The following is a 72,089-nucleotide window of genomic DNA, read 5'->3' as shown; positions in this document are numbered from 1 at the left end:
TAGGTGAGATACTTTGTGGCATTTGCGCAGTAATGGCTTTCTTCTGGTAACTCGACCATACATCCCATTTTTCTTCAAGTGCCCCTTATTGTGCATCTTGATACAGCCAAACTGCTAGTTTTCACAGAGTCCAATATTTTAGCTGATGTTATTTGTGAGTTTTTCTTTGTACACCAACCATTTTCCTGGCAGTTGTGGACAATATTTTTCTTGGTCTACCTGACTGTGACTTGTGCAATGGAACCATGTCTTTATCAATTGTTATGGTTAATATTTTATATCTGTATGAAAATAACACCCTCAATGATGCTGAAGGTCAGTCAGACAGGCTTTTTACACAGACAGACTCTTGTGTATATTTTGTCTCTGGGATCTTTCTTGACCTTAATTGAGTCAAACTGCAATTGGCAAACGTGTTGAGACCGCTTGTGTCTCCCCAAAAGCCCTCTCTAATGATGGGTTTCCACTACACTGTGAATATGTCTAAAGCTAGAAGAATTGGTTAACTCAATATATTTAGAAATGTTGCTGATCTATATTTTGCATCTGAAAAATTACCCTCACACAGGAATTATGGTTGTCTGGTTGTCTATATGTTGATCTGGTACCCAACTCTTGTCTTTCCAAAGCTAAATTATATATACTGCATTCGAAATTATCCTGAAAATTGTATTTAAGTGACATAAAGATTTAATTTTTGTTTTTCAAATACACTACTGGATGGTATTGTGTCTTGGGGCTCAATGGATCACTGAAATCAATCTAAAACACCTGTGATAATTAGTTTGCCTGGTGAGCCCAGTTAAAGGAAAACTACTTAAGAAAGACTTTCAAATTATTAATCAGGCCACAGGTTGCAAGCAACATGGGAAAAAGTATCTCTCTGATGCCAAAAAACATCAAATAGTGCAATGCCTTGACCAAGGTATGAAAAACATTAACCACAAAAAAGCCCTTATATTAAAAGAAAATGCTGTCAAGGGAGACACTTCAAACATAATGGAGTATAATCATGATCTAAGCATACCTATTGCTCAGTAACAAAGAACATGTGAATACTTCTAGATTGTAAAAATGGTAAATGATGCTATATTTTCAAGTGAACATGAACATATGGAGTTGAAATAACAAGACAATTGATATAGTCATAGCAGCCTTTGAATTCTATAGTCAAACCAAGCAATATGGTATAATAGGTGAATGTTTGTCTATAGTACTGCAGTGACCAGACAATACATATAGTAATAGTAATCATTTAGTAATGACAGCCTACAGATCCTGCAACCAAACCTAATGGACGTGATCAAAACATACTGCATTAATGAATTGTGGAATATAAACCAGCTCACCCATGATGCATAAACCAATCTTCGGGAGCATGGACCCACTGTGTCCAGGCGTATAGAATCCAAAAAAGAAAAGAATGTCCAGCTTCACCAAATCCGTAAAAAAGAGTTTTCTTTATTCACAAACTTTTAAGCATAGAGCTTAGTCTCCAGAAACGCGTTGAGATTCTTACCCATATGGCTCGTGCTGAAGTCTGTATCCTCTATGCTTAAAAGTTTGTGAATAAAGAAAACTCTTTTTTACGGATTCGGTGAAGCTGGACATTATTTTCTTTTTTGGATTAATGAATTGTGGTACATGTAAAGTGTCTGGCATTTACCTGCAAGGTACCTGCTTATGGAGAAAATGTGGATTGGAGCAGCATCCTGCTGCAGAGGGATGTACAGTATTCACTTGTCCTTTGTTACTAAGTAATACGTTTGCTTAATTCATGTCTATACTCCACGGTATGAAAACATTAGATATTTCACTTAAACTCAAGCATGATCATCGTAGAAAGATGTTTGTGGCTGATATATGGCACAAATGGCTTTGTGCAGATAAAGGCATAACAAGGAAGGTGTCTACCAGACAAATTCATCAGATGAAGAGAGCAGCTGCTAATAAATCATTTCAAATCAACAAAGAGGTATTTTAAGATGCTGGTGCATTTGGAGTCCCATGAACCTCATGGTGTAGGATCCTCCAGAAGTTTGCAGTTTTGGATAAACCTACAGTTTATGCACTGTAAAACAGTGCTCACAAGCAGAAATAGTTGCAGTGGGCCCAGATAGGCATGAAAACTCATTTTAAAAAGCGTCTTCTTTACTGATGAGTGTGGTGCAAGCCTGGATGGTCCAGATGGCTGGAGTAGTGGATGCTTAATGACTGATCATCACGTCTCAACAAGGCTAAGACATCAGCAAGGCAGTGATGCAGTCATGTTGTGAGTCATAATCGTGGGAAAATGCTGTTAGGCCTTTAACCCCTTCATGACATGCGCCATACTAGTACTGCGCATGTCGTGTCTTCCCCTTTGATGTGGGCTTCGGCGGTGAGCCCGCATCAAAGTCGTGACATGTCAGCTGTTTTGTACAGCTGACATGTGTGCGCAATAGCAGAGGGTGAAATCGCTATTCCACTGTCAAACGCTGAGAGCGGCATTTAACCGGCGCTTTGGGCTGCGATGCCGGAAGTGATCGCATCACCGACCCCGTCACATGATCGGGGGTCGGCGATGCATCAGGATGGTAACCATAGAGGTCCTTGAGACATCTATGGTTACTGATGCCAGCCTGCTGTGAGCTCCACCCTGTGGTCGGTGCTCATAGCAAGGCAGCAATTCAGCTACATAGCAGCGATCTGATGATCACTGCTATCTAGCAGAGCCGTTCAAGCTATGCCAGCTTCTAGCCTCCCATGGAGGCTATTGAAGCATGGCAAAAGTAAAAAAAAAAGTTTTTAAAAATATGAAAAAAATAAAAAATATATAAAAGGCACTGGGCCTCTCTGACCTTTCCCGGCGCCTGCACTCTGCAGTGCTTTGCTCTGCCCTCAACAGGGCAGACAAAGTACGCCTGCGCTGGAGCCACAGCATGAAGACAAGAAGAGGATGTCATCATAAGAAGATGGGAGGCCTCAGACCGGACCGTGACGCCCATCAGACCAGAACAGAACCGTGACCGCCCCTGGGTGAGTATAATCTAACCTCTTTTTCTCATCTTTCAGGATACATCGGGGGCTTCTCTACAGTATTCCAGAATGCTGTAGATAAGCCCCTGATGGCGGTGGGCTTAGCTCACCTTCAAGCACGGTGGCTCAGTGGTTAGCACTGCAGCCTTGCAGCGCTGGAGTCCTGGGTTCTAATCCCACCTTGGACAACATCTGCAAGGAGTTTGTTTGTTCTGTTCTCCCTGTGTTTGTGTGGGTTTCCTCCCACGTTCCAAAGACACAGATAGGGAATTTAGATTGTGAGCCTCATCGGGGACAGTGATGATAATATGTGCAAAACTGTAAAGCGCTGCAGAATATGTTAGCGCTATATAAAAAATAAAGATTATTATTATTATTATTTTGGGGTGACAGGTTCCCTTTTAGTATGTCTTATGCCTAAGTCTGCAGGCTCTGTTTGTGTTGCCTCAATAGTGGTAAAGGCTGTGATTTGAGTGTACAAGAAGATGTGCTGTCAAGGTGTGTGCTAATTTGAGAGTTGTAAGTTATCTTAACTTCTCAAATAGCAAAAACAAAGATAAGTTACAGCAGATAGATAGGAAAAATGTATATTATGAGCACTACTGAAAGAAGTAACACTTGTGAGTACCTTATGGCAACTACCAGACAAGTTTACTGCACTGAAAGGCAATCTGTCTGCATGATTTTGCTACCTTATCTGAAATCACCATGATCTAGGCAGAAACCCTGAATCCAACAATGTATCACTTAGATTACTAGGTGCATCCATTCAGACACAATCAGAGTTCTTAAATTTAGCAATGCAGCAGAGCAGAGAAAGCTGACACCACCCACACCAGGCTCTTTACATACAATGTCCATAGACAGTGAGCTGCTTATCAGAGGAGGAGGCAGAGTCAGACTAGCATGGACGCACTGCTGTAGTTCATGTAGTCCAGACAATGTAGTCCAGAATGACTTCAGTGTAAACAAAAGCACACAGCCTAACGTGACACATAGATGAAATCTGTGCTTTAACTGCAACTTCATGCTCTCCTCAAATTGCATAGCCAAAGCTTGCTGACAGATTCCCTCTTATGCTTGCTGAAGGATTTTATTCAACTTGTGACCAAGTAAAAAGTGACTGAATCACCTGTGAATTGCAAGCACATATGACAATAAAAAATGTTGGTGCAGCAATAGTGTTTTAGTGTGTTACCTAAAAAATTTTTGCTTGGTGCAATGTACTCTCACAGCCTGGTGCACCGTGCCTTAACAGCCTGGTGCAGAGTACTAACAGTTTAATAATCTTTCTCTTCTTTACCCTGCACTTTCATAGGATGGAAAAAATGAGGCGAGCATCACCACGTGGTTGTGGTGATGATGCTAGTGTAGCTGCTGCAGGGAGAGGATGTGGTCTTTCTTTGACTGCTATGTGCCCAAATGAAGTACATTCCTCTGGTGCACGCAGGCGACAGGACATTCTGCGTAATTTCATAGACCCGAGTACCGCTGCATGAATGGTAATTCCCAAAACATGTTGAGGTGGTTTTAGATTGGATGACTCAAAGTGCCTCTAGTTCCTTTGCATTATCTTCCACCTGCTCTCCTGCTGAAAGCACAGAGTTGGCACGAGTGGACCATGGTTGTCTGGCTTCCACCTCACCCCTTGCAAATCTGCCAACAAATCGATTGCTCTGATGCCGAACCGCTTCTTCAGTTGGAGGATAAGGACATGGGAGGGTTAGTGCACACGGTCAGCTGACCATCGCAACACATCTCTAATAATGGCAAAATAAAGGATCCAACTGCTGCGTCTTTCTGTAGTATGCGGACCGGTAAGGAGGGCATTGGTGAGCAGAGGGTGGAAGATGATGCAGTGCATTATGACTCCTAGACCCCAGGTCATTTGTGTGATGTGCGCAGTGATGAGGAAGTGGAGGTGACCACGCTGGCCCAGCTGCACAGTAAAAGAGGGAGCATGGTGCAAAAGCACAATGGCCGCCCCCCAACAAGTACATCATCTGCTACTACCCATCAGGACGAGAAACTGAATACACCAAAGCAAGCTCAAAGGAGCTCCCTGGCATGGCATTTCTTCAGGTAATGTGCTTACTAGATACAAGCAAACTTTTCAAGGTTTGGTTCGGCAAACGTCCTGATGTTCACTGAACACGTTCGGCAAAGAATTCATAGAATTTACCAGAACCCAATTAAATTTGTGGGAGGTAAAAATAAGCATATACACAACACCTTAAGAGGTGACAAAAAGCTTCCCAAACAGCTAAAATTAGGGGCAGACACCATGAAACGTGGCATCATATGACCCACAGTAGAAATTTGTAATGGCACAGCAGCAGTCAGTTATGGGCCATGCATGAGGTATCAGGGTCTTGGCCAACATTTACAGCTTTGAATTGAAATGTCAAATAAAACGTGGTGGTAAGGGAGCAGTGTAAGCCTTTTTTTTGCTAGGAGCCCTGATACCTCATGCAACAGCTCACTTTTTTTTCCCAGCCACACTCAGGTGGCACAAACATTAGTTTCATAGAGTACTATTGGTAGAAAAATGTAAGGAAAGTAACACAGTTAGTTGACTGATCAATTGACCCAAAGTAGAACATTTTACAGAAGAAACCATGGACAATACATGAGGTATCATGGTCTGGGACAGCATTTAGTGCTCTGAATTGAAGTCGCAATTAAAACATGGTGGGTTAGGGAGTGGTGTAAGAGTTTTTTGCTGGGAGCCCTGATACCTCATGCAGCAGTTCCATTTTTCTTCCCAGCCACACTCAGGTGGCACAAACATCAGTTTCATAGAGTACTATTTGTAGAAAAATGTAAGGATAGTAACACAGGTAGTTGAGTGAAAGTAAGTGCAGGCTTGGCTGTCTGGGAGCCCTACTGCTACAGGCAACACACATGAAGGAGACCCAACGCGGATTCTCCACATTACAAAAAATTATTGTCACACACCATTAAAATGGCATCAATTTCCACAGAGTAGAAACAGTATAATAGGCCTCTGACACAACTTCCACTACAAGCAACCCACCAGATGGAGACCCTACTTGTAGTCTCCACATTTCAAAAAATTGTTTGTAACATCAGCAGCAGTAGCAACAACAGGCACAAAAGCAACAACAAAAGTGTCACAGACTGCAATAACGCGAGTTCAATGCAAGACACTGAAAACAACACCATTGTCTAGACTGCGCAGTCTGTGACTGGGGTGCAAAACTCATTAGAAATCCATGACTTGTTCATTTTAATCAAAGTTAGGCAGTCTAAAGTTAGGCCACTTACACTGCAGTTCCTGCTACTGTTTTTGTGGTGACACCTTGATATTCCCAAGATTGGAAGTCTAGAACTGTGATGCAAACTGCTGTCTTGGGGAAAACCACTCTTAAGATTGTCTAAAAGCATGTTTCGTTACTTCAGCATGCGAGTGTTCATTTCTAGGGTAGGAAGCATCTGTCAAAATTTACGCTTATGTCGTCGATCTAACAGAGTGGCATCCCAGTAGTCAGCACTATTTCTAACCCTAAGAACATGGTCATCATGTTGAAGTGCAGCAAGAAGGTGCTCATGTGTAGGGTGCTTCCATAAGGCCCAAGTCCATGGTGTCTTGGTGGTGGGGTAACACTCAGCATGCTTCCTCCACCCCTTCCAGACAACCACAGACAACAGAGAGGGCATCATTATCCTCTTCATTTCCTGACAGTTGTGCATCCATCACCTCTTCCTACTCCATTTGTTCCTTGGCTCCTGCACCTTTACTAATACTTTGTCTGCTATCATGAGCCCCCCTCAATCACTGTCATCCACCCTCTCATGGCACATGTATGTGTGATGACAGTCCAGATCTTAGAGATATTGTTATTCCTTCTGCTTCCTCCTTTTATTCCATCTATTTCTTTGGGACCACCACCTCCTCACGCAGACTATTCAAAGGGTGCTCCAGCATGTAGATAAACGGAATAGTGATGCTGATGATGGCATGGTCAGCGCTAACCATCTCGTTAGCCATTTTGAAACTGCAGAAAAGTGAAGAGATCCTTCCTCTGTGCCCATTCTGCAAGCATGATTAGCACTACATCCGCACTGCATTGCCTCAGGCTATGCAAAAGGACATACTGCACCAGGGGTCATAGCTGCTGTCACAGTCACTATAACATGTGTAGAGTGGAATTCCACCTTCCATCTCCAATCAAACAGTTAACTGATACACTGAAAAATCTCTGTATCTATGCTAATCAATGACCTGTTGAGTGTGATCATCGAATGTGAGCAAACAGTGCTTTCTGCAGCAGTGCATCCATGCCGAGATAGTGGGGGGAAATTGCTGTACCACTAGGTTGAGGATGTGAGCCAGGAAGGCACGTGTGTGGGATTGCCCTGGCGTAAGGCCGCCACCAGGTTTGTGCCATTTTCACACAAGACCTTTCCTGGCTCCTGGTTCAGTGGAGACAGCCATTACTCTCACTTGGCCTGGATAGCTGTCCACAACTCTTGAGCTGTGTGACTGCAATCAACAAGGCATATTAATTTACACATTGCCAAATAGCAGTGAGATCTGGCTGCGCAGCATGGAGAAGGAGGGACTTTCTCTGCACTGTTGGAAAGCATGTCTCATTAAGGGAGAGCTTGAGGTCACAGCTGAAGGCATTAGAGGAGGTGGAGCAAGAAATACTTCCAGAAATACTTCAGGAACAGTCCCTCGACTGCCTGCCCTACAGCCAACCAGAGTAACCCAGTGCCCAGCCAGCATGATGTAATGCCCATGCCCATGTTTGCTTGTTCAGGTTTCAGTCGTGAAATGCACCCTGGCAGACATAGATTTTTTTCAGGGAATGGGTGATGCTGTCTGCAACATGCTGGTGTGGCGCAGGCACAGTTTTCTTAGAGAAGTAATGGCGTCTTGGCAACTGGTATTGGAAGACTGTGACAGCCATCAACTTTTGGAAACCATGTGAATCCATCAGGCATAAAGGCAGTATTTCCATGGCTAACAGATTGGAGATGGTGGAGTTCAAGCTCTTAGCTTTGGCATGTGTAGGAGGAAACATTCTTTTATGTGACCACAACTTCAGGACCAAGTGCTGGGAGAGAGTGAGTGCGACAAACTGCGGGACTGTGAGTGATGAGGAGGCGGAAATGTTATGGTGGATTAAGAAAGCTGTTGCATGCTCTGTGAAACAAAAACAGCAGGCATGTCCACTTCTGTAACAACTGATGGGCTCTCACTCACCCCGACTGTAGGGGGTAAACAAGTGGATTTTCTGAAGCCATGGACCTGTGTGCAAAAAGTTGACATAGTGACAGAGGAGAAAGAAGCAGCAGATGTGGTTGATGGGATGGCTAGTGGTTGATGGGGCCCGCTAGTCTGCATTTTAGAGCAGTGATATACCCAGACTGAGGCATGTTAATTGTGCATGTGCTGGTTTATGCATGTAGTATTAAAATTATTGCAATTTTTACCTCTACTGAGTCTTTTTTTGCAAATTTGGCAGATAATGAGGGCAGGGTCATCCTTTGCAGTCACAAAAAATGCGCAGGCTAGGCAACCCTAGTCGACCCTGCGAACTGCAGACTCACAACTAGAGAAGAACGAACCCAAAGAGCAAAGTTTGCCATCCATTCTGAACACCTACTGTTCGGGTACGGACACTGAACAAGGACTTCACCAGGAAATCTGTGTTACAGTTTGGGTTTGGCCCTCTGAAAGACCAGGTGTTTCTTGTGCTGTTGTGAATGGCAGCGTGGCAAACACTGATTCTGATTGTCTGTAAAATAATTACTGCCAGTCATACAGCCACGGTTCCCATGCTGTAAAAATGCCAGCATTAGCCCACAGCTGTGATCAGAGGTAAATAGTTTACCTCAGGTTACTGGCGTTGGCTAATAGGACTACTGTTCACATCATCCTATGTCTGTTGTCTCTAATACCCACAAAAGCAGGTGGCGGCTGATGGGAGTATTTATGAGCCGGCACCTAAGATCTAAGTATTTAATTTAAAAAAGAAAAGTGTTGTGGGTTCCCTTGTATTTTTAATAACCAGACAAGCAAAACTCACAGCTACGGGCTGCAAACTTTACCTGTCAGCTTTCACATGGCTGCTTATCAAGAATAGAGGAATCCCCACTAGAGTTGGGCAGACACCTGGATGTTCGGGTCTGGTGACTTCAGCCGAACAGTTACAAAAAGGTCAGGTTCGGGTACAAGAACAGTACCTGGACCCCATTCACTTGAATGAGGGGCCTGAACATCCAGTGTTTGCCATGTTTTCATGTGCATGACAGCGCGGCAAACACCACTTCTGATCGGCTGTGACATCATCCCCGCCAGTCAGAGAGCCACAGCTCCCACACTGTCAAAAGACTGCGTGAGCCTGCAGCTGTCATCGGAGGTAAAAAGATTACCTCTGGTTACTGGTGTCAGCTGATGGGACTGCTGCACCCATCAGCTGACACCTGATGCCTCTAATAACAGTGAGAGCAGGAGCGGCTGATTGGAGTATTCATTAGCAGGCTCCTACGCTGCAAATAAATAATTTAGAAAAAAAAACGAGTTGGGTTCCCCCCGTATGTTTGATAACAAGCCAGGCAAAACTCACAGCAAAACACAATTTTACTTTTTTACTTAAAAATAACAAACACAGTTATACTCACCTAAAGCCTATTTCCACTGAATCTCTTGTTTCCTATGCCATAATCCATATCTGGAGGAGAAACACTTTTGCATCTGGACTGTTCCAAGATGCGACCATCCAGGCTGAGAACTACCAGTGACTGAAATGCTCTCACAGTGCTGGCGGGGATCTCATCGAGGTCACCGCAGTTCAGCCTGGCTGGGAACGCAGCCTCAGTTACCAGAGGGAACCTCGATGACATCACCGCTAGTCACTGAGGCTGCGCTCACATCAGTACTACTGTGCGGCTGTCAAAGAAAGGGAGTCGAGTAGCCTATCCATTAACAGATGTTGTCAGTTGTCTTTGAATAGAACGAGATGTTGTTTGTTCATTTGAGCTTTCATTAATATTAAAACTTAATACATGTACACATCAGACACCCAGCTTATTTCCCTTCCTCCACGACCTTGCTTTTTTCCCACTCATGTTGTATGTTCCCCTCTTTTAACTTGCAGTTTAACAAACTTAGGCCCACAACTGTCAGTCACCTGTCACTAAATAAACAATCACTATTTATTTTCTTAGAAAGTGTGCTTGAGCAACATTCTAATACCTAACTATTTAGATTAGCAAATGAGGTCTTTACATACCCGGCAGAATTTTTGCAATATCTTTTTGTATCCCTTTCCTGTTTTATACAGTTCAACTACTTTTTCCTGTAGATTAGTTGACAATTATTTTGCTTCTCTCATGACTCATAATCCAGAAATGTCAATGGCTGGATGAAAGATGCAAGAGTCTGTCTGGATCCCAGAAACTCATTCAGCTTTTATGCACAAACACTGTGTTAGGTGTTGAGTTCCCGCCGCTGCCCAGGGGGAATCTCAAACCATGTCCGCTGTGGTCTCCCATTCTCCTCGAGTCGCAGTGCACCCTGCTCAGCGGAGATGTCAGTCCCAGTGTCTGGCTCAAGCTGATACTGTGTGCTTGGTTACTGCTTCCTTTCCAGGTCCTGCCTTTGTAGCCAGCACTGATCAGCAGCAAGCAGGTGTTTCAGGGTTCTGCTTTTCCCATACTGAGCATGCCCAGGGGTCGACCTCCCATTGGAGGTTGGGGGTCACATGCTCAGGTCCTGTTGCGACTCCTATTGGACCATCAGGATAGACTCGGAGAGCTACTGCTATAAAAGGTTCGCATGGCCGCTCTGCCATGTGCTAGTATAAACCTGTTATCGTGTGTGTGTGGATGTTTGCCTGTTCTGTTGAATGCTCCCTAATCATTCACATTCCTAGTGTTGTTGAATGCTTGCGAATGTTGGAGCTACCTAGCACCTGACAGTGCTATCCTAGACACAAGAACATGATCCTACTGTGTCAAACCAGCAGCGACTGCCAGTGTGGCGCCGTGTGCAATCAGTACGCTTTCCTACCCCTAGTTAGGGTGGTTAGTGGCGTCCACCAGAGCTGCGCTGTACGCACTCTGTGTGGTAATCTTTAATCAGACCTGACTACTGGTCAGTGTAGAGTGGGAACTCCCACTTGATCTCAGCATCTGACTCAAGGCGTCCTCAGGCGTGGGCTCAAAAGCCTCCGAGGGTCAGAGTGAGATCAATCACCAGCATAGTGGGGGTGAGTTTCAAGGATACCACTAGCGTCCATCTGCTGCACCCTGTGACTGCTAACAGGGCAGAGTGTTATGACCCCAATGGCGAGGGTCTCAGAGATATCAGCAAGTCTGCAAAGTACAAAAATCCAGCTCATAGGGCAGTGGTAACTGGATTGACCATATATCTACTCCTAACGCCAACCCTAGAAGTAGCCGGGGAACATGCCTACGTTGGTCGCTAGATGTCTCGCGCCAGCCGGAGAGCTAACTACCCCTAGCAGAGGAAAACAAAGACCTCTCTTGCCTCCAGAGAAAGGACCCCAAAAGTAGGATACAAGCCCCCCACAAATAATAACGGTGAGGTAAGAGGAAATGACAAACACAGAGATGAACTAGGTTTAGCACAGAGAGGCCCACTTACTAATAGCAGAATATAGTAAGATAACTTATATGGTCAACAAAAACCCTATCAAAAATCCACGCTGGAGATTCAAGAACCCCCGAACCGTCTAACGGCCCGGGGGGAGAACACCAGCCGCCCTAGAGCTTCCAGCAAGGTCAGGATACAGATAATATACAAGCTGGACAAAAAATGCAAACAATAACGAATTGCAAAAAGCAAAAAAGCAGACTTAGCTTAATCAAGCAGGAACCAGGATCAGTAGACAAGAGCACTACAGATTAGCTCTGATATCAACGTTGCCAGGCATTGAACTGAAGGTCCAGGGAGCTTATATAGCAACACCCCTGACCTAACGACCCAGGTGAGCATAAAAGGAATGACTGACAAACCCAGAGTCAAATCACTAGTAGCCACTAGAGGGAGCCAAAAAGTAAATTCACAACAGTACCCCCCCCTTAGTGAGGGGTCACCGAACCCTCACCAAGACCACCAGGGCGATCAGGATGAGCGGCGTGAAAGGCACGAACTAAATCGGCCGCATGCACATCAGAGGCGACCACCCAGGAATTATCCTCCTGACCATAGCCCTTCCACTTGACCAGGTACTGAAGCCTCCGCCTGGAGAGACGAGAATCTAAGATCTTCTCCACCACGTACTCCAACTCGCCCTCAACCAACACCGGAGCAGGAGGCTCAGCAGAAGGAACCACAGGCACAACGTACCGCCGCAACAAGGACCTATGAAATACGTTGTGAATGGCAAATGACACCGGAAGATCCAGGCGAAAGGATACAGGATTAAGGATCTCCAATATCTTGTAAGGACCAATGAATCGAGGCTTAAATTTGGGAGAGGAGACCTTCATAGGAACAAATCGAGAAGACAGCCATACCAAATCCCCAACACGAAGTCGGGGACCCACACCGCGGCGGCGGTTGGCAAAACGCTGAGCCTTCTCCTGTGACAACTTCAAGTTGTCCACCACATGATTCCAGATCCGCTGCAACCTATCCACCACAGAATCCACCCCAGGACAGTCAGAAGGCTCCACATGTCCCGAGGAAAAACGAGGGTGGAAACCAGAGTTGCAGAAAAATGGCGAAACCAAGGTGGCAGAACTAGCCCGATTATTAAGGGCAAATTCAGCCAACGGCAAGAAGGTCACCCAATCATCCTGATCAGAAGAGACAAAACACCTCAAATACGCCTCCAGAGTCTGATTAGTTCGTTCCGTTTGTCCGTTAGTCTGTGGATGAAAAGCGGACGAAAACGACAAATCTATGCCCATCCTACCACAAAAGGATCGCCAGAACCTGGAAACAAACTGGGATCCTCTGTCCGACACAATATTCTCAGGAATGCCGTGCAAACGAACCACGTTCTGGAAGAACACAGGAACCAGATCAGAAGAGGAAGGCAGTTTGGGCAAAGGAACCAGATGGACCATCTTGGAGAAACGATCACATATCACCCAGATGACAGACATGCCCTGAGACACCGGAAGATCCGAAATGAAATCCATAGAGATGTGTGTCCAAGGTCTCTTCGGGACAGGCAAGGGCAAGAGCAACCCGCTGGCACGAGAACAGCAAGGCTTAGCTCGAGCACAAGTACCACAGGACTGCACAAATGACCGCACATCTCTTGACAAGGAAGGCCACCAAAAGGACCTGGCCACCAGATCTCTGGTGCCAAAAATTCCCGGGTGCCCTGCCAACACTGAGGAATGAACCTCAGAAATGACTCTGCTGGTCCATTTAGCAGGCACAAACAATCTGTCAGGTGGACAAGAGTCAGGCCTACCAGCCTGAAATCTCTGCAACACACGTCGCAGATCTGGAGAAATAGCTGACAGGATAACTCCTTCCTTAAGAATACCCACAGGTTCAGCGACTCCAGGAGCATCAGGCACAAAGCTCCTAGACAGAGCATCGGCCTTCACATTCTTAGAACCTGGTAAATACGAAACCACAAAGTCAAAACGGGAGAAAAACAATGACCAGCGGGCCTGTCTAGGATTCAGGCGTTTAGCAGACTCGAGGTACATCAGATTTTTGTGATCAGTCAAGACCACCACACGATGCTTAGCACCCTCGAGCCAATGACGCCACTCCTCAAATGCCCACTTCATGGCCAACAACTCCCAATTGCCCACATCATAATTTCGCTCTGCCGGCGAAAACTTCCTAGAGAAAAAGGCACAAGGTCTCATAGTAGAGCAACCAGGGCCTCTCTGCGACAAAACGGCCCCTGCCCCAATCTCCGAAGCATCCACTTCAACCTGAAAGGGAAGTGAGACATCAGGCTGGCACAAAACAGGCACTGAAGTAAACCGGCGCTTCAACTCCTGGAAAGCCTCCACGGCAGCAGGAGCCCAGTTAGCCACATCAGAGCCTTTCTTGGTCATATCCGTCAACGGTTTAACAACGCTAGAAAAATTAGTGATAAAACGACGGTAGAAGTTAGCAAAACCCAAGAACTTCTGAAGACTCTTAACTGACGAGGGTTGAGTCCAATCATGAATAGCTCGAACCTTGACTGGGTCCATCTCCACAGCAGAAGGGGAAAAAATGAACCCTAAAAAGGGAACCCTCTGTACACCAAAGAGACACTTTGAGCCTTTAACAAACAAAGAATTTTCACGCAAAATCTTGAAAACCATCCTGACCTGTTCCACATGCGAGTCCCAATCATCAGAAAAAAACAGAATATCATCCAGATAAACGATCAAAAATTTATCCAGATACTTCCGGAAAATATCATGCATAAAGGACTGAAAAACTGAAGGTGCATTAGAGAGCCCAAATGGCATCACCAAGTACTCAAAATGACCTTCGGGCGTATTGAATGCGGTTTTCCATTCATCTCCTTGCTTAATGCGCACAAGGTTGTACGCACCACGAAGGTCTATCTTGGTGAACCACTTGGCACCTTTAATCCGGGCAAACAAGTCTGACAACAACGGCAAAGGATACTGAAATTTGACAGTGATCTTATTCAAAAGCCGATAGTCAATACAAGGCCTCAAAGATCCGTCCTTTTTAGCCACAAAAAAGAATCCCGCACCAAGAGGGGAAGAAGAAGGACGGATATGCCCCTTCTCCAGAGACTCCTTGATATATGAACGCATCGCGGTATGTTCAGGTACCGACAGATTAAACAGTCTTCCCTTAGGAAACTTACTGCCTGGAATCAAATCTATTGCACAGTCACATTCCCTATGAGGAGGCAATGCACTTGACCTAGACTCGCTGAAGACATCCTGATAATCAGACAAATACGCCGGAACTTCCGAAGGCGTAGAAGTAGCAATAGACATGGGCAGGGAATCTCCATGAATTCCATGACAGCCCCAACTTGACACTGACATTGCCTTCCAGTCCAAGACTGGATTATGGGTCTGTAACCATGGCAACCCCAAAACAACCAAATCATGCATCTTATGCAGAACAAGAAAACGTATCACCTCCCGATGTTCAGGAGTCATGCACATGGTAACCTGTGTCCAAAACTGCGGCTTATTTTCTGCCAATGGCGTAGTGTCAATACCCCTAAGAGGGATAGGATTTTCTAATGGCTCAAGAACAAAACCGCAACGCTTGGCAAATGACAGATCCATAAGACTCAGGGCAGCACCTGAATCTACAAACGCCACGACAGGATACGATGACAGTGAGCAAATCAAGGTTACAGATAGAATGAACTTAGGTTGCAAATTACCAATGGCGACAGGACTAACAACCTTAGTAAGACGCTTAGAGCATGCTGAGATAACATGTGCAGAATCACCACAGTAGTAACACAAGCCATTCTGGCGTCTATGAATTTTCCGCTCATTTCTAGTCAGGATTCTATCACATTGCATTAAATCAGGTGCCTGTTCAGATAACACCATGAGGGAATTTGCGGTTTTGCGCTCCCGCAACCGCCGGTCAATTTGAATCGCCAGGGCCATGGAATCATTCAGACCTGTGGGAATGGGAAAACCCACCATCACATTCTTAATGGCTTCAGAAAGGCCATTTGTAAAATTTGCAGCCAATGCACACTCGTTCCACTGGGTCAGCACGGACCATTTCCGAAATTTTTGGCAATACACCTCAGCCTCGTCCTGGCCCTGAGACATAGCCAGCAAGGCTTTTTCTGCCTGAATCTCAAGATTGGGTTCCTCATAAAGCAAACCGAGCGCCAGAAAAAACGCATCAATATCAGCCAATGCCGGATCTCCTGGCGCCAGCGAGAAAGCCCAATCCTGAGGGTCGCCCCATAAAAAAGAAATAACAATTTTCACTTGCTGAGCGGAGTCTCCAGAGGAACAGGGTCTCAGGGACAAAAACAATTTACAATTATTCCTGAAATTTCTAAACTTAAATCGGTCTCCGGAAAACAGTTCAGGAATCGGTATCTTAGGTTCTGACATAGGATTTCTGGTAACATAATCTTGTATGCCCTGCACACGAGCAGCAAGCTGGTCCACACTTGTAATCAAGGTCTGGACATTCATGTCTGCAGCAATCACAAGCCACTCAAAGGTAAAGGGGAAAAGAAAAAAAAAAATGAGAGAGAGAAAAAAAAACTCAGAACTTTCTTTCTTATAATCCCACTTCTGCAATGCATTTAACATTTAGTACGGTCCTGGCAAACTGTTATGACCCCAATGGCGAGGGTCTCAGAGATATCAGCAAGTCTGCAAAGTACAAAAATCCAGCTCATAGGGCAGTGGTAACTTAGTTGACCATATATCTACTCCTAACGCCAACCCTAGAAGTAGCCGGGGAACATGCCTACGTTGGTCGCTAGATGTCTCGCGCCAGCCGGAGAGCTAACTACCCCTAGAAGAGGAAAACAAAGACCTCTCTTGCCTCCAGAGAAAGGACCCCAAAAGTAGGATACAAGCCCCCCACAAATAATAACGGTGAGGTAAGAGGAAATGACAAACACAGAGATGAACTAGGTTTAGCACAGAGAGGCCCACTTACTAATAGCAGAATATAGTAAGATAACTTATATGGTCAACAAAAACCCTATCAAAAATCCACGCTGGAGATTCAAGAACCCCCGAACCGTCTAACAGCCCGGGGGGAGAACACCAGCCGCCCTAGAGCTTCCAGCAAGGTCAGGATACAGATAATATACAAGCTGGACAAAAAATGCAAACAATAACGAATTGCAAAAAGCAAAAAAGCAGACTTAGCTTAATCAAGCAGGAACCAGGATCAGTAGACAAGAGCACTACAGATTAGCTCTGATATCAACGTTGCCAGGCATTGAACTGAAGGTCCAGGGAGCTTATATAGCAACACCCCTGACCTAACGACCCAGGTGAGCATAAAAGGAATGACTGACAAACCCAGAGTCAAATCACTAGTAGCCACTAGAGGGAGCCAAAAAGTAAATTCACAACAGCAGAGCATTTCCTTTGTTTCCCTGAGACTCTGTGAAGCAATAGAGTTCGCATCAGTTCATACCGGGTGATGGAACCCGTGTTTATTTTGGCATAGTACCGCTATATAATGCCGCCACTACCTAGCAGCAGGTTCCATCTCTGCACGGTGGACCCCGGGCTGCGAACGCACCTTTTACTATCTTTATATTTATTTGGTGCATTCCGCCAGTCCTAACACACTGATTACAAGCACACAGGTTACAGGTGAGGATGTTACCTTTAGTAGCCATTCAAACCCATTTGTGTCAACCTCTGTGCATTTTATCAGGTCAAAATCACCAGGGTATGTGAACTTTTGATCATGGTCACTTGGATGTTTTTTGTTGTCATTATGATTTAGAAAGAGAAAACACAGTAGTTTGACAATAAATGGCTTCACCCAACCACTAACCATGAGTGGAAAAAAGTTTTGGTGTTATCATTCATATTCTCTGAAAATATTCCAAGAAAGCAAGAATTATGCCAGGGTATGTATATATATATATATATATATATATATATATATATATATATATATATATATATATATATATATATATATATATATATATATATACACTCACTGGCCACTTTATTAGGTACACCTGTCCAACTTCTTGTTAACACTTAATTTCTAATCAGCCAATCACATGGCGGCAACTCAGTGCATTTAGGCATGTAGACATGGTCAAGACAATCTCCTGCAGTTCAAACCGAGCATCAGTATGGGGAAGAAAGGTGATTTGAGTGCCTTTGAACGTGGCATGGTTGTTGGTGCCAGAAGGGCTGGTCTGAGTATTTCAGAAACTGCTGATCTACTGGGATTTTCACGCACAACCATCTCTAGGGTTTACTGAGAATGGTCCGAAAAAGAAAAAAAATCCAGTGAGCGGCATTTCTGTGGGCGGAAATGCCTTGTTGATGCCAGAGGTCAGAGGAGAATGGGCAGACTGGTTCGAGCTGATAGAAAGGCAACAGTGACTCAAATCGCCACCCGTTACAACCAAGGTAGGCCTAAGAGCATCTCTGAACGCACAGTGCGTCGAACTTTGAGGCAGATGGGCTACAGCAGCAGAAGACCATACCGGGTACCACTCCTTTCAGCTAAGAACAGGAAACTGAGGCTACAATTTGTACAAGCTCATCGAAATTGGACAGTAGAAGATTGGAAAAACGTTGCTTGGTCTGATGAGTCTCGATTTCTGCTGCGACATTCGGATGGTAGGGTCAGAATTTGGCGTAAACAACATGAAAGCATGGATCCATCCTGCCTTGTATGGAGCATCTTTGGGATGTGCAGCCGACAAATCTGCGGCAACTGTGTGATGCCATCATGTCAATATGGACCAAAATCTCTGAGGAATGCTTCCAGCACCTTGTTGAATCTATGCCACGAAGAATTGAGGCAGTTCTGAAGGCAAAAGGGGGTCCAACCCGTTACTAGCATGGTGTACCTAATAAAGTGGCCGGTGAGTGTATATATATATATACATACACTCTTGAACAAGTGCTTGAAAGATTCAAAAAAATATTATAAATAAACCATTTTAAATAAGAGCTTAAAGGCTTCTTTTGCTTCAATGTGTCAAGTAAATAGATGGCTTTTAGAAAGTAAATTAGCCATTATCATGTACAACGTGTTCACAAAATAAATCATGACATTTAAAAGCAACTGCTCTATATTTAATCTTGGTGTCTCAAGAAACCATGATGTCACCAATTAAAATCCCAACTCAAACAATAAAGCTCAAAATGTGAATTCATTTCTTTCTGATGTCCTGCCGGGAACTTTTGTAAATAGTGTTCATGCCCTTAAGTCTCTGTATTGCTACTCAAAGCACGCAAACTGCTGAATAAGGAAGCATACATATCCTCATTGTTAAGAAAATGCATCTTGTAAGGTTGTTGTAAAACAACATTGGTGAAACAATTAAAGATTTCAATCTTAAGAGATTAGAATTATGTTACAGAATACATTAGTGAGTTTGTGAGAAAATAGAACATTTAAAGAAAGTTTCCCTTCTGGGAGTTGCACTGTTCCAAGGATTAAATAGCTGAGTGAAAGTGTCCTTGTATAAAAGACATACTTCCCTGACTAAATAATATTTGAAGTGCACTATAGATGGTACACATAATTTACCAGCTTATTCCTCTTCCTCCAGTGAAACCTCAATACACAATTTTATTTTCTGAAATATAAATGTATTCAAGAACAGTATTAAATGAAAATTCCATTGTTGCAATTAATAAATATTTTACAGAATGTATAGAATTCCATTAAAAAAGACCTACTACTTTTTATTTCTTGACATATGACTTGTCTAAGCACAAAAGCTCCCTTATCTTCTAAAAAATTAAAAATCTTGGGTTATGATATCTTAAATTATGAATTTTTGCATAGACTGCTTAAAACACTGCTTTCCTTAACCCCTTAACCCCCACTTGTTTCAGCTTTGCGTTTTAATTTTTCGCTCCCTTCATTCCCAGAGCTATAACTTTTTTATTCTTACATCAATATGGCCATCTGAGGGCTTATTTTTTGCAGGAAAATGGGAAATAAATTCCAAGTGTGGTGAAATTGCAAAAAAAGTGCAATCCCACACTTGTTTTTTGCTTGGCTTTTTTTCTAGGTTCACTAAATGCTAAAACTGACATTATGATTCTCCAGGTCATTACGAGTTCATAGACACCAAACATGTCTAGGTTACTTTTAATCTAAGTGGTGAAAAAAAAATTCCAAACTTTGCTAAAAAAAAAAAAAAAAAATGCGCCATTTTCCGATACTCGTAGCGTCTCCATTTTTCATGATCTGGGGTTGGTTGAGGGCTTATTTTTTGCGTGCCGAGCTGGCGTTTTTAATAATACCATTTTAGTGCAGATACGTTCTTCTGATCGCCCGTTATTGCATTTTAAGGCAATATTGCGGCGATCAAAAAAAACGTAATTCTGGCATTTCGGATTTTTTTCTTGCTACGCCGTTTAGCGATCAGGTTAATGCTTTTTTACTTGATAGATCGGGTGATTCTGAACGTGGCAATACCAAATATGTGTAGGTTTGATTTTTTTTTTTATTGATTTATTTTGATTGGGGCGAAAAGGGGATGATTTAAACTTATTTTTTTTATTTTTTTCACTTTTTTTCACTTTTTTTTAACTTTTGCCATGCTTCAATAGCCTCCATGGAAAGCTAGAAGCTGGCACAATGCGATCGGCTCTGCTACATAGCAGCGATCATAAGATCGTTGCTATGCAGCGGAAATGCAGATGTGCTATGAGCGCCGACGACAGGGTGGCGCTCACAGCTGCTGGTGATCAGTAACCATAGAGGTGTCAAGGACCTCTATGGTTACAATGCAGAAACATCGCTGACCCCCGTGTCATGATTCTCTATGGCGAGAGAACATAGCCCAGCATATATGAGAACTAGCTCTTGGAAGATGGAAACTATACTGACCATGAACTAAACCTGCCGCACAACTAGAAGTGGCCGGGTAGCATGCCTACGTTTTTTTTATCCCTAGATGCCCAGCGCCAGCCGGAGAACTACCTAATCCTAGCAGAGGAAAAGACAGTCCTGGCTCACCTCTAGAGAAATTTTCCCAAAAGGCAGACAGAGGCCCCCACATATATTGGCGGTGATTTTAGATGAAATGACAAACGTAGTATGAAAATAGGTTTAGCAAAAATCGAGGTCCGCTTACTAGATAGAAAGAAGACAGAAAGGGCACTTTCATGGTCAGCAGAAAACCCTATCAAAACACCATCCAGAAATTACTTTAAGACTCTAGCATTAACTCATAACACCAGAGTGGCAATTTCCGCTCACAAGAGCTTTCCAGACACAGTAACGAAACAGCAGCTGTGAACAGGAACAAAATGCAAAAACACACAAGGACAAAAGTCCAACTTAGCTGGGAGTTGTCTAGTAGCAGGAACATGCACAGAAAGGCTTCTGATTACATTGTTGACCGGCATGAAACTGACAGAGGAGCAAGGTTATATAGCGACTCCCACATCCTGATAGGAGCAGGTGAACAGAGGGGATGATGCACACAAGTACAATTCCACAAGTGGCCACCGGGGGAGCCCAGAATCCAATTTCACAACACCCCCGATCATGTGACAGGGTCGGCGATGAGCTCATTTCCAGCCGCCCGTCCGGAAGCGCCGGTTAAATGCCGCTGTCTGCGTTTGACAGCGGCATTTAACTAGTTAATAGCGATGGGTGAATCGCGATTTTACCCGCCGCTATTGCGGGCACATGTCAGCTGTTCAAAACAGCTGACATGTCCCGGCTTTGATGCGGGCTCATCGCCGGAACCCGCATCAAAGCGGGGGTTCTGATCTCGGACGTACTATCCCGTCCGAGGTCAGAAAGGGGTTAAAACATATTTTAAGTCAATTTTGGCTGCTGATCACGAATATGAACTCCGTTTTTGGCTATCACATCAGGATTTCGAGATATTTTCAATTCTTGATGAAAATTACTCCTATCTAATGTTTTATGATAAAAACACATGATTTTCAATATACTACAAGGTATATTTTTAATCAAGGAATAACAAAGATTACAAAGTCTATGTACAGCAAATCAAATATACTTACAGAATTAAACTACAAAATATAAAAATACATATATATGGCACACAGATGAATGACAAATGGCAGTTATTTGAACTTTCTTTTCTTGGCTGATCTGTGATGTACAGCTTCTGGGTTGTCTCTTATCAAGCTCCAGCAATAGTCAGCCATCATATGTGAGTCCCACCGGCCTTGATACCATTCTTCCATTGCTTTAATGTCCTGATGAAAACGCTCCCCTTGTTACTCGCTCACATCCCCAAGGTTCTCTGGAAAAAAGTCCAAATGGCTGTGTAAATAGTGAATCTTGATACTAATTCTACATCCAAGATTTCGCAGACTCATTAGTAGCTCTTCCACAATCTCTTCATAGTTGTCTGCTATCTTATTCCCTAGAAAATTCTGCTCCACATTACAAAATGCATTCCAAGTTCTTTCTTCTGTCTCATTCATTGATGTGATAAAATTTGGGTCTCTCATAAGTGTTCTTATTTGAGGTCCATCAAATATTCAATTCTTTTTCTTCTCTTCACTAAGACCAGGAAAGTTGAACATATATAGTTAAAGCATTCTCCACTGTGATTAAGAGCTTTGACGAACTGCTTCATCAATCCAAGTTTTATGTGTAAGGGAGGAAAGACAATGTCCTTCCTATCCACTAGAGGATCATGGATGACATTCTTATTGCCAGATGCCAAACTCTGTCGCTGAGGCCATTCAGTTTTTACCCAATGCTCTGCTGTAGCTCCACTGTCCCAGTAGCACAGAAAACAAGGGTGATATCATAAAAATGGGAATTATGCAAGTTCAAAGAAAACAAAGATATTCTCACATTTATTGGGAGACTAAATGGAAACTAAATTTACCTTAGTGAACCGTATAAACCGGCACTTTTCATACACTACTTATATTTATCATGGAATTCTTCAAAATGGGCTATATGCCTGTAGCGCAAAAACGTGATGTGATAGAGAAATTGTAAGATCAGATTTGAATTCAGCACCCTCAAATTAGTCTAAAACTGTTCTTAAAGTCCATGCCAGAATTTTTTTTTTTTGTAGACCAGTGTTATAGTAGACTTTACCAGTGATTTCCTGTAGATCAGTGGTTTTCAACCTGCATTATGTGTGCCCTTTATGATTTATGCTACAGAGTACCTCAGGAGGAGGAATAAAAATAAGAGATTAAGCTGGAATTTCAGCTCAGTCTCTCTGATACGACCAGAAGCTGAATGATCTGGTCAGTTTTTAGCGATTAGACCTGATTGCAGAAAGTTTTCTTCCTGCATTGGGGACATTGCCATGAAAACCTGTGTTAAGCAATTAAACCTGACTGCAGGAAGCTTTCAGGTCACTGCCATGGGAACCAGTGATGCCTGCTGTGAAGGCATAATCTGTGTCCTACCAGCCATGCTCTATTGGAAGACAACTATTAATAATGATCTAACAGTCAGCAGGCATTTGATCACTATTATTTGTGATCTGCTAACAAAGCAAAGCAGGGACTACATAGATCATGTTTACTGAGCTTTCTCCATTCACAGCAAGTAAAGAAAAAAATAAAGATAGTAAAAGAAAAAATAATAAATAAAAAATTAAATAATAAAAATGAAAAATAGCTAGAAATTCTAAGCATAAAAAACGTGAAATATAAACTCCTTTTTCATTACACCACTTGCACCATCACATACTTTTCTGTTAAATGAATGTATTTTGTATAGAAGCATGATATTATGCATCCGTAGCAAAGAATGCACATTAAATCTAATCCACATACCATAAATAATTGCCAGTCACTGCCTTGTTTCCTTTCTCACCTGATTACAATAAAATAATAATTTTGGTGCACAGTTGCTATGAGCCTATTTAAGCTCAGTTCAAATGTGCATTGGAAGCTGTTGCGGATCTGGCCTCAAATACCAGACAACATTTGTCTACTTAAAGGACAGACACTATGATAAAAGTCTGCTTACATTATACTCAATGGAGTTTGTTGGAAACTGCTTGTCTATGTCATGAGACAGATCTGACACTGCCATAGATTTTGTTGTTCTTCTTCAATGATGCAGCAGAACAATGAAAATAAATAGTGAAAATATAAACAGGTAGAGAAGCCAATGCCTACTGCATGGTTTTCATCCTGACATATTTAAAATAATTGTTGATAGAGGCTAAAAATACAACCTTTCACATCAATGTCAGTGCAGTTCCATTTTCAATTAATAAATATTAATATTTTAATTAATATATTAATGAATTAATATTAATTAATAGTATGATAACACATTTTGGGGGGTTCTTGAGTATAATTTTATTTTGCTATTGGTATTTCCTTTGAGAAAGTTGGGAAATACTGCTAGAGAACTTCCTCCACGTATATCCTAGGAAAAGAAAATGTGAATAAAGACTTCATAAAAAAGTCTCGTCTGACAGGAACTCTGTTTAGTGATGAGTGAGTGTACTCGTTGCTCGGGTTTTCCCTAGCACGCTCGTGTGACCTCCGAGTATTTATGACTGCTTGAAGATTTAGTTTTCATCGCAGCAGCTGAATGATTTACAGCTACTAGCCTGATTGATTACATGTGGGGATTTCCTAGCAACCAGGCAACCCCCACATGTACTCAGCCTGGCTAGTAGCTGTAAATCATTCAGCTGCAATGAAAACTAAATCTCCGAGTAGTCATAAATACTCGGAGGTCACCCGAGCGTGCTCAGGAAAACCTGAGCAACAAGTACACTCACTCATCACTAACTCTGTTCTCTTTTCAGAAAAAAACTGATGGATCTCTGTTATTCTATATAGACTATCATGATTAAAATAGAAATTTGGAAAGGAAAAAACACCTATAATATTAGCTTTAATATGTGAACGGTTAGACATCTTGTTCTACTAACAGTGGTGAGAATCTTCACCAAAATCATCCAAACGAAATTAGCCCCAAAATCTTAATATTTTTGTTGTACCCAATTATATATGAACTCCATACTTGAATGTGAATTATTACACACACAATTTCCAAAGAGGTGGAATGATTTATTGAAATAAAGCTTCATAATACTGGAAAAGCAGCACTGTAATCTAGAATCTCACTGTGACCTCTTCAACTGTCATTTTAATAAATAACGATTTTGGTGATTGTGATTTTTAACATATTTTACTGCCTCAGAACCATCTCCTTAAAACATAGAAAGACTAGTCCTTCAAACATATTTTATAAAGGAGTCAACAAAAAGCATTTATTCTCAGACCCTGTAGGAGCTTAGTTCACATATAGTTATATGGTAGACTAATACAAGTTAAGTTTTAGGGACAGTTATACATAGGAATTAGTTGTCCTTAGGAACTAATAGTAAGTTATTCATTAGGATATTTTGCCAATCTATCCCATTTCCTATACATTCAAGGAATTAGGGATAACTCTGTCTTTTCTTCTGCCACAGTCCATTGCCAACAAAAGAAAAAAAGGCCAATACATATAGAATATGCACAACCAATTGATAAAAAGGATAATACGTTTATTACCACTGGAAGGCAGACAAGACAATTCTAAAACCTTTTAAACCACACCCAAAAAAATTATTTTTGTGCAATATAGCAGTCAATAACAGAATGAATTCAAGGGTGTCCCCCTAGGAATCGTAATGAGCACAATGTCAGCTGTCAGAAAATAACCAACAGCTAGAATATATATGTAGAGAGGATACAGGATGAGAGTAACAGGCAATTTATCCAGCATTCCACTCTTATGGGATTAGGCGTCTCAGCATTGACCCTGTGTGTTTGGCACATTCACTTTGACCTTTCTCCTATATCTTCTCTACATATATTTTCTAGCTGTTGGTTATATTCTGACAACTACTCATTGCATGCATAATTTCATGTCTTGCTCTCATTACTATTGGTGCTAATACTGCCCATTGTGCACATTACGATTCCTATGGGGGAGCCCATGGATTCATACTGTTATTGACATTTACTAGGCATGACTATATTTGCTTGCACAATGTATATGCATATTTTTTGCTCCAATAAATGTAATTTATTTAGAGGTATTGGAGTAGATCATTTACACAGTGCTTATATTACTATCATATTTGGGTTACTCTACCTATTGTGGGTTCAGGGGGGTTGCTATGTTGCACAGAAATATTTTTTGGTGTGTTTTTAAATGGTTTCAGAATTGTCTTGTCTGTATACTAGTGTGTTAATAAATGTATTCTTCTATTTATCAGTTAGGTGTGCATATCTTATATGTATTGGCCTTTTTTCTGTTTTGCTGGTGTTGTTGTGTCCATGCATGATATAGCACCCTTTTGTTGCATTGTTCATTACTATTCAGATTGTTACTTGGTGCACCCTACCAATTTATACTACTGCCAAAGTTCTTTGTCATCCTGATTCCACTGTTGGTTTTAAGTTTCTATCTAAAAATAAAATTAAAAATTAAATGAAAAAATTCTCTTTTCTTTTCTGAGGTCTTTTCTTCTCTAGACAAAAATACAAAACAATAGCATAGTGTAATTATCATGTGAAGGAGAAGTCAAAACTTCATAGACAAAAAATAGTTGTAATACGGGGCAAAATCTATCTTCTTCACCACTTCAGATGGAGTTACTTTCTTAGGCCGGGATCACACTTGCAAGTGCAATACCCGGCACTGCCGCCGACACTCGTGAACGGAGCCTACACCTGCATAGACATACATGCAGCCGCACACTCAGGTCCCATGTGCCGGCGGCTGTGCTGGGAATTGATGCGAAAGAGTTGTGCGAGTTTCTCGCATAGCACTCGCAAGTGTGACACCGGCCTAAGAAAGTAACTCCATCTAAATTGGTGAAGAAGATAGATTTTGCCACGTGTTACAACTATTTTTTGTCTATGAAGTTTTGACTTCTCCTTCACATGATAATTACACTATGCGGAATGACTATTAATCTGCTTTTATCCACTTGTGAAATACCTTCCTGGCTTAAAATATTTAGGGCCTTGTAGAAAAATAAATTGGATGATAGAGAAAAATCTAACAAATATTCTCTTTATAACTCTTTCATCCCTGGCAATTTTCCGTTTTTTTTTTTTTTTTCCCCTCAGCCTCTTTCCATCAATATAGACTTATTGAGGACTTTTTTGTGGGTTGAATTGGACCTTTGAATTGCACTATTGATTTTACCATATACTGTATTGGAAAATGGGAAATAAATTCCAAGTGCGGTGAAATTGCAAAACAAGTGCAATTTCACAATTGTATTGGGATTGTATTCATTTACCATGTTTACTGTATGGAAAAACTGACCTGGCATTATGATTCTTCAGGTCAATGAGAGTACGCACACACAAAACATGCATAGTTTCTTTTTTATTTAAGTGGTGAAAAAAAATCCTAAATTTGTATGAAAAAAAGTTTTTCAGTTTTTGGGATATTCAAAGACCATCTGTTCCCAAACCAGTTGAGGCAGCCACGAGTGCAGAATCTGTGAAGGTTGACTATGTTTGGCAAGCTGAGCAAAAGCCGGAACACAGTCATGAGATGGAAGTGCAGTATTGCTGCGGTTGTGTGTAACATCCTGATGTTTTGTGTCCAGTAAAGCTTAAAAACCTAGAAAACCTTGGGCCAGTGGGAGAGGCCGCTCTTGGCTGGCGTATTCTCTCTCCACAGATGACTATGACTGTATTCGTGTCAAGTGGAGGCTTCGGTTCAGTGGGACACTTCCTGCTGCAAGCCTTGAAGAGTCAGTGCTAGACTCCCATCACTTAGACCCAGAATCAGGTGAGGGTGTTGTCTAGTGAAGGACAAGCCCTGCTCAGAAATAGTCATGTGAGAATAATTTGAGCTCCAGATCGGTGCATTATACACAAGAGAAGATCGCCTTGCATGTGCTGTCTGGTATTCCCATCTGTCATCCAGAGCTGAAAACACATGTGCCCATTCTAGTCTGGAGACCTGGTGTGGTGCTTCGTTGGGAACAGCTGAATTACAAGAAATGTCTGGTCCCCATATATTCAGGTTAGCCAGCAGTGTCGCCATACAGTCCTGACTATTATCCCAATGATCTGCCTCAGAACCTCCCCTCCTTGTGGACGTGTCATTTTGGAGACCTGGCTGAAGACGGACCCAGAACAGGTATTCAGTCTCTAGAAGGTCTGGTAAAGACAACGTTAAGGAGGTGACATCTTCCAAGTCTCTGCTGTACATCAGCTAGGTGGAGGAAATCCAGTCGGTCCTTGAATCCTCCTGGGTAGTAGCTGATCTCAACGAATGTAGAGAGACAACCCAATGCCAAATTCCTGGTATTACTGTCGCTTTGTCCTATGCTGTGAAAGGCTTGATGAAGAGAAGCATCCTATTCATGAACATGATGAGATGTGTCATTTTTCTTTAAGTTGAAAGAAGAAATTGTGGTCCTGAAGAGAAGTCATGGAAGTCCGTGAAGAGGTGTAGGCTTCCAACTTTTCTCCAGAGTCCTCATGGGCTTGAAAGAGAGAGGGCATAAGGTGTTGATACTGTAGCACTATTGCCACCCATGCATGGTGTTTCCTTCAACCTCCATGCAAGGATGTCGGCGTACTCACTGCCCTGGCTCCACAACGTAGGTTCCTGTCATGCTTCCTGCTTCTTGCCATGTACATGCTGAAGTTCCTGGCACTGTGCCTTATGTGCAAGCTCCCCTGTCCTTAAAGGGGTAGCATGCTCATATAGTAAATGCCCTCATCTTATTGCAGAGAGGCATTTAGTATAATGAGTACACCTGCAAGATGCTGGGACTCATCCTGTACAAAAAAAATCTTCTCCCTTAGAGAGTCACCAAGCAACGTGTTGATTCATTAGCTAGTTGGTATTCTGATTGCTTTCATCTGCTGCAATATATTCTAATGGTACAACTTCCCACCTCTGATTGCTATCTCATCTGCTGCAATATATTCTAATGGTACAACTTCCCACCTCTGATTGCTGTCTCATCTGCTGCAATATATTCTAATGGTACAACTTCCCCCAGCCTGCTGTCTGCTGTCTGTCATCTGCTGCTTTACCATCTAGAAACATATTTTAATGTGCCAGCTAAATCATTGGTATAATTCATTTGCTGCATTGTGCTTAATACTCACTGTTGCACATCCATGACTGGGATCAGTCTAGATGCTATCTGGTGGAAGGTGCTATAGCAAATAGATGTAGCCAGGCCCAATGTCTTTGATCATCTAACCATCCCCTGGTGTGCTGGCCCCAGCTGCCAAATTATCCCCAACCAGTTCCCAAAATCCATGTATCCTGAGCCTGGATTGAGGTCTATGAATTTAGAATCATCCGTGTGGGGGTGCATGCAAGCAACCCTGAAGGAAAGCATCCCAGAAGATAAGCATCAATTAAAAGGCAGCTATTCCATGGCAGTTAGTCAGTGCATGTGCTTTATTTCTATCCTCCTATGTTCCCTTGCCTCCACATTCAAGGCACCATTTCCCCTCCACCATGATGCATACACATCAGCCCCTCTATACTTACTTCTCCCATGTACAGCTCCCATTCACTTCTTACCTTCCTGAAAAACCTCAGCCCATCTTGCCCAAACACATTGCACACAAAAAACTTCTTACAATTCCAATACCTACTTGCTCTTTATTCTCCTACTCCTTTTGATTTTGGGGGATATCTCCCCCAACCCTGGTCCACCATTCCCCTACCTCAACCCCTATCCTACCTCATATCAAAACCACACTAATCTTATTAATATTACTTGCATTCCTTCATATCCTTCTTTTAATTGTGCCCTCTGTAATCCACGGTCTGTATGTAACAAACTTCCTTTTCTGCACAATTACTTTATGAAGAAGTCTCTGAATCTGTTGTCCCTCACTAAAACTTGGATTCAGGATTCTGACACTGTCTCCTCTGCTGCCATTTCCCATAGTGGCCTACAATTCTCCCATTCCCTGAGAATTACAAACAGACCTGGTGGTGGAGTTAACATACCCCTGTCCCCAAAATGCACCTCCCAGGTCATCCCCCCCGTTCCATTAATCTCATTCCCTCATTTTGAGGTCCACACCATGAGGCTCTTCCCTCTCCCTCAGAGTAGCGGCCATATATCGTCCTCCAGGCTCGCCCAGCCAGATCCTTGACCATTTCTCAGCCTGGCTGCCGCACTTCATGTCCTCAGAACTCCCAGCCCTTATCCTGGGAGACTTCAATATCCCCATAAACAGCCACACTTCCACATCTGCATCCCAGCTTCTATCACTAACCACTTCTCTTGGCCTCTCACAGCTCTCAACCTCTGAAACACACAAAGACGGTAGCACCCTTGGCCTGGTATTTAGCCTGGCTCTGCTCAATCTCCTACTTAGATAACTCACCTCTTCCCCTCACTGACCACAACATTCTCTCCTTCGTGCTCAAAATCCCTTGCCCACCCCAGCACACTCCTGCCTACCACACATTCAGAAATCTACATGCCATTAATTCTCACACACTTTCAGACTTCTTACACTCATCACTGTCCCCAATCTCCTCTTTTTCCTGTCCTGATCAGGCTGTACACCACTACAATGACACTCTCAGAAGCACCCTGGACCAAGTAGCGCCCCTCACTCTCAGAACCTCTAAGCACAGAGTAAAACAGCCCTGACTCACATCCCAAACTCAGCTTCTCCAGCGATGCTGTAGAAGTGCTGAATGCATATGGAGGAAAACTCGCACACCAGAAGACTTCATCCACTTCAAATTTATGTTAAGAACCTATAACTCTGCCCTTCACCTCATGAAACAGACCTACTACACCACCCTGATCTCCTCAATATCCAACAACCCCAAGAAACTTTTTGACACCTTTCACTCCCACCTCAGGCCAAAAGCACAAACCGCTGTCACAGACATTTGTGCTGATGATCTGGCCTCCCACTTTAAAATAGATAATATCGGACAGGAAATCCGCTCCCAGCCACTAAGTGCTGTGACTCCCATCCCTCCATGCATTTCCCCTGGCTTACTTTCCACATTTGATCCCTTCACAGAAGAAGAAGTCTCCAGGCTCCTCTCTTCTTCCAGTCCGACTACATGCACAACCCCGTTCCCTCACATGTCCTCCAGTCACTCTCTCCAGTCATCACAAGTCACTTAACTACAAACTTCAATCTCTCCCTCTCCTTGGGCATCTTCCTATCCTCCTTCAAACACTATCATTACTCCATTATTGAAGAAACCCTCTCTCGATCCATCCTGCACAAATAACTACAGACCAGTCTCCAACCTCCCCTTCATATCTAAACTCTTAGAGCGCCTGGTCTACTCCCGCCTTACCCATTACCTCTCCGCTCACTCCCTCCTAGACCCTTCACAGTCCAGCCTACACCCCCTACATTCAACAGAAACTGCCCTCTTCAAAGTGACCAATGACCTTCTGACAGCAGAGTGTAATGGTGACCACTCTCTGCTCATAATTCTTGACCTCTCTGCAGCTTTTTACGCTGTTGACCACCATCTCCTACTCTCTAGGCTCCAGTCACTAGGCCTTAAGGATACTGCCCTCTCTTGGTTCTCGTCCTATCTTTCTGACCGCTCCTTCAGTGTATCGCTTGTTGGCTCCACTTTATCCCCTCTTCCTCTCATGGGGTACCTCAGGGCTCAGTCCTTGGCCCACTTCTGCTCTCTCCACATGGCCCCAGTTGGACCGACCATCAGCAGATTTGGCTTTCAGTACCATCTTTATGCCAATGACACACAACTATGTACGTCATCCTCTGACCTTACTCCCTCTGTACTACAGAACGCCAGTGACGGTCTGTCCGCATTCTCGGACATCATGTCCACCCTCTATCTGACACTCAACCTCTCCAAAACTGAACTTCTTCTGCTCCTACCATCTACTAACCTCCCTAACTCTGACATTTCCCTCTCCAAGGGTGTCACCATAATAGCACCCGGGCAGCAGGTGCGCTGTCTGCATGTTACATTTGACACCAAACTCTCCTTCACTTCCCATATACAATCTCTTGCCCGCTCGTGCCGCTTACACCTAAAGAACATCTCTAGAATCCGCCCTTTTTTCACCATGGAAACAACAAAAACCCTCACTGTCGCATTGATCCACTCCCACTTGGACTACTAAAATGCTCTATTAATTGGCCTCCCCCTCACTCGCCTTTCCCCTCTCCAGTCTATCCTTAATGCAGCAGCCAGGGTTATCTACCTGGCTAATCAGTATTTAGATGCAGCCGCTATTTGCTAGTCAGTACACTGGCTGGCCATTCATTATAGGATCCTAATCAAAGTACTTGTTCTCACCCACAAAGCTCTTCACAGTGCAGCACCCACTTACATCTCCTGCCTTATTTCTGTCTATCAGCCTAACCGACCGCTGCGCTCTGCAAATGACTTTCGACTAACCTCTGCACTAATTCGTACATCCCACTCATGTCTCCAAGACTTCAACGCACTGTGCCAATCCTCTGGAATGCCCTACCCCAAGAAATTAGGACCATACACAATTTGCATAGTTTTAGGTTTGCCCTCAAAACATATATGTTCAGAGCGGCCTATCATGTTCCCTAATCAGTCATTTTATGTGTAAGGGCGCGTGCGTAGCATATTCACTATCTCCATCTATTCCCCACTCCCTCAAGATGGCTGGACCATCATTGTAAACACATCATTGTAAATAAGCTCCTGTACTTTGTATCTCCCCACCTCATTGTATACTGTAAGCTCTCACGAGCAGGATCGTCTTATTGTGCTTTAATTATTGTATTGTTAACGTTGTTACTTATGACTTGCGTTTGAAACTGATAAACTGTAAAGCGCTGCGGAATATGCTGGCACTAAATATATAAAGATTATTATTGTTATTAATTATTATTATTACCAGTGCAGTTGAGAGGTTCCCTGGTGCCAATGTGGCCAGTGTCCTTAACCAAAATACCTTGACCCACTGTGGCTAATGTCCTGAACCCGAATCCCTTGCCCTGGTGTTGTCAGTGTCCTGTACCTTAATCCCTGGTCCCAGTGCGGCCAGTTCTTGAATGTTGTCTCCTGGTCCTGGAGTGGCTAGTTCTGAATCAGAAGACCCATAGTCCCAAAGCGGCCAGTGCCTGAATTTTGTCTCCCAGTCTGTGTGTGGCCAGTCCCTGATTCAGTATCCTAGATTGGTGTGTCTGTACATAGCCCTAATTAGTGTAAGCAAACCTGACCCCTTGTGCCAGCAGCTGCAGTATCTAACTAGGAGTAGTACCTGGTGGTTACCTGCAGCCCAGTCTGTCCCCACCATTAGGAGCTCCAGTGAACACCTGGTATCCACTTAGCTGCGCTGCTTTCTAGGCAGGCCCAGCCGTGTAGCACAGTAGCTCCACAAATCTACTTGTGCCATCATTTGGTGTAGCAATAATATACACTACTCATTTTTCCTATCTACTTATCTGTAAATTTTTCAATAAGAACAAAAATAATTTTAAATTGGAATCAGAACCTGTATTTGATCTTGTTTATAAAATAAAATTTTCTTATATTGATGATTAAACCAACTGTTTAATAAGATTGAGTAGTAGATTTTCATTTAACATTTCTAGTGGAACAAAAGAAGATGCAAAAATCAGTTCTCCATAATCCTTAAAATTTGAAGACTAATTTACCTTAGCTATAACATAAGGTTAAGTATTATTTTTTTAATTACGAATTTGCCCATCTTATGTAGCTAAAATGCCTTCTAAGTCAACTGACTTAACAATAATTTGTTCTATTTCTCTGCATTGCTTCTTGCTCAGGTTTCGACAGGTTATTATAAAATTTCTACTTCACATGATTAATGCCATCCACACGTTTACTTATGGCTTTGTCTACTAGGAAGATAAATGTCTCCACATATTGGCATTAAATAGTTGACATTTTTTCTGTAAGATTAAATTGGGTTAATGACATTTTCAAACATTTGGGATGTGGAAAACTTTTATAGCATCAAAATTGACATGTCTTTAATTATCAGATGAATCTACCTGCATATGGATGTAACAATATTTTTTTTTCTATTCGAGCACAATAGCAGGAGGGAATGACAAATATTTCCAAAATTCTTTCAATTATTTAATGTGTTTTTCCACATGCAAACATTTGTAATATAGCATATTATATATTATGTTTCACCTATAATGTTGGTGTCTTTAGACATCAGATATTGAGTGTTGATTTATGATCCACTTTAATAACTCCTGTGCATATTTATAAATTGTGCAATATAGATAAATTAAGCTAAAGGAAAAAAGGTTTTTATTTATTTATTTTTTAAAGGCCTGATGCAATACTTCCATAACATATCTGCTTACTATGTTGAAAACATCACAAACAACATTGAGAACAGGTGAATTGAGGCTCATTCTACTTCTACTATTGCCATTAAGAAAACTATAGTAACCGATAAGTTCAGCTTACATTTGTCTTGAGCAGCTTAAGAAATAACAGCTAAAATGTTATTAGTCAGTATTGACAAAAATGGCAGTTTATTGGTTTTGACAAATGGGACCAAATGAAAATATTTATAAAAAATGCTCTGAGTTTAATGACTACAGGATAATAATTAGTATATCTTAATATATACTTACCTTGTAATGTCTTCACATCCTGTTCCATCCCAGAATTCCAAGCGGCGGAAGTTCACCGACCTCCATATTGGGACACCCAAGTGATGGGTGTCTCAATATGGAAACTGCTGGTGGTACCAGCCTCTTTCGTGGTGCCACCAGCAGAACACCGTCACATCACACACACGCACACACACTGTATACGCCGTACGCACAACTCACACTGTATATGCTGTACTCACCACACACACACCCTATACGACATACACACCACACACAAACACACACTGTATATGTTGTACGCACCACACACACACACACACACACACACTGTATATGCCATATGCAGCCTCTTGTGCGGTACCACTAGCGCAACACCATCGCAAACACGCCGCCGTCGGGATCAGCCGAATGGTTCACTGACTGCCGTCATCTTTGTACAGGAGGGGCGCATGCACAGCTTTAATGTGACCACAGCTATCTGTCTGCACAAAGATGGTGGCGGCAGTCTGATTTACTTCTGTGCAGGCACAGTGAATCATTCAGCTGATCCCGGTGGCAGATGCTCGACATGTTTACAGGCAGAGGAAGCTGGTCACATTAAAGGCGTTTTCCCCTAAACAAAAGTTCATTTTAAAAATTGTCTGTGTCTGACAGTGTACACAGCATACCACATCTCCTGGAGGAAGCAAAAGACAATACTGACATTACAGCAGAGGATCACAGAGGATTTATTTTGTCAGGTAAAATATTTCACTGACCGTTTTTAAACAATATTTTACCTGACGACGTAGTGTTACTTATGGTAATGTTTGAGACTGTGATCCCAACTCTCTTCAGGTCATTGACTAGGTCCTCCTGTGTAATTCTGTGCTGATTCCTGATCTTTTTCAGAATCATCCTTAGTGAGATGTTGCATTGATTCTTAGATCGAGGAAGAAAAAGTGTCCATTTTTAAATAAATAACACTGCCAACCCTTGACCATAATGGACTGGACTAGAAAAGCTAAGTAGATTCATGTCCCAAAAGCAAGCACTTGCAACAAGCAGCTGTATTCTGGTGGTATGAACCGACCTAATATCGGACTATTACCACAAAGATATGCACAATTTTTCTTTGTTTCTGCAGCACACAAACTTAGTAAGGCAGTTAATCAATCGTACAACTCACAGCAACAATGACACTGCTGGTCCAGAGTCTCCCTATAACCAGTAGCTTTACAGATTATTATTCGAAGACTCAGCCCATAGCTCCCATTTTCAATGTGCTTCAGCACTGCAATAGTAAATCATAATCAGATTTAAGTCTGTTTCTATTCTAGTATAAAAATTATAAAGTTCAATAAAACATGTAAAAATCATTAAAAAAACGCAAAGCACAAAAAATCCTGAAAAGCTCTTTTGCCACACAAAATACAACTTTTCTTTAAAAACAATGCAAAAAAGTAAATAGGTGTTGCCTTATCCTGACTTACCTGATCTACTAAAGCTGCAGTGTTTTATCCCACACAGTAAAAGACCATAAAAAGAAAAAATAAATCACACCACACCAAAATGTAATTTTCCTTCATCATGTCATTGTCATGCTAGTTTTACCACATAGTGAAGAGCTTAAAAAATTATAAAAGCAATAACTGAATTGCTCATGTTTGTTCTTTCTGCATCCAAAAAATCTGAAGAAAATGTATTAAAAAATGTTGTGTATTCCAAAATAATAGCAATAAAACTTTTACTCATCCTGCAATAAACAAGCCTACAAATAGCTCTGTTGTTCAAGAAATTAAAACTTACAACTCTCAGAATATGGTGCCGGAAAATCATTTTTTTTTTAATAAAAAAGACATATTTAGTGCAAACTATAAAAAAATATAAAAAATCTGTTACAGTTCTAATTGCACTACCTTACCATTTATACCTTATGGTGAACAGTGTAAAGAACACTGCTGTTTATTTGTCCATTCTAGCTTCAAAAAAGTAGAATAAGGATTGGTTTACATTTGTCCTGTGCTCTTTAAATCAAAGGTTTTCATGTAATTCCCCCCAAAAAACATGATTCAGACCCCAACGGTACCATTCATGTTAATGAAGCAGGTGGAATCACTTTGGTCTTTGTCTGATCTCACCTCTGTTCTGACAGTGTCTTATCATTTTAGGCAAGCACACAACTGATATAACCCAAACTTTTGTGTATTATAAAGAAAAACACTTCTGGAGCAGATGTAGATGGAGTACAAAGTTACCTTACTTGCCTTGTTGCAGTGAATTATACTGGTGAAGATTTTGTTTAAATTGTATTTTTGGAGTATTTACATGGAAACACCGATCTAAGTCCTCAGCATACAGCATAGCATAATTTAAAACCAAACTGTAATGACCAGGCCGAACGTTCAGTGCTATCCACCCCCACACGGTGTCTGCAGCCGAAGGAAGTATGACAGACACCGGTCTCAGGGATAACAGTTACTTTCACTTCAGCAGGAACAGGAATTATAACTTGGAACAAATAAGGAATAGTCTCTCATTGGTAGTCCACCGCAATTACAGTTCACACTTAGATGCTGAGATGTGATTGGGGTCAGGAGTAGTGTTGAGCATTCCGATGCTGCAAGTATCGGGTATCGGCCGATACTTGCTGTATCGGAATTCCGATACCGGGATTCCGATACTCTTGTGGTATCGGGTATCGGGTATCGCAACAACATTAATGTTAAAATGTGTAAAAGAGAGAATTAAAATAAAAAATATCGCTATACTCACCCTCCGACGCAGCCGGGACTTCAGCGAGGGAACCGGCAGCGTTGTTTGTTTAAAATTCGCGCTATTACTTGGTTACGTGAATTCCCGGCTTGTGATTGGTCAGGTCGGCCACGTTGCCGGGACGCGGACCAATCACAGCAAGCCGTGACGAAATTACGTCACGGCTTGCTGTGATTGGTCCGCGTCCCGGCAATATGGCCGCCCTGACCAATCACAAGCCGTGACATCACGGGAGGCTGGACACGCGCCCATTTTAAAATGAGTGCGTCCAGCCTCCCGGCTTGTGATTGGTTGACCGCGGCGCAACCAATCACAAGCCGTGACGTCACGGGAGGCTGGACACGCGCCCATTTTAAAATGAGCGCGTCCAGCCTCCCGGCTTGTGATTGGTTGACCGCGGCGCAACCAATCACAAGCCGTGACGTCACGGGAGGCTGGACACGCGCCCATTTTAAAATGAGCGCGTCCAGCCTCCCGGCTTGTGATTGGTTGACCGCGGCGCAACCAATCACAAGCCGTGACGTCACGGGAGGCTGGACACGCGCCCAATTTAAAATGAGCGCGTGTCCAGCCTCCCGTGATGTCACGGCTTGTGATTGGTCAGGGCGGCCATATTGCCGGGACGCGGACCAATCACAGCAAGCCGTGACGTAATTTCGTCACGGCTTGCTGTGATTGGTCCGCGTCCCGGCAACGTGGCCGACCTGACCAATCACAAGCCGGGAATTCACGTAACCAAGTAATAGCGCGAATTTTAAACAAACAACGCTGCCGGTTCCCTCGCTGAAGTCCCGGCTGCGTCGGACAGGTGAGTATAGCGATATTTTTTATTTTAATTCTTTCTTTTACACATTTATATGGTTCCCAGGGCCTGAAGGAGAGTTTCCTCTCCTTCAGACCCTGGGAACCATCAGGAATACCGTCCGATACCTGAGTCCCATTGACTTGTATTGGTATCGGGTATCGGTATCGGATTGGATCCGATATTTTGCCGGTATCGGCCGATACTTTCCGATACCGATACTTTCAAGTATCGGACGGTATCGCTCAACACTAGTCAGGAGCTTTAAGAGCACTGGACAGTGTCTTTTGGTAGTTATCAGAAGGAGGTAGATGCAGCAATTAGGATACAAACCTGTAATCGGGGTTAACTCCACAGTGTGTCACGGCACGTGCACAAGTACTTATAGGTGAATGTAAAAACTGTGGTGAATCCAGTCATAAAACGTTAGAATGATGTCTGTACAGGTTAGAGAGGGAACCCAGGCTCTTAGGCCTGCAGGAGATCTTGTAGTGTAAAACATCCTCCATGTGTGTTTTGCTCTCCCTGAAGGCATCACTCAGACATTCTAGACTTGCCTGGAAAACAGCTCCTCCTATTGACCATGTGACTAAGAGCTTGCCAATAGGATACTGAATTCACATCTCAGAGCCTTAAAAAACAATAATTATGAGTCATTCTACTCTTTCACCATTAGATGGAGCCAGAACACAGCAAATGAAAAATACATTGCATCTAAAATGGAGGTGATTAGAAATGGAGAATTACAGCTCACAAATGCAGGGGATAATGTAGAGGGGCAGTTAGAGAGTGAGCTGTAGTGTACAGAAGCTATTCAGGATCCAGGATTACTTAAAGCGAATGAAACACTCTGGACTTGGTCACTACAAAACCATTTACTGAAAGCGACCAAAAAATGATGTGTAGCCCAAAATGCTACTAATAAAATATTCAATTCATCCTGTACCAGAGCCAGGTAAGACATGGTTAAATCTGCAGGCTCTGATTAGACAATTTTTATTAGAACCAGGGTCTGTGTTCACGAGGTGTGTCAGTCTGCTACATAGTGCAGATAGATACGGAGAAGACATGCTAACGGAGCGCCAAGCAGGCTGTCAGGGGAGATGTTGATTGAGAAAGGTCCAATGCTGCTCCTGCCGGGTGCCTCAGGAAAGGAATAAACAGTGAGTTGCAGGATACTCCAGTCAGATGGGAGCTCACAGGACACAGATAAAAGGATTACAAGTTTCTTTGTTTATTGAAATCCACAACGCGTTTTGATGGAACAGCTCCGTCTTCATCAGGTAGCAGTACTGATAAAGACAGAGCTGTTCCGTCGAAAAACGTGTTGTGGATTTCAATAAACGAAGAAACTTTTAATCCTTTCATCTGTGTCCTGTGCGCTCCCATGTGACCGGAGTATTCTGCAACTGTCTGCTACATACAGCAGAGACAAGTGTGCTGCAAGGAAAGACTATTGTTGTGAATTCCGCTCTTGGGCTCCCTCCGGTGGTTGTAAGTAGCACTTTTGTGAATTCTGCTCTTGGGCTCCCTCCTGTGGTTTTGAGTGGTATAGCTGCTTCTTGGATTAAGCTTCAGCAGCTGCTTCCACTTATCGTCTTTCTGGCTCGGCTATTTTAGGCTGGCCTTATCTCTCAATCAATGCCAGTTGTCAATTGTTCCTGCTTGGAGCCACTGCTCTTTTTGATTTCCCTGACTCTCTGTCCAGTTCAGCAAAGATAAGTCCTTGCTTGTCCTTTTGCAGTCCACTTGTTGTGGACTTATTTGTTCAGCACATTCTATGTTTTGCTCATTTGTCCAGCTTATCAGTATGGATCTATTCAGCTACGCTGGAAGCTCTGGGCTGCAGATTTTGCCCTCCACACCTTTAGTAAAGTGTGGAGATTTTTGCATATCTCTGCGGTGGACTTTTTCTAGTTTTTATTACTGACCGCACAGTGTCCTTTCCTGTACTATATCTAGCTAGTAGTGGCCTCCTTTGCTAAATCTTGTTTCATACTACGTATGTCATTTCCTTCTCCTCTCACAGTCAATATTTGTGGGGGGACTGTCCTATCCTTTGGGGATTTTCTCTGAGGCAAGATAGCTTTCCTATTCCTACCTTTAGGGGTAGCTTGTTCTCCGGCTGTGACGAGGTGTCCAGGGAGTGACAGGAACATCCCTCGGCTACTGCTAGTGTTGTGTTAAGATCAGGAACTGTGGTCTGTATAGTTACCACCTGCTCAGAGCTAGTCGCATGTCGCTCCTAAAGTACCAGTCCATAACAGACTATGCAGGCAGCTGCGGGCAGATATTAATAGCCTAGGAAGGGGTCATGGATACTGGCCCCCAGGCTAAAAACATCAGCTCTCAGCCGCTCCAGAAAAGGCGCATCTTTAAGATGTGCCAATTCTGGCACTTAGCCTCACTCTTCCCAGTTGCCCTGTATCAGGGCAAGTGGGGGTGATAGTTGGGGAGGATTGATGTCACCTTTGTTTTGCCAGGTGACATCAAGCCCCAAGGTTAGTAATAAGATGCCCCCATTATTAACCCCACAGTCACATTATAAGAAAACACAAACACCTAGAAAAAAATCCTTTAATTGAAAGCATGACACAGACTCCTTTAATAATCTTAGTTAAACCATACTTATGACCTCATCTATTCCCTTGATGCCCTCATCATCTGCAAAAGAGATAAAAAAACAACAATATTCCTCACCTTTCTGCAGAGATGCTGCTAATCCATTTGTCTCACGACGGGTCCAGCTCTGCTACATCTAGATGGCAGGCTGCATGGTTACATGATGCGACCAGTCAGCCTGTCATCCAGCAGACACACTGAGAACCGTGAGCCCAGTATGTCTTTGTGAACTCCTATTACCTAAGGGCACCACGAGTATGAGAAAGTTCTCCTGCTTGCGGTGCCATCTGACTGGTCCTGCAAGTTCACGGCCAATGAACTCAAGTCACATTTCTGATGTCAGCGCAAGCGCCGTAGTAAAACTTCGACTCGGCACTTCTTTTCAGTTCATACATTTAAATTAAATGTATCGTGGCACAAAGACCAGCTTTCCGCAATGCAATACCAATATCAGCCACTGGCCAATCGGAGGCTAACAGCTGATGTTGGTGTGGCTGTTGCAGGTGGCATCTGACGTTACTGTCATGCACCACCACGACTGTGGAAGACAAGAGGATGCTGTATGCTGAGAGAGGGAGGTCAGGTGAGAAGAATCTTTTTTTTTACTTTTTGTATGTGTATGTGAAGAGGAGCAGCACATTGGGGACATTGCTGCAAGATGGGGTCTAGGATGGGGAACTTTTAAATTCCTATTTTGCACCTGTTTTCTCTCAGAAAGGAAATGTAACATCAACTGATTTTCATTGTCCTGTTAAGGGAATAGAAGAATCCAGGATATCTATAAACAAAAAGATAGTGAGGAAACACTTAGCTAACATAAATGAATTCAAGTCTATGGGTCCAGATAAATTATACTCCAGAGTACTGAAGGAGATAGCAGAAGAAATTTTTGTACCACTCTCTATAATCTTTGAAAATTTTGGAGTACAGAAGTCCCAGAAGACTGGAGAAGAGCAAATGTTGTTCCTATCTTCAAAAAAGGGAAGAAGGTGGACCCAGGCAACTATAGGCCAGTGAGTCTAACGTCTATACCAGGAAAGATCTCTGAACAAATTATTAAACAACACATATGTAAGTACCTGGATAAGAATGAAGTGATTAAACAGAGCCAGCATGGGTTTGTAACTAATAAGTCTTGTCAGACTAACTTAATTTCCCTCTATGACAGAATCACTGACGGTGGATCAGGGAAATGTAGTAGATGTAAATATCTTGACTTCAGCAAAGCATTTGACAAAGTATCACACAATCCTTATTGAAAAAATGACTAAGTATGGAATGGACAAGGCAACTGTTAGGTGGATTCATTACTGGCTTAGCGATCGGACCCAAAGAGTGGTCGTAAATTGTTGCACATCCAGTTGAAAGAATGTCTCAAGGCTCTGTCCTGGGCCCTGTATTGTTCAACATCTTTATCAATGATTTAGATCAAGGAATTGAGAGTAAAATAAATTTGCTGATGACACAAAGCTAGGATGGATAGCTAATACTAGAGAAGAGAGATAGAGGATTCAAAAGATATAAATAAACTGGAGCAGTGGGCAGCAACTAAGAGAATGATTTTTAACAGGGAAAAATTCAAAGTACTACATCTGGGCAATAAAAATATAAAATGCATATACAGAATGGGAGGAATAGGGCTAAGCAACAGCACATGTGAAAAAGACGTGGGTATACTAATAGATCACAGACTGAACATGAGTCAACAGTGTGATGCAGCAGCAAAAAGGGCAAATACAATTCTGGGATGTATTAACAGAAGCATACCGTCTAGCTCACGTGAAGTCATTATTGCCTTCTACTTTCTACTCTTTGGTCAGACCTCATCTGAAATACTGTGTCCAGTTTTGGGCACCACATTTTCAAAAAAGACCTCAACAAACTGGAGCACGTTCAGAGAGGAGCGACCAGAATGGTGACTGATCTGCAAACCATGTCCTATGAGGAATGTTTACAGGATTTGGGAATGTTTAGCTTGCAAAAAAGAAAACTGAGAGGAGACTTAATAGCTGTATACAAATATCTCAAGAGCTGTCACATTGTAGAAGGATCATCTTGATTCTCATTTGCACAAGGAAAGAATAGCAGCAAAGGGATGAAACTGAATGGGAGGAGACACAGATTAGATATTAAAAAAACTTTTTGACAGTTAGGGTGATCAATGAGTGGAACAGGCTACCACGAGAGGTGGTGAGTTCTCCTTTAATGGAAGTCTTCAAACAAAGGCTGGACAGACACCTGTCTGGGATGATTTAGTGAATCCTGATTTGAGCAGGTGGTTGGACCAGATGACCCAGGAGGTCCCTTCAAACTTTTACATTCTATGGGGACATTACTAAAAGTTGAGAACCAGGATGTTGACATTACTACAAAATGGAGACTTTACTACAAGATGAGGACCAGGATGGAGACATTGCTAAAAGATGGGGACCAGGATGGGGACATTACTACAAGATTGGAACCAGGATGGAAGACATTACAGGATAGGGACCAGGACAGGGACATTACTAGGAAATATTGGTCAGAATTACTTTATGTTGCTAAGTGTAAGGCAATATTCTTGTATTGGGGCAATTAAAGGAGAAAAAAGGCCTCTCTGACCTTCCCCAGCACCTGCGCACTGCAGTACTTTGCTCTGCCCTCAACAGGGCAGACAAAGTACACCTGTGCCGGAGCCGCAGCATGAAGACAAGAAGAGAACGTCATCATAAGAAGATAGGAGGCCCCGGACCGGACCGCAACGCTTATCGGACCCGGACCACAGCGGGACCACTTATCTACAGAATGCTGTAGATAAGCCCCTGATGCCGATGGGCTTAGCTCACCTTCCATTTTGGGAGTGACAGGTTCCCTTTAAATCTAAATGAACTCAGCATCATTTTTTATGTGGGTTTTTAAAACCTGTTACTAAGGCCACATTATAAAAATGCACGCGCTTCGTTAAATTTGATGCAATTTTTTAACTTGTGAATCAGCAATGTGGTAAAGGAAAGTTTGGGGTTTTCCATCTGTTTTCTGTTTTCATTATTGCATCTGTTATCACAACATTGACCTTTGATTTTATTAGAAAAGGAACTAGCTGTGAATATCATTCCTGCTGTGCTTGTAATTTCCACATTGGGGAACAACATGTGCAAAGTAATAGAACACATTCAGAACACCCAAGACAATGAAAAGTTTCAACCAACTCTTGGCAGAATCACAAGCCATCAATGATTTTGCAGCAATACTGCACAATTAGCATTCACCAAAGGCTACCAACCTTAGCCGTTAAATATATATATATATATATATATATATATATATATATATATATATATATATATATATATATATATTTATTTTATTTTTTTTTTTTAATTTAAAAATAGGTGTGAATTGAAGATGATAAGTAAAAATCTATATTTTCATAGAAAAAATAAGTAACAACAGAAAAATTGTTTATTTGAATCATGAAATGTGTTTAATCACTCAAAATGTAGAACAAAGGAAATTAAAGGATTATGGAGAGGCTCAATTTATATCAATGTACTTCCTTTTAAGATGACTGCATTGTAACAAATATTGGAAATTAAATGCGCTTTATGTAAAGCAGTACATTCAAGGCTTCTCTGAACACTTGTGTTTCATAGCTGCAATTGATTTCCTCTGATGTATTGTGTTTTACAAATTAACTGTCTTGTTATTAATGCACTAATCAAATAGAAAAGCAAATCCTTTAACATTGTGAGGTCATCTTGACCTTGTTTTTTGTCATGGGTTGCAGACATGTCATTCAAGACCAGCTAGCTGCTTATTTTTTAAATTAACAACTTGAAGCATCGCAGTTTAATAATTATGCCACATTAATTACACGTCTGTTAAAACAGAAAGTCAGCAGAGTGCAGACGGCACAAAAGCCCAATTTAGAAATTCCAAAATAAAACAAAAAACTATTACTATTTGCTGCTATAAAACTTAGATATGAATTTATTTCAGAATATATTCAGAACTATGCTATGCCATTGCATACAAAGAAGCATAACTTCTGATGTGTGGACAATTAGGGATACGTGGATTGTGCAACTCACTGATTATTGCTATCCAAACTGTTAAAAGAAAACCATTCAATAGCTGAACATAAGGCTAAGGTCACACCACCATTTTTTCTTTCATCTGAGAGAATCAGGCTAAGGCCGGGGTCACACTTGCGAGTGCATTGCAAAAAAATTTGCGCAAGTCTCACGCCTCAATACCTCAATGAAGCGGAGCGTTCAGCTGCATAGAAATACATGCAGCCACACACTCCGCTCCCGAGTGCCGGCGGCAGTGGCGGGTATTGAGGCAAGAGACTCGCGCGAGTTTCTCGGATTGTACTCGCAAGTGTGACCCCGGCCTAATTATGCTAATCACACTCTAATTATTATGCTGCTGCAATGCAGGTAGGTGCAGGCTTCACTAGATGTCAGTATAGAGGAAGCAGGTCTGCACCTAACAGAGATAACCCGCACTGCAACAGTGAGGCTACCACAGGTGGCAGCAGAATAGTCCAAACAAGCAGGGTCAAATCCTAGACTGTAGCGCAGTACCAAAGGAAAAAGCAAACTCAAGGTCAGAGACAAGCCTGGGGGTCAGTAACAGTCAGGAGCGGATAAGTCAAAAGACAAAAGACAGAAACAGGTCAGGATACACGACAAGTCAAACTGGGGAGTCTGCACACTAAAGGGAAACAATGAGTCAAGACGGGAACAGGGGAAAACAGAGACACAGGTTCAGACAGCAAATGGAGCAGGACAAATCTGAGCAATCAGAGTCAGCTTACAGCAGCACTAGGCAGAAATTATAACTGACAAGATTTGCAGGAAACAGCGGGCCTAAATAGCAAACCTGAGACCAGACTGAGGCTGAGGAAAGATAATCCCTGACATGATCAGACCGGGAAAAGGGAACACAGGACTCAAAACCCGGTCTGGATCATGACACTAATCGAACTCTGGTTATCAGAGTGTTATCTTAGTGTGATCTGATTTTCTCAGATGAATGTCACACTGCTTCAATGCAGGTAGGGGCGGGCTCCACTAGATAGCATACTCACACGAAAAAAGATAATACTGAGGTCGATAATATTCAAAAAAATTAACAAAATTTATTGATATTAACATAGACACAGGTGAATGGGGAATGAAATCACAAGACACCACTGCCACATGTGTATCGTGCAGACGCGCAACAACCTGGATATTCCAGCAGTAGTGAATATTATATATTATAATCCCATGCTCCTATATATATAGCCCAAACAAACAGAATAAATACAAATTGTGTAGGAGCAAGTCACAAAGGGAAGAAACTAACTGCTGGAACCTAAACTACAACATCAACCATTCGCATAATAAATTCAGACTCCCGTTTTACCGAAACGCATGTTGGGGAGGGTACGCTCCTCCTGGATACCTAGTTTAGGCTAGATTCACACTAGCGTTTACCTGATCTGCGGAGGGCTGCGGACTTCCTCCATGAAGCCCCGCCCCCCACCGCACCTCCACCGCTAGCTCCGCCTACTTCTGCATGCGGCCTGTGTACCTATATTTAACATTAGGTACGCAGGTCCTGCCGCAGTATGCGGATGGTGCCGCATGCGGCGTTTTAACGCTGCAGATAAAAAAAAAATGTTACAGGCTGCGTCCTACGCTGGTAGCTGCAGCGTCAAAACGCCGCATGCGGCAGCCTCCGCATACAGCGGCACGACCTGCGTACCTAATGTTAAAGATAGGTACACAGGCCGCATGCCGGCCGCATGCAGAAGTAGGCAGAGCTAGCGGCGGAGGGCGGGGCTTCACAGAGGAAGTCCGCAGCCCTGCGCAGCTGCTCCATACGCAAGTGTGAAACCGGCCTTAGACCCTGCTGCTGACAAGGATTATGGTCTCACTTATTACTTTCTATGACTATACTCCTGCAGACACAGTCTGTATGGGAGTCTGAATTTGCTATGGGAAGGGTGGGTGTTGCAGTTTAGGTTCCAGCAGTTAGTTACTTCCCTTTGCGACTTGCTCCTACACACTGTGTATTTATTCTATTTGGTTGGGCTATATATATAGGAGCATAGGATTATAATAAAAAATATTCACTACTGCTGTAATATTCAGGTTGTTGCACATCTGCACGATACACATGTGGCAGTCGTGTCTTGTGTTTTCATTCCCCATCACCTGTGTCTAAGTTAATGTCAATACATTTTGCTAATTTTTTGAATATTATCAACCTCAGTATCATCTTTTTTTGTGTTAGCATGTTTCAGTGATGATTGGTCCCTATAGTCCTATTATACATACACATGGTGGATCATTGTGGGTTGTGGTTACGGTGCACCATGTGTAGTTGTCATTTAGGCTGTTTCCCACTAGATGGCAGTAGAGTGGAAGCAGGACTGCACCTAAACAGAGATGACCTGCAGTGCAGCAGTGAGGCCACCACAGGTGACAGCAGAATAGTCAAACAAGCAGGGTCAAATCCTAGATTAATACCAAAAGAATAAAGGGAGTACACATCCAAATCTTTTTAAAAAAAATATATTAATACAAGTTTATTAAGCAAAATCAATACATATATCATAACAGAGTCACAAGCAATGTCAAGAAAATTCAGTAGGGGAAAAAATTGGAACAACACTGAAAACAACGGTGAAAAAACCCTGAGTATATCTGCAACTATTTCATAAGTAAAGTGCTAGTAGTGCATGTCATAAAAGAGAATGGGGGATTAAGAGAACAGGTAACTGCTATATTGCGTGTAGTACATCCCATAGTCTAAGTAACATCAGGTATCGTGCACTGGATACCAAAACCCAGTTCCTCAGATCTTACCCATAATGCAGATTACCAGGGGTCACCGTCTATGCCCCAGGTATACCTGAGTATAAGCCGACCCGAGTTGCTGCGATTAAAAAAGAAATTACATACTCACCTCTCATTGCTCAGGCCCCTGACACTTACTATAGTCATCTTTCCCCATTCCACCGCCGGGTGCCACTGTGTCTTCCCTGTCCTCCGCACTGATTCTCAGGCAGAGGGCATGCACTAACCACGTCATCGCGCCCTCTGACCTGCGCGTCACAGGGAGATGATGTGGAAGATGGCGCCCGGTGGTGGAATGAGGAGAGGTGAATATCTCCATGCTCCCCCTCCCCATTATACTCACCTGCTCCCGGCGCGGTCCCTGGCAGCTTCTCTGATGGACTCTCTGGGCAAGGCAGCTCTTCCAGCTTTGAGCGGTCACTGGTACCACTCATTACAGTAATGAATATGCAGCTCCACCCCTATGGGAGTGGAATCGGGTCCATATTCATTACTGTAATGAGCGGTACCATGTGACCGCTCAACGCTGGAAGAAGCTGTCAGCGCCCGAAGACCATCGGAGATGCAGGGACTTCGCCAGGAGCAGGTGAGTATGTCACAGCCACTCCTCCGCCTCCACCGCCGACCCCCCCAGGGACATTGACTGGAGTATAAGCCGAGAGGGGTACATTCAGCCTAAAAAAATGGGCTGAAAATCTCGGCTTGTACTCGAGTATATACGGTATTTATATTTCATGCAAATATACTGAAAAAAAACCTTTTATTGTATTTTAGTTCTAACAAAACGTGTGTTGGGGTGGGGACAATCAGCGCTTCACACATGTAAGTGTATTGTGTCCATCCAAGTCTTTCATGTTTAATGTTTTAGGGAAATCAAAACCCTCTTAATATTGCAGTACTTTACATACACTGATTCTGCATAGCTTTTATTTGTCTGTGTTTTCCCTGTATCAGTGCTCAGCAGCCCCTATGTTATTCCCTAATTTACCTATACATGTTTTTTAACTATTTATAAAAATCTATTTTAAAGGATATATACTGTGTGGGAGTTTTATCACCCTTTTCTTGTTGCTATATCTAAATAATGCATAGAATACCATGAGCTTAAAAGAGCTTTCGGGTTGATAAGAAAATATTTCTGCTGAATGTTTCTGGCTGAAACACATGAAGGATTTAAAGAAGTTACCACTACAGAGGTCATTTATACTGAAAAGTTCCTATAAAATCTTTCAACCATGATAGTGTTACTCATTGAAGTTGATCTATTGTAACATCCCTGCTGGCATCACTGCATGGCTTCTCATCTCCCCTCTTACTCCCCATTCCAAGCTATGTTGTCATTTCTGTCCTCTGCCAGCTCCATGCTCTGGGCCCCATGTCCTTGCTTGTTGCATACCACCTGGCTGTATGCTTAGGGCTGCGGCCCTGGCACTTCCTGTTTCTTATAGTGACAGTGTGCACCTTCCTAAGGTGTCACCTGCCAATTGCCATGAGTCCTTAGGTACATAAGGCATTCCCACCCCTAGGGGGATGCCTGGGCAATGCACTTTCTCAGTTAGTTTCTTGCTGATGAGGTGCCAGGTCCTGTCTTGCTTTATCTCCCGTGTCAGCCACCCAGAGGGGCTTTGTACCCTGGCCTGTACCTGTGTCCTGTATATCTTGTGTCAGTCACCCAGAGGGGCTTCGTACCCTGGCCTGTACCTATCTCCTGCGTCTCTTGTGTCAGCCACCTAGAGGGGCTTTGTACCCTGGCCTGGTCCTGCGCCTCTTGTTTCAGCCACCTTGGGGGGCTTCGTACCCGGCCTGAGTCCTTGTTCCTGTGCCTTGTTCCATACCTGACCCTAACTGTACTAAGTCCTATACATGTGTCCATTTGTGTCCCTTTCTGTAGCCTTTCCTACTCTGCTGTGTGTTTCCTTGTGTTCACTCCTTCTGCTCTTTGCTCCGCCTCCTGCAGCTCTGCTCTTGCTCCGCCTCCTGGGGTTCTGATCTACTCCTGTCTAACCTCCTGGGGCTTTTTCCTGCTCTCCATATCATGAGGTTTTGCTCTGCTCACTCTCCGCGCCCTGTGTGTCCTTGTCCCTCCAGTCTGTACTGGTTCCTACCTGCTCCCTTATCCTACTCATTCCAGCCTGTGTTCCCGTGTCTCCTGCAACAGTTCCTGTCCCTCCAGTCTGAACTGGTTCCTATCTTTTCCCTACTCCTACTTATACCTGCCTATGTTCCTGTCCTACCCGAACCAGTTCCAGTCCCGCTAGCTGTGCCCACCTGCCTGCCTAAAGTGTCAGCCGTGCCTACCTGCCTGCCTAGAGTGCCCACCTCTCTGCCTAGAGTGCCAGCTGTGCCCGCCTGCCTGCCTAGAGTGCCAGCTGTACCTGCCTGCCAGCCAGAGTGCCAGCCATGTCCACCTGCCTGCCAAAGTGCCAGCTATGCCCGCCTGCCTGCCAGGGTGCCAGCCATGCCCGCCTGCCAGAGTGCCAGCAGTGCCCGTCAGTGCCAGTCATGCCTATTCGTACTTGCTCTCACCTGTCTCTTGAGTTTTGTCCCTCAGTCGGATCAGCTGCCTCAGCCAGACAATGCCCTGGGGTGGTACCTGGCAGCAACCTTCCGCACAAGCCTGACCTCACCATCAGAGGCTCAAGTGAACACCAATTTAGCTGCTTAGTCACGCTTCTTCCAGGGTAGTCTTGCTTGTGGCACAGTGGGGCCACAATCCCCTCGCTCATGCCACTCAGTTAGGGCATGAGCGTGATATCTATTACGCTTTCTGTGTCAAAGTAACTTTATATCTTGAACCTAACAACCCACTTCTATTAAAATATTTAAGTTTAATTATATTAATAACAAAATACCCAGTATAAACAAAGCAAAATACAGGAACAGATAAATAAATATAAGGCCTACAAAAAATCCAGATAGCTTCAATGATATATCAGACCCGAATATTTACACAATTAGGAATTAACACAATTAATATGATCATATAAACATTAATTTAACCTGATCACATAAACTATGCGTTTCCTGGTTAATAAGGGCTTAAAATGAATAAATAGGGAAAAGCAGTCCAAAAAATGGGGAAAAAAAGGGTGATAGAGTCCAACAATAAACCAAGATCCTAAAAAACCTATAACATACGATCCCTACCTTACCATGAAGGTTGGTACCCTAATGAATAGCGATAGTGGCACCCCAACTCAGCAAAGACTGTCTCTAAAAAATCCCTATATAATGCTCTACTGATATAGAAACAGACAAAAATACAATACAATGCACTTATCTTGTGATGTGCCCAACACTCTCAGTAAGAAAGGCTGAGACAATTGCACACCGACACCCCATGTTTCTGCTTTGAGTGATTGGACCAAGCAATGGAACTTGTCTCCTGGTAAACCCTCTGTATTCTTTATAGGGAAATGTGTGGAGACTTGTTATGGTGATATCAAGACTTTGATAAGTAGATATCATTTTCTTATTGAGAGTTTAGGGAATCTTGAGCATCACAAGATAAGTGCATTGTATTGTATTTTGTGTGCCATATTATTGACTGTCATGCATTCTAAGGGCTGTCTTCTTATCTTTGGCATTTCATATACCTTGTGACTATTTTGAACAAGATTTCATAAATTGAAAATGGCCATGAAAACCATGTGTGCACTCCAAATATACTCTGAGGATCTGGATATAAACTGATGGCACCCTATATTATCTCATTGTAAGCTATTTATCTAAGTGTACTCTTTAGGCTAATGTGCCTTTTTGAGTAATTTTGAGTTTATAAACTGTCTCTGCATGTTTTCTAATACCGACCACATCCTTGGGTGGCATCATGTACCCTTTCTTTTTTGACATTGCTGCATGTTCCCTTGAACAATGCATTACACCTGTACCCAAGGTGATTTGTTATACAGGGTGGGCCATTTATGGATATACCTAAATAAAAGGTGAATGGTTGGTGATATCAACTTCCTGCTTGTGGCACATTAGTATATGGCAGGGGTAAAACTTTTCAAGATGGTTGGTGAGCTTGGCGGCCATTTTGAAGTCGGCCATTTTGGATCCAACTTTATTTTTTCCAATGGGAAGAGGGTCATGTGACACATCAAACTTATTGAGAATTTCACAAGAAAAACAATGGTGTGCTTGGTTTTAACGTAACTTTATTCTTTCATGAGTTATTTACAAGTTTATGACCACTTATAAAATGTGTTCAAAGTGCTGCCCATTGTGTTGGATTGTCAATGCAACCCTCTTCTCCCACTCTTGACACACTGATAGCAACACCGCAGAAGAAATGCTAGCACAGGCTTCCAGTATCCGTTGTTTCAGATGCTGCACATCTCGTATCTTCACAACATAGACAATTGCCTTCAGATGACCCCAAAGATAAAATTCTAAGGTGGTCAGATTGGGAGACCTTGGTGGCAATTCAGTTGGCCCACGATGACCAATCCTCTTTCCAGGAAATTGTTTATGTAGGAATGCTCGGACCTGACACCCAAGATGGTGCACACCACATTATGGATGTTGCTATCAGTGTGTCAAGAGGGGGAGAAGAGGGTTGTATTGACAATCCAACACAATGGGCAGCACTTTTAACACATTTTATAAGTGGTCATAAACTTGTAAATAACTCATGAAAGAACAAAGTTATGTTAAAACCAATCACACAATTGTTTTTCTTGTGAAATTCTCAATAAGTCTGATGTCACATGACCCTCTTCCTATTGAAAAAATAAAGTTGAATCCAAAATGGCTGACTTCAAAATGGCTGCCACAGTCAAAACCCATCTTGAAAAGTTTTCCCCCTCCCATATACTAATGTGTCACAAACAGGAAGTTGATATCACCAACCATTCCAATTTTGTTTAGGTGTATCCATATAAATGTCCCAATCTGTAGATCTGTGAAGTGGAAATGATGGGTTAACAGATTTACAACAAAATAATTTTGACTGAATCGTTTAAGAATGAATAAATATACAAATGTTAAACAAAAATGTGCTTTAAAGCAAAATATTGACAAACTCATCCTGAAGGACTGTAGGAAAAGCATCTCTCCCTTATATGCAGCAGGATATGTAGTACAGTACACAGGAATCCAAGGATTAATACAATTCTACAAGCTTGACAGTTTTTAACAGTTGAAAATTGAAATATATACAGTAAATTTGTGCTGGCTCTTACAATAGTAAGCAACCATATGCTGGGCAAGTGATGCTTGATAATAAGCAGATTTTCAGATTATCTGATGGTGGAATAAAGTAGCCTTAATTTGATATTTTTTTTAGCAATTCATATTATTTTCATACAGTGGGTACGGAAAGTATTCAGACCCCATTACATTTTTGACTCTTTGTTTCATTGCAGCCATTTGGTAAATTCAAAATTTTATTTTTTCACATTAATGTACACTCTGCACCCCGTTTTGACTGAAAAAAACCCCAGAAATGTAGAAATGTTTGCAAACTTAATAAAAAAGAAAAACTGAAATGTCACATGGTTATAAGTATTCAGACCCTTTGCTCAGACACTCATATTTAAGTCACATGCTGTCCATTTCCTTGTGTTCCTCCTTGAGATGATTCTACTCCTTCACTGGAGTCCAGCTGTGTTTAATCAAACTGATAGGACTTGATTTGGAAAGGCACACACCTGTTTATATAAGACCTCACAGCTTACAGTGCATGTCAGACCAAATGAGAATCATGAGGTCAAAGGAACTGGCCAAGGAGATCAGAGACAGAATTGTGGCAAGGCACAGATCTGGCCAAGGTTGCAACAGAATTTCTGCAGTACTAAAGGTTCCTAGGAGCACAGTGACCTCCATAATCCTTAAATGGAAGAAGTTTGGGACCACCAGAAGTTTTCCTAGACCTGGCCATCCAGCCAAACTGAACAATCGTGGGAGAAGAGCCTTGATGAGAGAGGTAAAGAAGAACCCCAAGATCACTGTGGCTGAGCTCCAGAGATGGGGGAAAGTTTTACAAAGTCAACTATCAATGCAGCCCTCCACCAGTCAGGCCTTTATGTGTTGTGATCCGGTGGTAGGATCACAAAACTGACCTGATAGATAAACCTGAATTGTAGGACAAGCACCGGGGATGTGGGAACTATACCGACCGCAATCCTGATCCTATCCACACACACTAAAGGCAGCTATGGAGCGTTACCTAAAAACCTAGACGCCTCTTCACAGCCTAAGAAACTGGCTACCCCTAGAGAGAAAGCAAAGCCTCACTTGCCTCAGAGAAATAACCCCAAAATTTAGACAGCCCCCCACAAATAATAACGGTGAGTTAAGGGGAAAATACAAACGTAGGAATGAAAAACAGGTTTAAGCAAATGAGGCCAGCTAACACTAAATAGACAGAAGAAAGCAAGGGATCTGTGCGGTCGGTACAAAAACTATCAAAAACTATCCACGCAGAAAGTACAAGAACCCCCACACCGACTCACGATGTGAGGGGCGCACTCTGCACCCCAGAGCTACCAGCAAGCGAAAAATCACATATAAGCAAGCTGGACTGAACACATCATATACTGAGAAACATATTCAAGGAAACAATGAGCAAAAAGAACTAGTAAGACTTAGCTTCTCAGAAAGAGACAGGTCACCAGGGAGATCCAGGAGAGGTCAGAACCAGTACTGAATACAACGACAGCAGGCAACAAGTAAAGGTCCAGGTGGAGTTAAATAGGAACCAGCATAGCAGGAAATGAGGCAGCTGAGCCTAGCTCCAGACCCGCAGTATCGCTAAAGGCCACCAGAGGGAGCCCAGACGGAATTCACAACATTTATGGCAGAGTGGCCCAATGGAAGCCTCTCCTCAGTGCAAGACATATGAAAGCCCGCATAGAGTTTGCTAAAAAACACATGAAGGACTCCCAGACAATGAGAAATAAGATTCCCTGGTCTGATGAGATAAAGATAGACCTTTTTGGTGATAATTATAAGCGTTGTGTGGAGAAAACCAGGCACTGCTTATCACCTACCCAATACAATCCAAACAGTGAAACATGGTGGTGGCAGCATCATGCTATGGAGATATTTTTCAGCTGCAGGGACAGGATGACTGGTTGTCATTGAAGGAAACATGAATTCGGCCAACTACAGAGATATCCTGCATGAAAACCTCTACCAGAGTGCTCTGGACCTCAGACTTGGCCGAAGGTTCACCTTCCAATAAGACAATGAGCCAAATCACACAGCTAAAATAACAAAGGAGTGGCTTCAGAACAACGCTCTGACCATTCTTGACTGAGCTAGCCAGAGCCCTGACTTAAACCCAACTGAGTATCTCTGGAGAGACCTGAAAATGGCTGTCCACCAACGTTCACCATCCAGCCTTACGGAACTGGACAGGATCTGCAAGGAAGAATGGCAGAGGATCCCCAAATCCAGGTGTGGAAAACTTTCTGCATCATTCCCAAGAAGACTCATGGCTGTACTTGCTCAAAAGGGTGCTTCTACTCAATACTGAGCAAAGGGTCTGAATACTTATGGCCATGTGATATTTCAGTTTTTCTTTTTTAATAAATTCTACATTTCTATTTTTTTCAGTCAAGATGGGATGCAGAGTGTACATTAATGAGAAAAAAATGAACTTTTTTGAATTTATCAAATGGCTGCAATGAAACAAAAAGTGAAAAATTTAAAGGGGTCTGAAGACTTTCCGTACCCACAGTAGATAGGTTTTGATATCTTAAATATATTTTTGTGTAGCCTATCTGCAAGAAATTACTTTTTCTTTGCTATTCACAGTTCTCTTTAAATTCATATAAGCTTCCCTCTCTGTATTTCCATTTATGAGTGAAAAAAAATATTATTTGGTAGAAAGAGTTTGCTTATATTGTATATTGACAAAATATTTACTTAATTTGTGCCATACATCATTTCTGCTATTGACTGAATACATTGATTTTAACATTCTATTTGAAACAATCTATATATTTTGACTCATTTAATTGGTTATTAGCAGGAATGAATTATTTGCAATTTTGCAACACTGGAAGGTTCTGAGAAGCTTCACAGATTCTTTAAAATTACCTATATTTTCAAGTGTATGAGAAACTATTCAAAACAACATGAAAAAAAACAATTAACAATTTCATTACCTTGCTTTCCCTATCCTATTTAAATAATTTCTTATTTTCACAGAAACATTGTATGCTTAAGAAGTTTTTAATGAATTATTTTTAGTAATAAATGTAATAGATTTTGAATGCTGTGTATCTTCACTGCACTTCAGAAAATTACTGCATATAATAAATGTATAATATTCATCTGAGAGTTCAAAAGGCTACACAGCTAGATCAAAGGAATGTTTTTTTCTCGAAAGCTGGGCTAAACAGGTATGTTTGCAGTGTGGTGGATTATATATAAATCATAGAATCATAGAATGGTAGAGTTGGAAGGGACCTCCTGGGTCATCTGGCCCAACCCCCTGCTCAAAGCAGGAAAGTATATATATATATATATATATATATATATATATATATATATATATATATATATGTATATAACTTTGCTATGGTAAAATAGGTTTTCTGGTCAAAACCAATAGTCTGCAGTCATTCTGTTTGGCTACAGACTTATGAATCCCCCCAGTGCAAGCACTTTGGGAATTTGCTGGTTCCAGACCATTGACCGGAGGGTACATACACCAGTGTTATACATACTCCAGGCCAGTGGGTGCAGCCTTTCTCTCCATACACTTAAATGGAGCTAGTCCGTGCCCTCTTGTCGGACACACCCACTGGCTGGCCACATCACTAGACTAGGCATGGCCACAATACAAGTGTATTTGCCACCCCCACAAACTGGGGGTATGAATAACTCATACAGCTCTGGCAAAAATTAAGAGACCACTGCAAAATTTTCAGTTTGTCTGATTTTTCTCTTTATAGGTATATTTTTGAGTAAAATGTAAATTGATCTTTTATTCTATAAAATACATTTTGTATTTGTTTTCTGTAAATGAGAAATGGTCAAAATAACAAAAAAAACCACATTGCTTGCAGACCTCAATGCAAAAAATAAAACAAGTTCATAATCGTTTAGAAACAACAGTACTAATGTTTTAACTCAGGAAGAGTTCAGAAATCAATATTTTGTGGAATAACCATGATTTTTAATCACAGCTTTCATGCGTCTTGGCATGCTTTCCACAAGTCTTTCACACTGCTTTTCAGTGACCTTATGCCACTCCCGGTCCAAAAATTTAAGCAATTCTTCTTTGTTTGATGGCTTCTGACTATCCATCTTCCTCTTGATTACATGCCAGAGCTTTTCAATGGGGTTCAGGTCTGGAGATTGGGCTGTCCATGACAGAGATTTGATGTGGTGGTCCTTTATCCTCACCGTGATTGACCTAGCTGCGTGGCATGACGCATTGTCCTGCTGGAAAAAACAGTCCTCGGGGTTGGGGAACATTGCCTGAGCACAAGTAATCAACTGTTTTTCTAGGATAACCTTGTAGGCGGCTTGATTGATACGTCCTTCACAAAAGTTAACCTGCCCAATTCCAGCCTTGCTGAAGCATCCCCAGATCAACACCTGGTCATCAACTGGTTAGATGGAGACCTGGAGAGGCGTACAAGCAGTGTCTTGCACCCACTGTGAAATTTGGTGGAGGATCTGTGATGATCTGAGGATTCTTCAGCAAGGCTGGAATTGGGAAGGTTGTTCTTTGCAAAGAACGTTCCATTTGTTTGCTTATTATCCCTTCATCTGTAAGCTGTGTCATTGCCTTTAGTCTTTGCTGTTCATCCTGAAGTGCGGCTTAGAGAAGTCCTAATAAATGAGCCCATAACAGCAATGTGTTCTCTGCAGTGCCCACTGCTAGGAAAACACCTGGCTGGCTTCTGCTTCTATTAGTGAATTCAGCTATTTGTAGTGTGCATCGGGAGCTTTTGCAGTTTTTCTTTGTTGTCAATGTGGCAACATATTTAGTGAGATTTACTGTCACAAAAGTGTTCTATTGGAATGATGCCATAAACATGTTTGTCTTCACTGCAATGCTGTATTATATTATGATAATAGTGATGATTACCATGAAAGATAACACCTTTATATACTCACTTTTTCCCACTAACTGAACAAAACCCTTTATTTGGTACACAGAACGCCTAGAAAATTCTCCTGCACATCACAATGAGTCAGAGCCAATGCATTGCAGCTGATGCCTACACGGCTTCCGATGAAGAAAAGTTATGAAGAATGAGCCAAGTATTAGACTAAATAGGTAAGTGTAAAAAACAATGTTTACAAAATACAATTAATTTAAATACCTAGTTTATGGAAAAGGTCATTTTCTTTTTTCTATGAAAACCAAAAATGGTCCGAGATGCCAATATCACGTTAATCTAGCTCCTGATGTTATATATAATAAGTGAAAATGTGCTCACATTACACTATAAGGATGAGTATAAGGCACAACAGTAGCAATGATTTTTTCCATTCACTACCTATGACTAGTGTTGAGCATTCCGATACCGCAAGTATCGGGTATCGGCCGATACTTGCGGTATCGGAATTCCGATACCGGGATTCCGATACTTGCCGCGTATCGGATACCGGAATCGGAAGTTCAAAGATTCAAAATGCAGAAATTCAGCCAATGAGAATTATTCCAAGTGTGGGCACATCCTGTTTAGCATGGAGGGCATGAAACTACTGGCAAGGCTGTGATTGGCTGCTGAAATGATGTCATGATGCAGTTTAAAAGTCGCTGGCGCCATTTTGCGATCACTCTGCTGTGAATTCAGTTAGTGACAGGACGCTGTTTGCTGACTGAGGGACAGTTTAGAGATAGCGATTTGCTTCTTTGTGCTTTCCAAAGGCTAATTTAGCAACCGCTGTGTTCACCTACTATTCACCTTGCTTTTGCCTTGTAGCGCTGTTTTCACAGCGATCTGCAAGGTCTGTGTGTGTGTGTGTGTGTGGAAGTGCAGCCCACTCTCTAGTCTGAGTGCAGCCACATAGGCCATCCATAGCTGGTTGTATTCAGTTCAGGGAGGGTGGTTCATTGCCTCATACTGTTCTTTTTTTTTTTTTTTTTTTCAAGTAGTGTAGTCTGCTGCTAATTTATTCAAAAAAATCCTATTAGTGTCTTTCCACCCGTCTCCAGCTAATTTGTGGAAAAACACTACATAGGATAACGTAGAGGAGGGTTTTTGGGCCTTGCAACACCGTTTACGGCTGTCTGCACGGTCTCCGTGTGACTGCAGCTCGCCCTGTAGTCTGTGAGCAGCCATAGCCTGGTTGTCTCCAGCTCAGGGTTGTTCACTGCGTCATACCGCCAAATCAATTTTCATTTTGTTTTAAGTAGTGCAGGCTGCTGCACATTTTTTCAAAAAATTCCTATTAGTGTCTTTCCACCCGTCTCCAGCTAATTTGTGGAAAAACACTACATAGGATAACGTAGAGGAGGGTTTTTGGGCCTTGCAGCGCCGTTTACGGCTGTCTGCACGGTCTCCGTGTGACTGCAGCTCGCCCTGTAGTCTGTGAGCAGCCATAGCCTGGTTGTCTCCAGCTCAGGGTTCTTCACTGCGTCATACCGCCAAATCAATTTTCATTTTGTTTTAAGTAGTGCAGGCTGCTGCACATTTTTTCAAAAAAATCCTATTAGTGTCTTTCCACCCGTCTCCAGCTAACTTGTGGAAAAACACTACATAGGATAACGTAGAGGAGGGTTTTTGGGCCTTGCAGCGCCGTTTACGTCTGTCTGCACGGTCTCCGTGTGACTGCAGCTCTATCCGTTGTCAGTTCAGCCCCCAAAAAAATAAATAAATAATAAAGTTCACCAAACACACCAGTTACACCACTTTACATTTGTGTAGGCCACATTAGCTCATATTAAAGTCTAGTCCACACTTTAGAAAATTAGTGTTTCTTATACCTGTTAGGAGGAGTTGCTCAGGAATAAGCACACAAAGCCGTTAGTACTTTTCTGCTTATCTTTATCAGTCAACCAAGATGAAGAAGGCAGTGAGTAAGGCACGTGGGCGTGGGCGCGGAGCAGGGAGGGGACGTGGGGATTCTGTGCCTGCTGCGGGCACCGGTGACTCATCAGCACCCACTTTCACCAGGCAACAGTCGTTCATGCACAGCTTTGTGTCAGAGCGCCGTACACCGCTGCTGCGTGAAGAACAAATTGAAGCCGTTGTCGGATGGATGGCAGCTAATGCATCAACTTCAATTAGTGCCACATCCTCTCAGACACAGAGCACTGGAGAGCAGCCATCTGTCTCTTCACCACCTGCCAAATTGCCCAGGCAGACAGAGAGCCAAGGACAGGAGCCGTCTCTACTTCTGTTCTCTGAATCTCTTGGCTTGGAAACAGGGGGCCAGCCAAGCAGCATTGGAGAAATGGAAGAAGAGGCAGGGTGCAGTGATGCCCAACAGCTTTTTCTCTCTTCCTCTGAAGAGGCGGGTGGGCCAGTGGCTCTGGTCACCACATCGCAGGCCGCATTAGCTGATGATGACACTCAGGTGCCACTTACTGGTGCGTGCTCTGCTGCTGAGACTACCCAGGAGGAGCAGTTGGGGGCAGAGGGTAGTGTAGATGATGAGGTCCTTGACCCATCTTGGCGTGAGGGACAGGAAGGTGGTGGGAGCAGCTCTGAGGAAGAGATTCCCCGTACGGCCCAAAGAGGGAGAGGGAGGGGGAAGACTGCGGATCCTGCAGCCTCCGCTTTGGCACCCGTTAGGAGCATGTCTCTTCCAAAAGCCAAAAAGGGCGCTCCCAAGACTTGCAGTGCCTGGTCCTTTTTTGACACAGTTGCAGATGACATTTGCTATGTCAGATGCAAGGTGTGTCATCAAAAAGTCAAAAGAGGGAAAAATGTCAGCAACCTCAATACCTCCAACATGTGGAAACATGTGCGCAACAGGCACCCGGCGGAGTTAGAAAAACACACTGAAGAGCTAGGCCAACCAACAGCGGCAGCTACCACCTCTTCAGCTCGTGTTGCCTCTTCCTCTAGCTCACACGCAGCTGGTTCGGCTTCCTCCCAGGATCGCCGTGGAAGAACCTCTGGCCCTGTTGTCCAGAGACCCGCTGTAATTCCACCTGCAGCACCACTTTCCCAGTCATCCACACACTCCCAGCCCAGTCTACAGCCATCGGTAGTACAGGCATGGGAGAAAAGGCGGCCTTTCTCGTCAAACCACCCATGAGCACAGGCTCTGACTGCAGGCATTGCCAAACTTCTGTCACTGGAAATGCTGTCATTCAGGCTGGTGGAGACTGACAGCTTCCGTGACTTGATGTCATTGGCAGTCCCACAGTACAATGTGCCCAGCCGCTTTTACTTCAGCAGGCAAGCCGTCCCTGCCCTGCACAAGCATGTGGAGGGACACATAAAACACGCGCTACTGAACGCCGTCAGTAGCAAGGTCCACCTCACCACCGATGCGTGGACCAGTCAACATGGACAGGGGCGATACCTTTCCCTCACTGCCCATTGGGTTAATGTCGTTGAGCCGGGTACAGACCGTGCGAGTGGCGCAGGACGTGTCCTGCCCACTCCAAGGATTGCAGGAATCCATTCTGTATGCATTGACTCCTCCTCTTACACCAGTTCCTCAGAATCATCGCTGCAGGAGCCGTCACAGTCCACCTCCACATGGACCCGTGATGAACGTGTACCTGTTACGACCGACATGAGCACAGCCGTGGCCAAACGTCAACAGGCCGTCTTGAAATTAATTTTTTTGGGGAATCGTAGCCACACAGCGCAGGAGCTCTGGAATGCCATCAAGCAGGAGAGCGATGTGTGGTTTGTGCCAGCGAATCTCCAGCCAGGCATGGTAGTGTGTGATAATGGCCGAAATCTGGTGGCAGCTCTGGGCCTCGGCAACCTCACTCACATCCCATGTCTGGCACATGTGCTCAATTTGGTCGTGCAGAGCTTTTTGAGGGACTATCCGGATCTTGATGCACTGCTGCACAAGGTCCGCCTAGAGTGTGCTCACTTGCGGCGTTCCAGCACGGCAAAAGCGCGCATTGCGGCTCTGCAGCGCCGACACCGCCTGCCGGAACATCGCATCATATGTGTTGTGGATTCTGTTTGTGGGCTCCCTCTGGTGGTTACTGCTGGTACTGGGTGACTTTGGTGGGTTGCGGCCTTTGGTTTCCACCTGTCCATCAGAGGCTGGGTGTTTCCTATTTTACCTGGCCTTTCTGTCATTCCCTTGCCGGCTATCAATGTATTCAGATGTGCTCTGTTTGGTTCCTGCCTACCTGCTCCCAGATCTTTCAGGATAAGCTAAGTGCTGATTTTCAGTTGTTGGTTTTTTTGTCCAGCTTGCTTATTATGTCTCTATGCTAGCTGGTAGCTCTAGTGGACTGAGGTTCTCCCCATGTGCCATGAGTTGGCACATGGGTTCTTGTAATCTCAGGATGGTTTTTTGATTAGGGTTTTTTGCTGACCGCTCAGACCCCTTTTGTATCGTTCTGCTTTCTAGTTTACAGCGGGCCTCAATTTGCTGAACCTATATATATCATCTCTATGTGTGTGCCTTCCTCTCATTTCACCGTCAATACATGTGGGGGGCAACTATACCTTTTGGGGTTCATTCCTCTGGAGGCAAGTGAGGTCTTTATTTTCTCTGCAGTACTAGTTAGCTCTTAGGCTGGTGCGTGGCGTCTAGAACCAACGTAGGCACGCTCCCTGGCTATCTCTAGTTGCGTTTGTCAGGCGTAGGGCAGCGGTCAGCCCAGGTTCCATCACCCTAGAGCTCGTCCGATATTTTGTATTACTTTGCTTGTCCCTTGCTATCCCTAGCCATTGGGATTCATGACAGTATAGCCGGCCCACAAAGTGTTAATTGTTTGGGCTGAAGCAGGAGAAAAAGAAGTGTTTAAGGGAAATTTATTTATTTATTTTTATTTTTTTCCTTCAGAGTTTTGCTGCCTAGCCCTTAATTGCTGTCTAGCTGCTTCTTACCTCCTCTTAACCCTTGAATGGCTCTGATATTAGCTGTTTAACATGGATGTCCAGAGTTTGGCTTCCAGCCTGAGTAATCTCGCGGCAAAAGTTCAAAACATACAGGATTTTGTTGTTCACACTCCCATGTCTGAACCTAGAATTCCTATTCCAGAGTTCTTTTCTGGAGATAGATCTACCTTCCTGAATTTCAGGAACATTTGTAAATTGTTTCTTTCTTTAAAATCTCGCTCCTCTGGAGACCCTGCTCAACAGGTCAAGATTGTAATATCTTTCCTGCGAGGCGACCCTCAGAATTGGGCATTTGCATTGGCACCAGGGGATCCTGCATTGCTCAATGTGGATGCGTTTTTTCTGGCATTGGGATTGCTCTATGAGGAACCCAACCTGGAGATTCAGGCTGAAAAGGCTTTATTAGCCCTCTCTCAGGGGTATGATGAAGCGGAAATATATTGTCAAAAATTTCGGAAATGGTCGGTGCTTACTCAGTGGAATGAGTGCGCCCTGGCTGCAAACTTCAGAAATGGTCTTTCCGAGGCCATTAAGGATATTATGGTGGGGTTCCCTACGCCTACAGGTCTGAATGAGTCGATGGCTATGGCCATTCAGATTGATCGGCGTTTACGGGAGCGCAAACCCGTGCACCAGTTGGCGGTGTCTTTTGAACAGGCACCTGAGACTATGCAATGTGATAGAATTCAGTCCAGAAGTGAACGGCAAAATTATAGGCGGAAAAATGGATTGTGTTTTTATTGTGGTGATTCAGCTCATGTTATATCAGCATGCTCTAAACGCACAAAAAGGGTTGATAAATCTTTTGCCATTGGTACTCTGCAGCCTAAGTTCATTTTGTCTGTGACTCTGATTTTTTCACTGTCTTCCATTTCCGTCGATGCCTATGTGGATTCGGGCGCTGCCCTGAGTCTTATGGATTGGTCATTTGCTAAACGCTGCGGTTTTAGTCTGGAACCTCTGGAAGTTCCTATTCCTCTGAAGGGAATTGACTCTACACCATTGGCTATGAATAAACCGCAGTATTGGACACAAGTGACCATGCGCATGACTCCCGTTCATCAGGAGGTGATTCGCTTCCTTGTACTGTATAATTTACATGATGTACTAGTGCTTGGTCTGCCATGGTTACAAACTCATAATCCTGTCCTGGACTGGAAAACAATGTCTGTGTTAAGCTGGGGATGTCAGGGGGTTCATGATTATGCACCTCCGATTTCAATCGCTTCATCTACTCCTTCTGAGATCCCTGCGTTTTTGTCTGACTATAGGGATGTTTTTGAGGAGCCTAAGCTCAATTCGCTCCCTCCGCATAGAGATTGTGACTGTGCTATAGAATTGATTCCTGGCAGTAAGTTCCCTAAGGGTCGTTTATTTAATCTGTCACTGCCAGAGCATACTGCTATGCGGAATTATATTAAGGAGTCCTTGGAAAAGGGACATATTCGTCCATCTTCGTCCCCTCTGGGAGCAGGTTTTTTTTTCGTGGCAAAAAAAGATGGTTCCCTGAGGCCTTGTATAGATTATCGCCTTCTGAATAAGATTACAGTCAAGTATCAGTATCCATTGCCATTATTGACTGATTTGTTTGCTCGCATTAAGGGGGCTAGGTGGTTCACTAAGATAGATCTTCGCGATGCGTATAATCTGGTGCGGATAAAACAGGGTGATGAGTGGAAAACCGCATTTAATACGCCTGAGGGCCATTTTGAGTATTTGGTAATGCCTTTTGGACTCTCCAATGCTCCGTCAGTCTTTCAGTCCTTTATGCACAATATTTTCCGTGAATATCTGGATAAGTTTATGATTGTGTATTTGGATGATATTTTGGTGTTTTCTGATGACTGGGAGTCTCATGTTCTACAGGTCAGGAAGGTGTTTCAGGTTCTGCGGGCCAATTCTCTGTTTGTGAAGGGCTCAAAGTGTCTCTTCGGAGTCCAGAAGATTTCTTTTTTGGGGTACATTTTTTCTCCTTCTACTATTGAGATGGATCCCGTCAAGGTTCAGGCGATTTGTGACTGGACACAACCTACATCTGTTAAGAGCCTTCAGAAGTTCTTGGGGTTTGCTAATTTTTATCGTCGGTTCATTGCTAATTTTTCCAGTATTGTTAAACCTTTGACTGATTTGACTAAAAAGGGTGCTGATGTTGCTGATTGGTCTCCTGCGGCCGTGGAGGCCTTTCAGGAACTTAAGCGCCGGTTTTCTTCTGCTCCTGTGTTGTGTCAACCAGATGTTTCGCTTCCTTTTCAGGTTGAGGTTGATGCTTCCGAGATTGGAGCGGGGGCGGTTTTGTCACAGAGAAGTTCTAATGGCTCGGTGATGAAGCCATGTGCATTCTTCTCTAGAAAATTCTCGCCCGCCGAGCGCAATTATGATGTGGGTAATCGGGAGCTTTTGGCCATGAAGTGGGCATTTGAGGAGTGGCGTCATTGGCTTGAGGGTGCTAAACATCGTGTGGTGGTCTTGACTGATCACAAGAATCTCATTTACCTTGAGTCTGCCAGGCGTTTGAATCCTAGACAGGCTCGTTGGTCGTTGTTTTTTTCTCGTTTCAATTTCATGGTTTCATACCTGCCAGGTTCAAAGAATGTGAAGGCAGATGCTCTTTCCAGGAGTTTTGTGCCTGACTCTCCTGGAGACTCTGGGCCTACTGGTATCCTTAGGGATGGGGTAATATTGTCCGCCGTATCCCCAGACTTGCGATGTGCATTGCAGGAGTTTCAGGTGGATAAACCGGATCGTTGTCCACCAGAAAGACTGTTTGTTCCGGATGATTGGACCAGTAGAGTCATCTCCGAGGTCCATTCTTCTGTGTTGGCTGGTCATCCTGGAATATTTGGTACTAGAGACTTGGTGGCCAGGTCTTTTTGGTGGCCTTCCTTGTCTAGGGATGTGCGTACCTTTGTGCAGTCTTGTGAAGTGTGTGCTCGAGCTAAGCCTTGCTGTTCTCGGGCCAGTGGGTTATTGTTATCCTTGCCCATCCCGAAGAGGCCTTGGACGCACATTTCCATGGATTTTATTTCTGATCTCCCGGTTTCACAGAAAATGTCCGTTATCTGGGTTGTGTGTGACCGCTTTTCTAAGATGGTTCATTTGGTGCCCTTGCCTAAGTTGCCTTCCTCCTCTGAGTTGGTCCCTTTATTTTTTCAGAACGTGGTTCGTTTGCATGGGATTCCGGAGAATATCGTTTCTGACAGGGGATCCCAGTTTGTGTCTAGATTTTGGCGGACGTTTTGTGCCAAGATGGGCATTGATTTGTCTTTCTCGTCTGCATTCCATCCTCAGACGAATGGCCAGACGGAGTGAACTAATCAGACCTTGGAAACTTATTTGAGGTGTTTTGTTTCTGCTGATCAAGATGACTGGGTTGCTTTTTTGCCACTGGCCGAATTTGCTCTTAATAATCGGGCTAGTTCTGCCACGTTGGTTTCTCCTTTTTTTTGTAATTCGGGGTTTCATCCTCGTTTTTCCTCTGGTCAGGTGGAGTCTTCGGATTGTCCTGGAGTGGACGTGGTGGTGGACAGGCTGCATCAGATTTGGAACCAGGTGGTGGACAATTTGAAGTTATCTCAGGAGAAGACTCAGCAGTTTGCTAATCGCCGTCGCCGCGTGGGTCCCCGACTTCTTGTTGGGGATTTGGTGTGGTTGTCTTCTCGTTTTGTCCCTATGAAGGTCTCTTCTCCTAAGTTCAAGCCTCGGTTCATCGGTCCTTATAGGATCTCGGAGATTCTTAACCCTGTATCTTTTCGTTTGGATCTCCCAGCATCGTTTGCTATTCATAATGTGTTCCATCGGTCGTTGTTGCGGAGGTATGAGGTGCCCGTTGTTCCTTCGGTTGAGCCTCCTGCTCCGGTGCTGGTGGAGGGAGAATTGGAGTATGTTGTTGAGAAGATCTTGGATTCTCGTGTTTCCAGACGCAAACTCCAGTATTTGGTTAAGTGGAAGGGTTATGGTCAGGAGGATAATTCCTGGGTGGTCGCCTCCGATGTTCATGCGACTGATTTGGTCCGCGCCTTCCATAGAGCTCACCCTGATCGCCCTGGGGGTTCTCGTGAGGGTTCGGTGACCCCTCCTCAAGGGGGGGGTACTGTTGTGGATTCTGTTTGTGGGCTCCCTCTGGTGGTTACTGCTGGTACTGGGTGACTTTGGTGGGTTGCGGCCTTTGGTTTCCACCTGTCCATCAGAGGCTGGGTGTTTCCTATTTTACCTGGCCTTTCTGTCATTCCCTTGCCGGCTATCAATGTATTCAGATGTGCTCTGTTTGGTTCCTGCCTACCTGCTCCCAGATCTTTCAGGATAAGCTAAGTGCTGATTTTCAGTTGTTGGTTTTTTTGTCCAGCTTGCTTATTATGTCTCTATGCTAGCTGGTAGCTCTAGTGGACTGAGGTTCTCCCCATGTGCCATGAGTTGGCACATGGGTTCTTGTAATCTCAGGATGGTTTTTTGATTAGGGTTTTTTGCTGACCGCTCAGACCCCTTTTGTATCGTTCTGCTTTCTAGTTTACAGCGGGCCTCAATTTGCTGAACCTATATATATCATCTCTATGTGTGTGCCTTCCTCTCATTTCACCGTCAATACATGTGGGGGGCAACTATACCTTTTGGGGTTCATTCCTCTGGAGGCAAGTGAGGTCTTTATTTTCTCTCCAGTACTAGTTAGCTCTTAGGCTGGTGCGTGGCGTCTAGAACCAACGTAGGCACGCTCCCTGGCTATCTCTAGTTGCGTTTGTCAGGCGTAGGGCAGCGGTCAGCCCAGGTTCCATCACCCTAGAGCTCGTCCGATATTTTGTATTACTTTGCTTGTCCCTTGCTATCCCTAGCCATTGGGATTCATGACACATATGTGACCTACCTACCAGGTGGAATTCCACGTTACATATGTTGGAGCGGTTGTGTGAGCAGCAGCAAGCTGTAATGGAGTACCAGCTGCTTCAGGCGCAAAGAAGTCGCAGTCAGCGCCGTACAGACTTCACAACCACAAAGTGGGCCACTATGAATGACGTCTGCCAGGTTTTGCGTCCCTTTGATTATTCCACGCGGATGGCGAGTGCAGATGATGCACTAGTCAGCATGACTGTCCCCCTTATCTGCCTGCTTGAAAAATCACTGCAAGCGCTAAGGGATGATGTTGTGGAAGAGGTGGAGGATGAGGATTCACCATTTCCATCATCTTCTGGACAGTCAGCGCCACGTGGTTCCTCACAAACGCGTAGGCAGGGGACAGTTTGTGAGGAGGATGAGGAGGAGTCAATGGAGGAGGAAGACATCCGTCCAGAGGAGGGAGTTACCGAATTGTCCAGTACTCAGTGTGTACAGCGAGGGTGGGGTGATGACGAGCGGGCAGAGATCACGCCTCCAGCAGGGGACAGCATTTCTTGGGCAGTTGGCAGTCTGCAGCACATGGTAGATTACATGCTGCAGTGCCTGAGAAACGACCGCCGCATCGCCCACATTCTCAACATGTCTGATTATTGGGTGTTCACCCTCCTCGATCCTCGCTGCCGGGACAACGTAGAAAGCCTCATCACACTGTTGAACCGGGAGCGAAAAATGCGGGAGTACCAAGACACACTGGTAGTGTTGAGCATTCCGATACCGCAAGTATCGGGTATCGGCCGATACTAGCGGTATCGGAATTCCGATACCGGGATTCCGATACTTGGCGCGTATCGGATACCGGAATCGGAAGTTCAATGATTCAAAATTCAGAAATTCAGCCAATGAGAAAGATTCCAAGTGTGGGCACATCCTGTTTAGCATGGAGGGCATGAAACTACTGGCAAGGCTGTGATTGGCTGCTGAAATGATGTCATGATGCAGTTTAAAAGTCGCTGGCGCCATTTTGCGATCACTCTGCTGTGAATTCAGTTAGTGACAGGACGCTGTTTGCTGACTGAGGGACAGTTTAGAGATAGCGATTTGCTTCTTTGTGCTTTCCAAAGGCTAATTTAGCAACCGCTGTGTTCACCTACTATTCACCTTCCTTTTGCCTTGTAGCGCTGTTTTCACAGCGATCTGCAAGGTCTCTCTGTGTGTGTGTGTGTGAGTGCAGCCCACTCTCTAGTCTGAGTGCAGCCACATAGGCCATCCATAGCTGGTTGTATTCAGTTCAGGGAGGGTGGTTCATTGCCTCATACTGTCCTTTTTTTTTTTTTTTTTGAAGTAGTGCAGGCTGCTGCACATTTTTTCCAAAAATTCCTATTAGTGTCTTTCCACCCGTCTCCAGCTAATTTGTGGAAAAACACTACATAGGATAAAGTAGAGGAGGGTTTTTGGGCCTTGCAGCGCCGTTTACGGCTGTCTGCACGGTCTCCGTGTGACTGCAGCTCGCCCTGTAATCTGTGAGCAGCTATAGCCTGGTTGTCTCCAGCTCAGGGTTTTTCACTGCGTCATACCGCCAAATCAATTTTCTTTTTTTTCAAAGTAGTGTAGTCTGCTGCTAATTTATTTTAAAAAATCCTATTAGTGTCTTTCCACCCGTCTCCAGCTAATTTGTGGAAAAACACTACATAGGATAAAGTAGAGGAGGGTTTTTGGGCCTTGCAGCGCCGTTTATGGCTGTCTGCACGGTCTCCGTGTGACTGCAGCTCGCCCTGTAGTCTGTGAGCAGCCGTAGCCTGGTTGTCTGCAGCTCAGGGTTTTTCACTGCGTCATACCGCCAAATCAATTTTCTTTTTTTTCAAAGTAGTGTAGTCTGCTGCTAATTTATTTTAAAAAATCCTATTAGTGTCTTTCCACCCGTCTCCAGCTAATTTGTGGAAAAACACTACATAGGATAAAGTAGAGGAGGGTTTTTGGGCCTTGCAGCGCCGTTTACGGCTGTCTGCACGGTCTCCGTGTGATTGCAGCTCTATCCGTTGTCAGTTCAGCCCCAAAAAAATAAATAAATAATAAAGTTCACCAAACACACCAGTTACACCACTTTACATTTGTGTAGGCCACATTAGCTCATATTCAAGTCTAGTCCACACTTTAGAAAATTAGTGTGTCTTATACCTGTTAGGAGGAGTTGCTCAGGAATAAGCACACAAAGCCGTTAGTACTTTTCTGCTTATCTTTATCAGTCAACCAAGATGAAGAAGGCAGTGAGTAAGGCACGTGGGCGTGGGCGTGGGCGCGGAGCAGGGAGGGGACGTGGGGATTCTGTGCCTGCTGCGGGCACCGGTGAGTCATCAGCACCCACTTTCACAAGGGAACAGTCGTTCATGCGCAGCTTTGTCGCCGAGCGCCGTACACCGCTGCTGCGTGAAGACCAAATTGAAGCCGTTGTGGGATGGATGGCAGCTAATGCATCAACTTCCATTAGTGCCACATCCTCTCAGACACAGAGCACTGGAGAGCAGCCATCTGTCTCTTCACCACCTGCAAAATTGCCCAGGCAGACAGAGATCCCAGGACAGGAGCAGTCTCTACTTCTGTTCTCTGAATCATCTCTTGGCTTGGAAACAGGGGGCCAGCCAAGCAGCATTGGAGAAATGGAAGAAGAGGCAGGGTGCAGTGATGCCCAACAGCTTTTTCTGTCTTCCTCTGAAGAGGCGGGTGGGCCAGTGGCTCCGGTCACCACCTCGCAGGCCGCATCAGCTGATGATGACACTCAGGTGCCACTTACTGGTGCGTGCTCTGCTGCTGAGACTACCCAGGAGGAGCAGTTGGGGGCAGAGGGTAGTGTAGATGATGAGGTCCTTGACCCATCTTGGCGTCAGGGACAGGAAGGTGGTGGGAGCAGCTCTGAGGAAGAGATTCCCCGTACGGCCCAAAGAGGGAGAGGGAGGGGGAAGACTGCGGATCCTGCAGCCTCCGCTTTGGCACCCGTAAGGAGCATGTCTCTTCCAAAAGTCAAAAGGGGGGCTCCCAAGACTTGCAGTGCCTGGTCCTTTTTTGACACAGTTGCAGATGACATTTGCTATGTCAGATGCAAGGTGTGTCATCAAAAAATCAAAAGAGGTCAAAAAGTCGCCAACCTCAATACCTCCAACATGTGGAAACATGTGCGCAACAGGCACCCGGCGGAGTTAGACAAACACACTGAAGAGCTAGGCCAACCAACAGCGGCAGCTACCACCTCTTCAGCTCGTGTTGCCTCTTCCTCTAGCTCACACGCAGCTGGTTCGGCTTCCTCCCAGGATCGCCGTGGAAGAACCTCTGGCCCTGTTGTCCAGAGACCCGCTGTCATTCCACCCGCAGCACCACTTTCCCAGTCAACCACACACTCCCAGCCCAGTCTACAGCCATCGGTAGTACAGGCATGGGAGAAAAGGCGGCCTTTCTCGTCAAACCACCCACGAGCACAGGCTCTGACTGCAGGCATTGCCAAACTTCTGTCACTGGAAATGCTGTCATTCAGGCTGGTGGAGACTGACAGCTTCCGTGACTTGATGTCATTGGCAGTCCCACAGTACAGTGTGCCCAGCCGCTTTTACTTCAGCAGGCAAGCCGTCCCTGCCCTGCACAAGCATGTGGAGGGACACATAAAACACGCGCTACTGAACGCCGTCAGTAGCAAGGTCCACCTCACCACCGATGCGTGGACCAGTCAACATGGACAGGGGCGATACCTTTCCCTCACTGCCCATTGGGTTAATGTCGTTGAGCCGGGTACAGACCGTGCGAGTGGCGCAGGACGTGTCCTGCCCACTCCAAGGATTGCAGGAATCCATTCTGTACGCATTGACTCCTCCTCTTACACCAGTTCCTCAGAATCATCGCTGCAGGAGCCGTCACAGTCCACCTCCACATGGACCCGTGATGAACGTGTACCTGTTACGACCGACATGAGCACAGCCGTGGCCAAACGTCAACAGGCCGTCTTGAAATTAATTTTTTTGGGGAATCGTAGCCACACAGCGCAGGAGCTCTGGAATGCCATCAAGCAGGAGAGCGATGTGTGGTTTGAGCCAGCGAATCTCCAGCCAGGCAAGGTAGTGTGTGATAATGGCCGAAATCTGGTGGCAGCCCTGGGCCTCGGCAACCTCACTCACATCCCATGTCTGGCACATGTGCTCAATTTGGTCGTGCAGAGTTTTTTGAGGGACTATCCGGATCTTGATGCACTGCTGCACAAGGTCCGCCTAGAGTGTGCTCACTTGCGGCGTTCCAGCACGGCAAAAGCGCGCATTGCGGCTCTGCAGCGCCGACACCGCCTGCCGGAACATCGCATCATATGTGACCTACCTACCAGGTGGAATTCCACGTTACATATGTTGGAGCGGTTGTGTGAGCAGCAGCAAGCTGTAATGGAGTACCAGCTGTATCAGGCGCAAAAAAGTCGCAGTCAGCGCCGTACAGACTTCACAACCACAGAGTGGGCCACTATGAAGGATGTCTGCCAGGTTTTGCGTCCCTTTGATTATTCCACGCGGATGGCTAGTGCAGATGATGCACTAGTCAGCATGACTGTCCCCCTTATCTGCCTGCTTGAAAAATCACTGCAAGCGCTAAGGGATGATGTTGTGGAAGAGGTGGAGGATGAGGATTCACCACTTCCATCATCTTCTGGACAGTCAGCGCCACGTGGTTCCTCACAAACGCGTAGGCAGGGGACAGTTTGTGAGGAGGATGAGGAGGAGTCAATGGAGGAGGAAGACATCCGTCCAGAGGAGGGAGTTCCCGAATTGTCCAGTACTCAGTGTGTACAGCGAGGGTGGGGTGATGACGAGCGGGCAGAGATCACGCCTCCAGCTGGGGACAGCGTTTCTTGGGCAGTTGGCAGTCTGCAGCACATGGTGGATTACATGCTGCAGTGCCTGAGAAACGACCGCCGCATCGACCACATTCTCAACATGTCTGATTATTGGGTGTTCACCCTCCTCGATCCTCGCTACCGGGACAACGTAGAAAGCCTCATCACACCGTTGAACCGGGAGCGAAAAATGCGGGAGTACCAAGACACACTGGTCAGTT

Source organism: Ranitomeya variabilis, chromosome 5 (assembly GCF_051348905.1).
Source record: "Ranitomeya variabilis isolate aRanVar5 chromosome 5, aRanVar5.hap1, whole genome shotgun sequence".
Classification (NCBI taxonomy): Eukaryota; Metazoa; Chordata; class Amphibia; order Anura; family Dendrobatidae; genus Ranitomeya; species Ranitomeya variabilis.
This window is presented reverse-complemented; position numbering follows the sequence as displayed.